Raw genomic sequence first — 72,089 nt, 5'->3', positions numbered from 1 at the left:
GGGCACGGGGGCGTGTTCAGTGAGCACGGCCCCGTGTCCAGGTACCTGAACTGGGCATTTCTGCAAATTTTTGGGCACGGGGGCGTGTTGGGTGAGCACGGCCCCGTGCTGAGCTTGCAGTAATGAAGAAAAATTGTCGAGAGGCTCTGTTTTTGCGCATGGGGTGTTGGTTCAAGCTTCCCTTAGTATCCTTCACCATCCCGAGTGTGTTTTATTCCTGCAAATTAAAACTAAACTAGAAAGCATAAAAGTTAAACTAATCTAAAACTAAGGATAGTTCCGCGGAATGCCTCCGTGGTGCGCCACGTTTATAAGGGTCCTTGGCTAGACCCTCCTTATCGGGTGGTTCAGGCTCATCTTCAATTAGGGGGTCATTATTGCCAAAAGGATATTTCATTGAGCGCTCAAGATCTATGCTCCTTTTAAATGCCCCTAATTGAAGAGGTAGATTATTAAACTTCCGGTTTTTCAAAGCGTCATGAGTTTTTACAAAAGGTTTTCCCAAGACTAGAGGAGCGTCATCTAAGATGACGAAGTCGGTTGGGATTACCATTTGATTTGTTTGAACCAAAACATCTTCAACTACACCGATTGATTTTATTACTTTCCGATTGGATAGAAAAATGGGTATTTGAAGTGGAGAAAAATCACTAATACTTAATTTTTCAAAAATGTAGTTAGGCATTATGTTAACACAAAGATCCTTATCGATGGTGATATTACTAATAAATGAATTTTGAAAGAAACATGGAACCGGTGTAATGTTAATTTCAAAAGGGTCTTCTTTTATTAGCGAGGTTTGATCATTAGTTAACTTAACGCTTACTAAGTCTTTGATTTTAGCACTAGTGTTTAACTCTTTTAAAAACTTAGCATGAGGGGTTATTAAACAATGATTTTCGAAAGTAGGTGACAAGAGGTTAATTTCTTCAAAATTAGACTCTTCTTGAATTTTAACATTAACGGACTCACCATTTTCATTGTTTGACTCATGTATCGGTTTTTCACTTTTTTGTTCTTCCATTTTTACACTTTCAACTATCTCTACGTTATTATCGTCTTTTAGCTCTTCTCTTGCGCGGGATTCCTCTTCCCTTGCGCGAGATTCTTTTATACAACGTTCGATAGTTTTAATGTGTTCTAATATCCTATTGGTCACTTCGGTGAGATTGAAAGAATTCGGATCCTCAAAGCTTGAATCCGGTTGTTCGATCCTTGGTTCCTCATAATACTCATATGAAGTAGATGGTTCACACCATTGTTCTTCATTGTAAGTATATGATGGATAAGGGTCGAAACTTTGTTCTTCATAGTACTCATATGAGGTGGGTTGTTCACGCCATGGTTCCTCATAGTAAGAGTATGAAGGTGGTGGCTCATATGTTGAATCTTCAAAGTATGAGTATGATGGCTCATACCTTGGTTCACCAAAATATGAGTATGAGGGAGGAGGTTCATACCTTTGGTCTTCATAGGATGTGTATGAAGTTGATGGCTCGTACCTGGGCTCCTCATAATGGTTGTATGAATTGGATGGTTGATATGAAGTATTATATTGAACCGAGCGTGCTCTACGACAATTAGTGCAATAATTACCCCTATAATCATCCTCATCATAGGTGTAGTTGTAACCTCTTGAGTATTGATCCATAGGAATCACTCAACAGATCACAACTGAGTCTCGGGACCAGAAAACAAAAATAAGACGGAAACAGAAGCTGGACACGGCCCCGTGTTGGGTGAACACGGCCCCGTGTTCACGGGGCCGTGTTCAGGGACTGTATCTGGGCGTTTTAATTAAAGTTACTGGTCATGTTGAGCACGGGGGCGTGTTCAGCGAGCACGGCCCCGTGTTCAGACTCTGTATCTGGGTATCTACTCTAAAAATATGCAGCACGGGGGCGTGTTCAGTGAGCACGGCCCCGTGTTCAGGCTACTGTAAATGCAAAAACTACACTAAAATGCAGAAAAATGCGCGCGTTTTGAAAAGGTTTTGAAAAACTGATTAGGCCGTTGATTTTAAGCTTTCTTAAAATCCTTGTGTCCCCGGCAGCGGCGCCAAAAACTTGATGCGTGTTAGTGTATATATGTTTTTAGATATATATTTAAGCCCTTTTTACACTTTTAGCCAAGTTTTAAATTTATAAAACACGATATTTACTAACACTAAACACACATATGGGCAAGTGCACCCATCGTGGACGTAGTATAGTGTTGGTAAGATACCGAGGTCGTCCAAGGACACAAGAGCTTTTAATACCGGTTTATCCTCAACGTCTAATCAAATCAAAAAGTTAGAAAAATGTTTTAAACTAAGAAAAATAAAAACTAACTAAATGCTGAAAATAAAAATAAAATAAAAACAGATAGACAAGATGAATCACTTGGATCCGACACGTGTATTAGTATAACCTTTGATTATTTTCGCACTTTTGCACTTGTTTAAGAGATTATCTTAGTTATTGTAGTAGGCCCCTCTTTTGAAGGCGACGTTACCCTCAACCCAGTAGTTTGAGTCAGCAAGGATACAATCCTAAAGGGTCGGATTATTGAAAGATAATGAATTAAGTTATTAATGCAAATTATGGTAGGCCCCGCTTCTGGCGGTGACGTTACCCTCGGCTAAGTAGTCTGAGTCAGCAGGGATACAGTCCTAAATAGCCGGGTTATAGCATTAATAGTAGTTAACTTATGAGGGGGTCAAAGAGTTTGGATCCCCGCCATCCAATACCTATGGGTATTGAAGGAGATCCTACTAAATTTGACCCAGGTCCCAAGCAGGACCTCTAAACGCTGAACAAGGGCAAGACCCTTACCAAACCGTTCCCTTAACCCCCGACCAGGTAGCCAACATACCTCCATATAGACCGTGGAGATATGAATGGTGAAAATCTTTTATTTTATATAGACAGTAAAATAACGCCAAGACACCACGGACAAACGATAAGGAAAGATCACCTTCAACATAAGTAACTAGTTATTAAAGTCATTAATACAAAACCAAATAAAAAGTGCAAAAGATTAAAAATAAAAAGTATTATACTAAACACTTGTCTTCACCAAGTGATGTAAGAGACTTAGGCAAACATGGCCTTGATTGTCAAGAACTCTTACGATCAATCTTGGATCCCGAGACGACTCACACACTCTACGATGGACAATGGATGATGGTGGTGGATGATGGTGTTATGGTGGTGGTGGGTGGTGGATGAGGTGTGAGAGAGGTGGTGTGCCAAGGGATGAGAGAGAATGAAGCCAAGCTCCTCTATTTATAGGCTGAACAGAAGGCTGGACACGGCCCCGTGTCCGCTGGACACGGCCCCGTGCCCGCCTGACACTCTCTCTCCTCATTAATTGTAATTGCGAATTACAATTAATGCGCCTGCTGTACTTTCACCACGCCCTCGTGCTCGCTGGACACGGCCCCGTGGTGGGCAATGGAAGCTTCTACTGGTTTGTCTTTTCTGCTGCTTCCTGGGCACGCCCCCGTGTTCGCTGGACACGGGGCGTGTTCAGACTCTGTTTCTTCCTTTTTGCTTTGGGAGGTGCCGTTGAGGGTCCGGGCAGTCTACTTTTGTTCCTTTTCTTGTATTTATGGTAGAATTAGTGGTCTTTTTGCTTCTTTTGTGATTTTGAGCTCATTTCATCCTGAAAATACAAAAGGAAGACAAAAACACTCTTTTTCCAACATTAGTACTTAAAAAGGGTTAGTTTTATGCCTTAATTGATGTGTTTTATATGTTGCATTTTACACCCATCACCCACATACCAAGGAATGAAAATTGTTATATTTGGAAGAAGTTACATTCATTTGGAATGTTTCATTCCATTACCACATGATAACCAAACATGTTTCTTTTTATTCCATCAGAATAATCCATTCAATTCCACCTTCTATTCCTTCATACCAAACGCTACCTTAGGGTTTCCCTTTAGGTGTATAAATAAATATTACTAGAGAGAGTTTATGGGTTACACAATAACAATTTCATCACAAATTCATCCCCTCTCATTCTCTCTCTTTCTACATTCGTGATCTTTAAGATCATCTTAGCCATCCTAACCGTACACCGTAAATGGGAATTGATTTGTAACCGAACATGTGTTTCAACCCAAACTGAAACCGGTTCCAATGACTGACACACGAATCGGTTCCAACCCGATTGAACCCGTAGATTTGGAAGCGGTTTTTAATTCTCCCATTTGAATTCGGTAAAAAACTGAATAAATTGTTGTAAATTTTAGTGAAAATGGGTTTTCACTAAATATTTGGACACCAATAAATATGATTACATATGTGTTGTATAAATAGTTATTCGTGTTGGTTTGTGTTCTATGCTGTCAGAGCATCGTAACGTACCAAACTATGTCCAAAAGGGAGCTAAGACAAATGAGATATCGATGCTTGAAGTTGTATGATTGGAACAACCAAAGAAAGACCAATGGATTGAGGTTTATGAACTTGTCCCGCGTAGGTGAGATGATAAAACTTGAAGTGCTATATAAGAAGGGACATTCCTTGTAAATTGTTTCTTCAAAGACAAACACTAGTGGGAACCCTAAAGGGCACCCTAATTTGCGTCGTGACGAGCCGGTTCTAATCAACAGTTGTCCTAGTCAACTATTTGGCCAAAACAGTTTATTACAAGGTTAATTGCAAGATTAAATGAGATTATTTACAATACGTGTATATATGAACATGGTGGTTTATACTTGAAAAATAATATGAATAACACACTTTTTAGTAAACTTTTTTATAGAAAGTTGAGAGTGTTCGTAGTGGGGCGTGATGGAAGATTTTTTGTGGTGGATGGCGCCCCATAGCGCCCGCCACATCATAACAGGCGGCGCTATGGGGTGGGTTCTGGATGAAAGCGATAACTGCATAGCGGCGTGAAGGTTGTTTAAAGTTTTTGGTTTATACACATTTGGTCCCTGCAAATCGGAGAAGAAGACAGAGGAGGCGGTATTGGTTTGTTTTTTGCCGGAAAGTCGACCGGAAAGATGGTCGGAAAATCGGAGAAGAAGACAGGAGGTGGTATTTGATTTTGAAAGTTTTTGGTTTATACACATTTGGTCCCTGCATTTTCTCAAATATATAAAATTGGTTTTTAAAACTTGTTTTTCTCTTATTTATAACTTTAAAAATATGACAGTTTTAGTACTTGTAAAAGAACTTTATGAAAACTTATTTTATTTAATTTTTTTTATTTAATGTAATGGTTTTTAATTTAAAAAAGTTAGAAATTAATAAAAAAATTGAAATTTAATTAATTGAGTAATGATGAGGTAGGAGCTTTATGACCACGGGCTATAGTGATATAACGCCCCATAAAACCCTGTGTGACGTGACACGACACATGTCGCATAACGCACCCAAAGGGGCTTTATGACTACACATGACCTAAAAAAAACTTTTTGCAACTTCGTCTTTTTCCATTTTTTCTAAACACCAATATACCCTGTGCAATCTCGGTCATAAAAGCCATCTCTGATTATACAACTATTATTTCGGTTGTATCTCGAAAACAAACACATTCGTCTAAGAAGAGGCGCAAAATCTATTTAGGGGGCCCGCCTTTAACACGATTCTCAACCAAAAACTGTCAATATTTCAGCGTGTTAATTGTTGCAGTTAATGGTTGAAGACTCATCGGGGTGAATGCTCGTGTCAAAGATACTAGACAAATGCTGGTTGAAGCACCCACAGAAGACACGTTTTGAATCAAGCTCGATACATAGACAAATATATTTTTTATATTTATTTTAATCTAGTTTCTTAATAGGCATTGCACTATTACATTTCCTACAAATAACGAGAATATCGTTATTATATATTTTTATAATTATTTTCATAAAATGTGAGCCTACTTCCTAGGTAATTAATTTGAAACCGGTTTGAATCTGAACCCGAACCCAATAAAAAACCAACAAACAAACTTACATAACCCGAACCGGTTTACTTCCAACTTGCAAGTTTGCAAAACCCTCTCTCAAAACCTCTCCTCCCCTCTATCCATCTAAAACATTGAAAAACCCTCTTCAAACCTTCCTCTTTATCCATATCTTCAGGATCATCAACCAAAATGCTACTCGCACCCACACCCTTTTCATTCTGTGCTCCACCAAAGCTTCTATCTTCTGCAACTCTTTCTCATCCCCTAAAACAAAGAGATGCTGTTACCATATTCTCCACCACAACAAAATCCCCTGTTTCTTCCATTCAATCTTCACCAAGAAAGCTGCTTGCTACACCCCCTCCAGGAAAATTTCTCCGACAAGATTATCTTGTTGTATGTTTTACTCTATACCCACTTCACACTTGTGTTAATTTTGCATAAAGTTATTGTCTTTTTTATGGGTTTTGTGTATAATTTGAGATATGGTAAACAATATGGCAAAACTCCCACCCTAATTGCTTTAATTCATATGGGTATTGTGGCAATTTTGACTTTTGAAGTCAATGTTCTGACTTTCTTTAGGAATTTTGATAATTGGTAGTTATAATTTCTGGGTGTTTTGTTTGTTTCTTGAAAATCCCCTTTTGTAGAGTAAAGAGAGGAGAAAATGATTTGGAAATTGATGCAAATTTGAAAGTTTTAACTATGTTGGTAGTTTATAGGTTTATATAGTCTTTGTGTATTTGGATTTCTTTGAGGTTATGTTTTTGGTTTAATGGTTTTATGTTTTGGATTTGTGTTGCAGAAAAAGTATTCTGCTAAAGAGATTCAGGAACTGATAAAAGGAGAAAGAAATGTACCGTTGGTTATAGATTTTTATGCAACATGGTGTGGGCCTTGTATATTGATGGCTCAAGAGCTTGAAATGGTATGGCTATGATTTGCTTATGTATAAGAAGCTATGAAAGCTACACGTATGATATATGTGATGTTCGGTTCGTTTAGGTTGTGTTGACATGAATGTGTCATAACGTCATTAACATAATCTTTTTTCTTTGTAACACATTATTTTGAAAACTGTACAAAGTATGGTAGATAGGATCAAACGCTCGATGCAGAAGTTTATTTGTTTAAAGAGTTAAATGCCATTTTAGTCCCTGTGGTTTGGTCCATATTGCCAGTTTAGTCCAAAGGTTTCATTTTTCGCCTGCGGATCCAAAAAGGTTTCACTGTTGCCATTTTAGTCCACTGGGTTAACTTCATCCATTATTTCTGTTAACGAGCAGGGCAATTCGGTCATTTTATATGGCTGAATTGCCTTTCTAGTAAACAAAATTACATATAAAATGACCGAATTGCCATGCTCGTTAACAAAAATAATGGATGAAGTTAACCCAGTGGACTAAGATGGCAACAGTGAAACCTTTTTGGATCCGTAGGCGAAAAATGAAACCTTTGGACTAAACTGGCAAAATGGACCAAACCACAGGGACTAAAATGGCATTTAACTCTTTTTTAAATATTCGAATTATGTGAAATAATTATTGTGTATTAAATACTTAAGACGATGATGATTATGCCTTTTGACAGGATTGGGATGATTATGGTGTTCTGTTATTAAGTGTTTTGACTCCATCTATTTTGCTAGTAAATAGGTCCAAAAACCAGTATCACCTAATTTGCTACATGAGTTGTTCATTGTTTAAATACGCGCGTATGATGTATACACAGAATAATATTAATATAGCAAATTAGCAGATATGTATTACAATTAGTGAATTGGGATAAAAGGCTTATTTTTGTTGAACCGTATACAATAATGGTTAACACTGATAGGTTCCTTGAATTTAATTCCTTTCTACAGCTTGCAGTCGAGTACGAAAGTAATGCTATGATAGTGAAGGTGGACACAGATGATGAGTATGAATTCGCACGTGATATGCAGGCAACTCCCTCATCTCTTCTTGTTTAGTCGTCTACATTATGTTTCAATCACCTTTTGCTTATTGGTCTTATAAGTATGTCTACTTAACCGTATCTAGTGAAGGCATACTTGTAAGTTACTTTTTATTTTTCATCAGGAGAAATTGATTAAAAAACGATATAATAGCAAACTCTTTTTTAGAGTAAATTACAAAAAGCGTCCTTTATGTATGTCACTTATTGCAAACTGTGTCCTTTGTCTTCAATAATTACAGAAAACGTACTCGACGTTTGCAGACCCTTGCAAGTTATGTTCTTTAGCCCTAACTCAGTTAATTTTTTGTGGTTAAATCTGACCAAATGGACCCCACATGAGGGTATTTTGGTCATTTTACTCTCATGTGAGGTCCATCTGTTCAGATTTAACCACAAAAATACCCTCATGTGGGGTCCATTTGGTTAGATTTAACCACAAAAATTAACTGAGTTAGGGCTAAAGGACATAACTTGCAAGGGTTTGCAAACATCGAGTACGTTTTCTGTAGTTATTGAAGACAAAGGACACAATTTGCTGACATACATAAAGGACGATTTTTGTAATTTACTCCTCTTTTTTATTAGTTTAAAGTAATGGGTTTTAATTTGCACTTTGAAACTAGTTTATATGAGCAGTTTTTAGTGTTTGAATAAACAGATTCTGTTTCCCAGTCGTCTTATACTCTTATTATTTACGGGCGATATAATGTTCATATATGCCACCCTTCCTTTCTTGTAATCTAATGTGATCGACTTCTCATCCATCTCTTATTTGATTGTGATTAATTGACACTAATAATCACTTTCAGAGAGCATTCCTTTGTTCAAGAACAAACCATAAATATTTTTCATTTGTAGTATAATAAATATGATTGTTACATGACTGACAGGTAAGAGGTCTACCGACATTGTACTTTATTAGTCCCGATCCAAACAAAGACGCAATTAGAACCGAAGGCCTCATTCCGCTTCAAATGATGCGCGATATTATTGACAACTCCATGTGAAAGAAAGAAACCGAAGATGAGTGATTATTTTTTCCTGCATGTGTTGAAAAGTAGAGTAGATATATTAAGTTCATTTGTTGTTACTTTTAGCACATTAAAGTTGTCAAGTGTATTGATAAGATTAATAGCACTTTTTGTTAGGTTAAAGACTCTGTATCAATCTTTGTGAGCGGATTATTTGTATCGAGAGCAATGTACTTTGGTTTAGAAACCCATCGGTCTACTTAAAAACATCTAGACTATTATGTCCGAAACATAATATTATGAGCTCTCTAACGACTTTCGTATCTTTATGATCCAAATCCGGATCCTTCAGACAAGCGATAGCCTAGGGAAGTCTGGACCTTTGCAAATTGCAATCCCGATATTAGTAACATCTTAATAACTTGCAAGTGCTAAACATAAATGCCATTAGGCAAATGCCACAAATACTATAATAGGTAATGCGTGTAGAACGTATTGCGATATATGTACATATACCGACTCAACACAGCTTCCCCCATGTTTGCTACATTATGTAATCTGGTAAGTGTAAGGAATCGACACTGAAGGTAAATAACGACACTTGTCTCTTCTCTATCGACACTATAAAATTTGAGAACACCAGATAAATGGATGAACATACACTAGCGCATTTACTCCTAGGTGGTTACTGCAAGACGCATGAGGCTCGCTTGTCACCTATGCACTCGGCGTAAAAAAGCGCATACCTTATTTCAAAAAAGAATGAGCACATCTTTTTAAAGTATACAGAATAATAATAATAAGTTTTTTTCTAAAAAAACATTGTGGAACCAATGATAACAAAAGATGGTAATAAAGGTAAAGAATAATTTCAAAATAACCAATTATGCTACCCTTCATTGTTTTTAAAGGAATTTTTTTGTTTTAAAAGTATTATTATAGGCCAGTCCAACCCACAAGTAACCAAAAAGTTAATATTAGGTTTTTTTTTTTTTTTTTTTGCTTATCGCAAAAGGCGATCTTCTCAGAGTTCTGAACGGCCCATACTCGAGCCTTTCAAGATACCCTTCTAGTATCTCCGAGGCGCCTAGCCACCATCTCTTACAACTTGGACTACATAAAATTACTCACTTTAAATGTTCTCTTTTCTCTCTACTTGATATTGGTGTGGAAGATGCAGGAACTGCAGCCCAGACTTGTAGACTTGTTCAAACATGTTGCTACTAAGATTATGGTCAACAAACCAAATCTTGTAGCCTGTAAACCATCAAACCATAATAAGAAATAAACTATAGTATAGTTTAGGCATAACAATTGACTTCATTAAAAAGATGATCAATTTCATGGATTATTTTAGATAACCAATCATGCATAAGCATGTAATTAAAATTAAAGCACCCCAACACACCAACAATTCCTCATATCTTCACTCACTCCACTTGATAGTATGGATAACTAACTCCTTCTGCACCCTTCTTACCATATATCATTTTAGAGCCAACCATAAAATATTTATCTTTTTCAAACAACCATAATCCTTCCATACGACACGACCTGACCCTTGTCATGGTTCTTTTCCGCTTTTTCTCCTTTTCTTTTTACAAAAAAACTCACGCGCAGCTTAAACCGAGACAATGAAATATAGCTTTCAAGCCCATTCAAAGTACTCGCAACGAGCACCTCTAGCATATGTCCAATTTCCGCACCCAAAGAAGCAGCTGCCTTGTGTGGGACCCGGTTTCTGAACCATCCCTTTACTGCTTTTCACCCCGCAGTAACAGCAAGGATGAAACAGCAGGTGGTGATGGTATAGCGGAAAAGGGATGTGTATGAGTGGCGGTTTCCAAGTGAAAGCATGGTGGTCAATGGGCTGCTGACACATCAAGGAATTGGTGATTGAGAACTTGGAGCCCTTGTGCATCATCAGAGCAAGTAGGCGGGCAGTGTTCTTGGCGTCGTCTAAACCGCAGTGAGCTCGACCCTGCCATGATAGCCCCGCCATCTGGACTGCCTCTTTCAAATTGCATTTTGCACCACCATAAGCCTCACAGAATGGAACTTTTAAGTTGATCCATCTGTTTCAAACCCACAAACAAGTTTGTGTCAGAAGTAAGCATAAAAAAATGATTGGTTCAAGCAAATGAACCGAACGAACACAAACAACACCTTGTTCGTGTTCGTTTGTTAAGGAAATATATGTGTTCATGAACACTTGCCGAACAAGATTTCTGTTCGTGTTCGTGTTCGTTTGTTTATGTTAGGTAACGAATGTAAATGAACAAAAACTAATGTTCATGAACACAAATGACAACAAACGAACACAAACAAGCGTTCATGAGCATAATATACAAGACACTGAAACTTAGTAAATATATTATTTGTCAAAATTTTGAAGTATACAAATATAAATATAAAAATTAAAAATACTAATGGACTATTGAACATAAACGAACACGTTACCGAACGTGACGAACATAAATGAACGAATGCGACCCCTGTACATGTTTTTTCATTTACTAAACGAACGGATTTTCTTGTTCGTGTTCGTTCATTTATTAAACAAACGAACACAAACGACCTTCCCGCTGAACGGTTCACAAGCTGTTCGCTGAATGTTCAGTTCGTATGCAGCCCTAGTTCAAGCCTTTTTCTAAAAGTGGCAGGTTGGGTAATGGATCAAAACAGGTTTCATTGAAATGGGTTGTTTTTTAGTACGGGCCGAGTCAGATTGAGTTAATCTGCAAATATTTATTTGTCTGTTTTTTAACACACAACGGATGCACTAGTTATCTAAATCTTTTATAACAATCATGTACCTTGAAATATACTTTAAACAACTTTCACCCATTTGACCCGTTACCCTTTTTGGTAAACTTCTTCTAATTTGACCCATTTTAGATTAACACAACCCAAATTGATCCATTCGTAAGTTAATGGATTAAAATTGCCACTTGTACATTTTCGTCGAAGCTTTTAGGTGCTCCAAATGGTTATACAAGGCATTGCTCCCAATGATTATACAAGGCATTGCTCCCAATGATTATACAAGACATGCCTTATGTGCAGTTATTAGTTATATATATTTTTATAAATAAATGATGGCAAGTGCAAAACTTACCGGTTAAAATAAGGAGGCTTACGGATTTTCTTGAATCTGCATTCGGATTCCAGCATGACTCTACAGTCCCAGTTTGACCATGTAACGACAGCAAAGTTGGCGTTCTTTATCCCCTTCCTCTCCAGCCATTTGTCATGTCGTAAAAGAGCTTCGCTAAGAGTAACTCCTCCGTCCACCTCGAATTAACAACATCTACAATTTTAACCCTCCATCCTGCTTCTATGTAATAATTAATAAATGCATGACATACAAAGCAAGCAACAACATGCATGGCAATTCTTTATCTTCTTCTTTATTTCTTATTGTTAAATTAAATTAAAATTTTGCTCTTTCCTTTCTCCAATCATTTAACTAAAAAAACACATGTTTGATTATGAAAGGGTTGATTTGGGTCATGATTTATCTCTAATGAGTCAAATAGGTATTAATAAAAGTATAGCTTAAAAATCGACCCGTTTTAACCCATACTAAAAATTACTGATTTTGACCCAATACCCAACACACCCATTTTGTCCAAATCATTTTATTGAAAAAAAACTAAATTACCGTTAAAATAATATAATGAGTAAAATGTCATTTTTGTCCCTGAGGTTTGGCCAGTTTTGCGACTTTCGTCCAAAGATTTGTTTTTCCGCATTTGGATCCAAAAGGTTTAGAATCTTGCCATTTTCATCCGGCTCGTTAACTCCATCCATTTTTCTTCGTTAAGTCAAGGGTATTTACACCTTTTTACTAACTCAAAGGGCAATTCGGTCTTTTTCAGGGGTATTCGGTCTTTTTACATAAAGTGAAAAAGACCAAATTGCCCTTTAAGTTAATAAAAAAGACAGAAACACCCCTGAGTTAATGAAGAAAAATGGATGAAGTTAACAAGCCGGATGAAAATGGCAAGATTTTAAACTTTTTGGATCCAGATGAGTAAAAACAAACCTTTGGACGAAAGTCGCAAAACAGGGACGAAAATGGCATTTTACTCTAATATAATTCTGGAACCTATACTTCACACACTTGAGTATTTTAATAAAAGTTAAAACTTTTCAAGCAAAAGTAATTTGGGTCAAGGGTCAACCCGACCCCTACTAAACAACTACCCATTTTGCCACCTCTAATGGGTCAACTTTCTTCAAATGCTGAACTACAAATAGGATTTTTGATGATGATTCATCAAATGAACAATGTTAGCATACTAAACCCTGTACATACCTGAATTTGCTGTATACCAGTCAAATCCTTGCAAAAATCACTTAAAAGCTGATTACAAGTTGGACGAACATATGTTTGGAAACAAGCTTCAAGTTGACCAGTCAAACTACTAACTATAACTGAAGGGAACTCAATGATCTCCTGGGGATGAGGATTCCTTTCCTTATCACATGTAGCCTCAAAATCAATGACCACAAAATAATGGAACTCTTGATGCGGATAACCGTAGGGGTAACTTTGAGGGAACACGGTAAATGGAGCATACTGAACCCTGCTATTCACCAAGACAGGGTAAAACTGGCCTTCCATGTCAGGATGCAATGACCATGAACCCATGTAGGTTGGTCCTTTGTTGGGTTCGGTTGAAGACTCTAGAAATTCAGTCTGGTCTAGCTCTGTAAAATTTGAATCATTTTTGTGTTCTATAAACTTAAACTCTTCCATAGGACTCAGGAGGCTTGATGCCGGGGCGTCACAGTTCTTTTGCATTGTTTCTGCAATCAAAGAATTTTATAAAAAAAAAAAAAATACCAACAGTTAGATACTTATTATCAATACAAGAAATGCACGCTGAAAAGCCGTTATGGCCGGGGATTGTCCAAATCTTGTGTTAACTAGATGGAGTTGTATTGAATTAGCATATGCAAAAACATTGTATATTTAGAGACAACAGTAATCCTATCCTATCTCAATTTTATGGGTATGTTGGCTTGCTTATTATATTCCAATTACAAAGATCCTGACAAATTGTTTATAAATCTTTCTCTCCTATCTGGACATATCAACCTGAATTCATTTCCCCCTAAGTTCTGGCTATGGTTTGGTGTCAAAAGCAATATGTTAGGCTAGGTCGTGCAAACTCCATAACTGTAAGAAGTTTAACATGATTCTTGTAGTTTAACTTTGTGATTCATGACAGGAACGAACTCCATGTTCAGCGATGATTGTTATGTATGTTACTAATGTAATCATCATTTTATTCCAGGACGTGCTTGCAAGAAACACAAGAATTGTATGCGATAGGCGACGATGGAACAGCCACATTTGCACAAGACCAGGTCTCTAAAAAGAAGTTGTACAGGATAGAAAGCGCATTAATGGTATAAAGATTTCTATTGGTACTCAAGACCATCTAAATTGTTGGTAACTGGATGGGTGACCAAGATGTTATGTATTTTGGTAGAATGAGCACTCATAGTTTTCTTGGACGGTTGTGCTCTAGAGTCGCTAATCGTCTAATACAATCATTGTTGTGAGACTTATGTAATAAATTTATACAAATCCTGATCTGAAAAAAAGAAGCAACATTGAAGAAAAAGAAACCTTACATCTCCAGTCATTTGAGACATACATAGTTACATTACATGTCCCATAATAACTGTAATTCAGTTAAATATTCTGAAAAATAATCAAATACCGACATGATTTGGTTAGGGATGTCCTTTTTGACATATTCAGGTGCGCTGGCATTTCTGCTAAGAAAGAGGCACCCGTTGATTTCTTAACAGACCCGTTGGAAGGGAGATCTACCCTTCGACCAACTGACATTCTGGTCTTTGGATGGGTAGGAGGAAAACACGCATGTGTGGATCTAACAGGGGTTTCCCCGCTTGTGGGCTTAGGGAGTAGTGCTTTCACAGTGGGTCAGGCTGCTTTAAAGGCTGCTTCAGGTAAAGTGATCAAGCATGAGAAAGCGTGCCTTGACAACCAGCACGTGTTTATCCCATTTGCTTTTGATACTTTTGGTTTTCTGGCGCCAGGGGCTGTGGACCTACTTAGTCGAGTTCAAAGGGTCATGCATAGTAATGTTATGAACCCGAGATCTATGGACGTAGTTTTTAAAAGGCTTAGTTTTGCTATTCAAAAAGGGGTAGCGGCGCAGCTTGTAACCCGTTTACCAACTATCTCGATGTAAATTATTATTCTATTAAAAAATAATCAAACAAAAGTTAATAAAATTATTCAGTTACGAACTGTGTAGCCAACTATTACCGTAAAACAATCAAAGAAACCAACAAATGCAGTGAACTTCATCAAAGGAAACACATACAGCCAGTTCCAGTATCAATTCATCTATGAATGAATACACATAAAAGAAAACCCTAGGTGACGAATCAAACCTTGATTGTTTTGTACAGAATTCATGATCAATGGAGTAGTTATGATCCGCAAGAAAGTACATCAGATCGACTATGAAAATCGCAGAGAAATTTGAGAAGGATGACGGTAGAATGCATGCAAATAGTGGTGGTTTCGATCCATAACTCCATGAATTACAAGATATTGGAAAAGTATAAAGTTGGTCCATCTATTTATAACAAAGTTACAAATGTAGTTAAACATTAATGTTAATCTTATTGGTTTAACAACTCCATTAAGTTACTTAAATAGTTAAATATTAACAACAAATTTTGCGTAAGTGGATGAATTAGAAGAGTATGCAGGATTAACAAATTAATTTTTTTTTTAACGGCCAACAGAAATTTTATTAATTCAACTAGTCAGCAGCTAGACACCAAATTTACAAAATCTACTACACCAAAAGACCAACCGGTCAAAACCAAAACAAAACCAGATGACACAAGGACCTAAACTTACATTTCATACAAATACATCACAAACTAATGGAAAAAACACGCCAGTCATTCCAGGACCAATGCGAGGATCTCGAGCGATTTTTTATCCAGTGGTATGACATCGACTTGGACTCTTCAACCACCTTCGAAATACTAGGAGCCGCCTGCCCGAAAATAACCTCATTACGCATTCTCCAAACGCTCCAAATCACAACCTGAACAATGGCATTTAGCACCTTCTTTTTCTTATTACTTCCTTGCATATATAGATGAAAGTCCAGTAAATCTTTAAGACAGAAAGCCAAAATGGGAGGAATCTTGCACCACTGCGCCATAACGATCCAGATGGATTGAGTGAACTGGCATGAAACGAATAGGTGTTCACTAGACTCCTCGTAATCACCACAAAAGATACATCTAGTATCACCAATGTTAATGTTCCTACAAGCCAAGGCAAGTCTAGTCGGAAGACGTTCCGCTAACGCCCGCCAAGCAACAACACCAACCTTTTTTGGTACAAGATTATTCCATAGAAATAAGTTAGCCGGAACAGACCTGGACGCCGCCACCGCTACCCGTTTAATACTAGCCACCGAGAACGTTTCAGCCTGATCATGACTCCAAACCCATTTGTCTTGACCTTCACTGACCCCAAAATCACTCAAAAGAAGGGTCAACTCCGTCAATTCAGCTTCCTCATTAGCGGACATTGAAGGCCGATTCCAAAACCACGACAGAATGACAATGTTATCCCCCCAAGATACCCGGTCAGAAATGGAACAGAGTTTATCCTTTTCTAATGCAAATAGAAGTGGAAAGCTGATATAAAGTGGTTGAGGACCAATCCAAAAATCAATCCAGAATGCTGATTTTGATCCACAACCCACTTTACACCATATTGACTCCATTAGATTAATACCCACTCGGAAAAGCGGCTCACGAATGCTGACAATTTGCTTCCAAGGGCCTGCCAAAGAAACTTTAGTTGGAATCGAAGACCAAGACCTACTATTATGATGTACTGCCCATACTACTCTCCGCCATAAACCTTCCTTATCCGTTTTGAACCTCCACCACCATTTTGACAATAGTGCGAGATTAGAATCCCGAAGAGATCCGAAGCCTAGGCCTCCATATTCAATTGGAGCCGAAACCTTTTCCCAAGCCATCCAACTCATATAAGAGTTTTCGTCCACTCCCCCCCAAAAGAAGACCCTCCGCATCCGTTCCAATATCTCAATAACTTTTGCTGGAGCTTTGTATAATGAAAAGAAATACGTGGGCAATGAGTTCAGGACCGATTTGAGTAACGTAATTCTGCCACCATAAGAAAGGTTTTTAGCTTTCCAAATCGACAGTCTCTTTTTAAAAACATCTATGACCGGCTTCCAGTTACGAATTAGATTCATGTTAGCCCCTACCACCAAGCCCAAATGTTTAAAGGGAAAAGACCCTCTTTTACAAGACAGAACATCCGCCAATTGTTGCACTTCTACTTCCGCAACCCCAATCACGAACAAAGAGCATTTAGCAAGGTTAACCTTTAACCCCGAGACCAAGTGAAAACATCTCAATAACCTACGTAAATTTACGGCATTTTCGCTCAACCATTCACCCAGAAAAACAACATCATCGGCGTAAATAAGATGTGATAATACAGGGCCAGCAGACGAACACCGAAGACCTTTGAATATACCTTCTGACACTGCCTTCTTCATGATACCCGTGAGAGCTTCCATGGCTAAAACGAACAAGAATGGAAACAGAGGGTCACCTTGACGCAAACCACGAGAGCATACAAATTCCATAGTTGGTGAACCGTTCACCAAAACCGATGCTCTAGAAGAGGTAAGGGTCGCCATAATCCACCCTCTCCAACGATCAGGGAAATTCATTTGAGCCAGAATAGCATCCAGAATCTTCCAATTTAGAGAATCATAGGCTTTATTAATATCAATCTTAAAAAGCATACCAGTTTTCCTAGCTTTTTTCATCCACGCAATAGTTTCGTTTAGTATCAAAGGGCCATCCGAAATATTTCTCCCGGCTAAGAATGCCGATTGTTCCTCCGAGACCAACTTTCCAATCACTTTCCTTAGCCGATTCACCAAAACCTTGGAAATAGCTTTATTAATCACTCCGATCAAGCTAATAGGGCGAAAATTAGACGGATCCACAGGGTCTTTTATTTTTGGAATTAAGGCGATAAATGAAGACGATTCACCAAAACCTTGGAAATAGCTTTATTAATCACTCCGATTAACAAATTAAAAATAGTTGTGACTTTGTCACTGTGGGTGCTAATTATTACTGTATTGAATTAATAATCATGTACACAACACTATGATATTGTGTTAAAGTCATCAACCGAATATAGTTAAAATTTGTGTAATCCGAACACACCTTGCGTAACCCATATAGCTAAATGAGTCGAACAAGGTGGATTCAAACGTGTTTGTAGTCAAGTTGTAAATGGGTTAATAAATGAGATAAGAGACTCGTGGTTAATACTAATAGGTCAACCTTTTTAGTTAAATGTGTTAAGCATGTCAACCATGGCATGTTTAGCTAAATGTGTTAAACAAGTCAAACTGAAGATGACAATAATGATTTTTATATAATGTATTGTAACACCCGTTTAATTTCATATGAGTTTATTATAATAAACATGATTCTTTCATAAAACAAGTGTATTCATACATCACAAGATCAAAATCAAAGTTTAAGGCGATTACATACTATCCCTTTACCAACTAAGTTGCAGATTTCAAAACATGATTAGTAAAACCAGTTTACATCACAAACATTGTCTAAACATAGTTATATTAATGCGGAAGCTTGCAAATTAGTGTTCGGTTCTTCAAAAACTCGCTTGATCGCCATCCGGAAAGGCCCCTTTGTCACCTAAGGTCAAAACCACTTAAGATGTTAGTTTTGACATTTATATGGAGTGTATAAACAAGTTCCAACCTCAAATCATGAAAAATAAAATAAAATTTCAGTTTTCGTCCTGTCGCGTGTCGCGAAGGACCTTCGCGTGGCGCGGCTTTCCTCGCGTGTCGCGCCAGACCCTAGCGGTCCTGTCGCGTGGCGTGGGGGAAACGGTTTTCCAGCAGATGCAGGTTTTTGACCTGCATTTCCTGCCAGCTCCGGAAATTCAGTTTTCCGACTTCAATTGAGCATAACTTTTGACTCGTAAGTCCGTTTTAGGTGATTCTTTTTCCTATGCATTTGTAAATTCATTACCGACGTTCCTATAATGATTATCATACCGAAAATTTGATTGAAGGGCCGAACGACTAAAAATCACAATGCAAATATTCGACCCACTCTAGCTTCTCTTAGTTTGCTACCGTTTTACTAGTAAGCCTATGGCGCCTTATACCCAACATCCGGGGCTTATCATCACCCGCATTTCCTTACCAATCCCATGGCTTTATGCTATTGTGATCGTTTTCGCCATCACTAACTATTCAAAACACTAACACTACAATTTACACCATTATTCGACCCGTTGGCTCATCTTATGGAATCCTCCAATGTAATGACTACCAAACAGTTTCTTATCAATTCTTAATTTACTGATCCAAGTAATGAACATAGTCGCTACAATCAACACAACTTCTATTCTACAATATGACCTTACATAATTTAACAACAATTTACTTAATGTAACGAGTCAAGTTACATACCTTTAAAGCAAGCCCTTCAAACGCAAGTCACCACCGGCTTGTCCGCTCGACGCTCCGGTATCCTTTCCTATAGAGTTCAACCATGGAATGTTTAGAACTCTTTTCAAATCATATATCGCATAATTTGCCGAAACATAACAATTATGCGGTTTAACTTTAAATTTCAGTTTTAAGCCTTCTTTGAGGCAATTATACAAACACTTTAAGGGCAGCAATTTACATGATGTATTAGCAAGTTCATAACTTGTCATATAGCCCTATATTTTCATCAATCAACTACCTTACATGAATATTAGCCTCTAGGATTCTAAAATTGCTTCATACATGTCAAATTTCACTAGAACCACCCCCAATTTCCTAGGGTTTATCAAGTTCTACTCCACCCACTAACCACCTACATGGTGTTCATGAACTTTGCTAGAATTAAGTATGATTTCAACATGTATTTGTCTAGGGTTTACTCCTAGACACTTCAATGTTCCTATTTCACCTACATATCATTCATGCATCCACAGATTTCGAATTCCCTAAATTCATGAGAATTTCAAGTAGAGAATTTTTATCAAATTTTACATACCTTATGATCTCCTTGCAATGGGGATCACTAATCTATGCTCGATTTTCGTTTTGGACTTGATTTGAACCTTCAAATTGGAGGTTTTGACAAGAACTAGGGTTTGGGGGACCTTGGGATTGTCCCTGCTTCTGATCGATCTCAGCAACACACACAAGTGTGTTTTGAGTTTAATTTTTGTTTTTATTAATATTAGTTTTCATTTAAACACTTTTGGCCCCTCAACTTTCGTTCTTTATTTGTTTTTAACTCTTTAACTACTCAGAACTCATCATCTAACTAGGTTAATGTCATTCCTAGTTAGTTTATTTTTCTTATTTATTCACAACGTTATTGTATTATAAGAATTTGTATTTTCGGAGTGTTACATGTATCACGTCTCTTGTACTTCGAGTATTACAATAGATAATAAAATACATACCGCTAGGGTTGGTGGTCCAGTGCTAAGGCAAAATCTTTTAAAACACTTAAGTGTAAGATCTTGAGTTCAAGTCTCACAAGGAGTAAGAAATTTGTCGTTAAAAAAGATAATAAAATATATAATCTAAATTACCCAATATTTTAATTTTCAACATATTTAGACATAAAGGTGTTGTAACTTATGCTTTGGGGGGTTTTCGAAAACAAATTTTGAATTTTTTACTTTTAACCCAAAACTATTTGATTTTTTTTTTTTACTTTTAACCCCAAAATTAACATTTTTTTTGCAATTTAACTTCAGAACTTTTTTACTTTCAACTTTGGTTCTATATACTTTTCATTTTTAGCAAAATTTTCGTTTTACGTTCCATTCTAAATTTTGTGAGTTAACACGGCGTAACGTGCCTGTGTGATTAAACGTTTTTACATCATCTATTTTTCCCGTTTGATAGGTTCATCGTAACACGCGAGTCCTAGGTCGACTTAGTTATTCTTTTATATGTTTTACGTTTCGGTTTAGTTTATTTGTATTAACACGCCACAACTTCAGTGTTGTTTGTCGTTGACAGTAGTCAGGGGCAGAACCATAGTAATATGAGCCGTAGCAAGGGCTACGGCTCAACCCCGTATTCGTAGTGCTTTTTTTCCGGTTTTATATAAAGGATGCCCCTAAAAAAATATGAGGATACCTCTAACAAAAAAATAAAAAATGATACTTGATATTACTAAAATCCCATTTTTTATAAGCTCAAACATTTCCCGAATGATAAAATAAGCCCAAATTAACAATAATAAAATTGAAATGAGTCCCTAAATATAATTATAAAGTTAACCCAAGACGCAGAACGATATTATAGTTGAATAAGTGATCTTGCTCGTCTTATGGTGGAAACCGGAACACATAGTTCTTGTCATTTGGTTTATCAGGTAGTGAAGCTAACTTTGGTTTTACTGGTTGTAACCGCAACCGTTGAAATATATTTTCTTTTTCTAAATTGAAGCATGTCAAGACGAATTTACGCAATAGAATGGGCCTGAAATATTTGAACAATGCTATGGTTTGTGCAGTCGAAAATAAACTTTTGATAAAGTAAAAGACGACGATGTGATTGAACGATTTCAAGCTATGAAAACGAAAGGTGAGACATCTATTAGATATTTGTTTTACTTTATTTATTATTGTTTTTTTATAATTCCCCTGTAATTTTTTTCGGGATACCCCTAAATTAATGGGCTAGTTTCACCACTGACAATAGTGTGGCATTGGTGTTCGCCCCCGCCGCAACGCGGGAGTGCTTAATACTAGTTAAATACAAAGAAATGAACAATTATATTTTATATTTCTGGATTCTATAATTTTACGAGTATTACTTTTAACAGATAAAGTTGATTAAAAGATTGGTCCTTGTGCTTTGCAAATGCTGTACTTTAGCTTCTCATGGTTTAATAATAACACTTCTGATTCTAATGGTTGTAAACTTATAACTAAGGTGGTTCTTGATGGTTAATGGCGTTAATTTTTATTTAAATATGTGTAAAAGAGTAAAATGCACGGATGGCCCCTGTGGTTTAGTGAAGTTTCACCTTTAATCCATACCTTTTCAAAATTACATGTATGTTCCCTGTGCTTTGCTCAGTTGCTACTCGGATAAGGGTTTTTTTTTTTTTTTTTTTTTTTTTTTTTTTTTTTGTAAAGAAAGATTCACCGCGTGACGGTGTCTTGCCTAAGTTTTTTTTAGAGGAAGATTCACCATGTGACGGTGTCTTGCTTTAATGTTTTTGTAGATGAAGATTCGCCGCGTGACGGTCTTTTGCCTAAAGGTTTTATAAGGGAACATTCACCGCGTGACGGTGTCTTGGCTAAATATTTTTTTAAAAGGGAAATCTTAGGTTTATTAAGAGTAATCTAGGATTAACAAACTCAGTATGTCCTCTGCGGTTTGCTCGGTTGTTACTCGAATAGTCCCTGAAGTTGATGGATGTTAGTTTTCTGAGTTAAGTGGATGTGTGATGCGTGTGTAGTGTGTATATAATTTAGATATATTATTAAGCCCTTTTTTACACCTTTAGCCAAGTTTTAAATTTATAAAACACGATATTCACTAACACTAAACACACATATGGGCAAGTGCACCCATCGTGGACGTAGTATAGTGTTGGTAAGATACCGAGGTCGTCCAAGGACACAAGAGCTTTTAGTACCGGTTTATCCTCAACGTCTAATCAAATCAAAAAGTTAGAAAAATGTTTTTAAACTAAGAAAATAAAAACTAACTAAATGCTGAAAAAATAAAAATAAAATAAAAACAGATAGACAAGATGAATCACGTGGATCCGACTCGTGTATTAGTATAACCTTTGATTATTTTCGCACTTTTGCACTTGTTTAAGAGATTATCTTAGTTATTGTAGTAGGCCCCTCTTTTGAAGGCGACGTTACCCTCAACCCAGTAGTTTGAGTCAGCAAGGATACAATCCTAAAGGGTTGGATTATTGGAAGATAATGAATTAAGTTATTAATGCAAATTATGGTAGGCCCCGCTTTTGGCGGTGACGTTACCCTCGGCTAAGTAGTCTGAGTCAGCAGGGATACAGTCCTAAATAGCCGGGTTATAGTATTAATAATAGTTAACTTATGAGGGGGTCAAAGAGTTTGGATCCCCGCCATCCAATACCTATGGGCATTGAAGGAGATCCTACTAAATTTGACCCAGGTCCCTTGCAGGACCTCTAAACGCTGAACAAGGGCAAGACCCTTACCAAACCGTTCCCTTAACCCCCGACCAGGTAGCCAACATACCTCCATATAGACCGTAGAGATATGAATGGTGAAAATCTTTTATTTTATATAGACAGTAAAATAATGCCAAGACACCACGGACAAACGATAAGGAAAGATCACCTTCAACATAAGCAACTAGTTATTAAAGTCATTAATACAAAACCAAATGAAAAGTGCAAAAGATTAAAAATAAAAAGTATTATACTAAACACTTGTCTTCACCAAGTGATGTAAGAGACTTAGGCAAACATGGCCTTGATTGTCAAGAACTCTTACTATCAATCTTGGATCCCGAGACGACTCACACACTCTACGATGGACAATGGATGATGGTGGTGGATGATGGTGTTATGGTGGTGGTGGATGGTGGATGAAGTGTGAGAGAGGTGGTGTGCCAAGGGATGGATTGGAATGAAACCAAGCACTCCTATTTATAGGCTGAACAGAAGGCTGGGCACGGCCCCGTGTCCGCTGGACACGCCCCCGTGCCCGTCTGACACTCTCTCTCTTCATTAATTGTAATTCGCAATTACAATTAATGCACCTGCTGTACTTTCGCCACGCCCCCGTGCTCACTGGACACGGCCCCGTGGTGGGCAATAGAAGCTTCTATAGGTTTGTCTTTTCTGCTGCTTCTTGGGCACGACCCCGTGCTGGCTGAGCACGGGGCGTGTTCAGGCTTCTGTTTTCTCTTTTTTGCTTGGGAGGATGCCGTTGAGGGTTCGGGCAGTCTACTTTTATTCCTTTTCTTGTATTTATGTTAGAATTAGCTGTCTTTTTGCTTCTTTTGTGATTTTGAGCTCATTTCATCCTGAAAATACAAAAGGAAGACAAAAACACTCTTTTTCCAACAAAGGGTTAGTTTTATGCCTTATTTGATGTAATTTATATGTTGCATTTTACACACATCAAATACCCCCACACTTGAACTTTTGCTTGTCCTCAAGCAAAACTTTTTAAATGTGGCTTACACTCCCAAATGGAATGGGTAGAAGAGAAGGTTTTTGGCTTGTCATAGAGTGTCGGGAATCCAAGATCTTTTTGGGTTTTATTTTTATTTATTTACAATCCTATTCGTTATGATTTATTTAGAACGTTTCATAGGATAAATTACTTATTTGGGCATAACATGCCTTTTTTTTTAAATTCCATTTATATACAAGTTCACATACCTCACGGGAGAAATCACTCAACACTCGGCTGAAGGTGTATTTTTTTAGTGAATCACTCGAGAGCGGCATGGAGCTTACGCCTTCCATAGGCTTGCCAAGCAATCAATCCTCCTCCTTTTTAACTCTATACCTTTGTAAATATCAAGAGGACTTTTTGGGTGAAGGGTTAGGCTTGGGCTAAAGGTGGGTGGTTGGGTTATTGGTTAGTAAAAGGGCGAAAAGCGTAAAAAGCGTTGGTTTTCGTAACACACTTTTGTTTTTAGTGACTTTTTATTTTGAAGTATTTCTCCAAACAAGCTTTTGTTTGCATAGCTTTGTTTGTTTTTAACTTCATCATCATTTTTTTAGTCACATAAAAGAACGAGCTTGCGAAAAACCGAGCTTCTTACTAAAATAAAGGGTGAAAAAAATAAAAGGGTTTTTTAGGGTAAAGAAACGAAAGGTTTAGGCTCAAAGGGGTTAACTAGGGGGATTTTGGGTAAGTGGTAAAAAAAATTGAAAAATAATGGTGTAGAAAGAAAAATGGTTAGTCCTAATGCCTCCATCATTTACTTACTTGGGTTTAAGTTGGTAAGGACCGGGAATGAATTGTCGTGGCAAGTTCTAGAGTTGTAAGAACCAAGCGGCTATTCACACAAGAAACGAAAAATGAGCATTTAGTCTAACGATGTAAATTTGTATGCTCAATAAAGGCTTAAAACTCACTTTTGTGGGAATGGGTTTTAATGTGATCAAGCATATATAATCAAATTTTAACTAGACTTGTTATGCCGTTTCATAATTTTCTTATGTTGGTTCTTGTTATCACGACGCTTTCGGTTGTAAATTTTATAAAAATATAACCTTATTAATCTTGGGATTTCCTAACTTAAACTTTAGACAAGTAAAAAAAAAATGAATTTTTTTTTTTTTTTTTTTGTAAAAAATTTGGGTTGTTTAGCGGTTCCAATAGAGTTTTGTGTAAGGCTTGTTGTTAGGACTTGCAAAATTTCAAAGTGTTAGCTTCCCCCCACACTTAAATTACACATAGTCCTCAATGTGTCCCAAAAATAAATTTTTAGGTTGATTGGATGTGTAATGTGGTGTTAAAAAGCAAAGATTTATGTTACTGGCAGTCTGGACACGGCCCCGTGTTCACTGGACACGACCCCATGGTGAACTGCCAGTATCGAAAACTTACAGAAGGTGAACACGGGGGTGTGTTGGTTAGACACGGCCCCGTGTCTGGCAAATAATTTGCAGGTCAGTAACCAAACAGCAGGTCTGGGAGATGAACACGGGGGCGTGTCGGCTGGACACGTCCCCGTGTGGACAGTCTGTGAGCCTGAAAAACAGGTTTCGTCTCCCGGTTTCTCCATTTTGGGCCTGTAAGTGCTAAGGTTTAGCACTCTAACCCTTGCATTGTACCTGTTTCATCACTCAATACCACACCAAGCAAACATAAAACATCCTACATTACCACAGTTAATTGTCTCCAAGCATAAAGTAGAAAAATAAAACGGAAATAAAAAGTAGTTCAGGAAAGTAAATTGTTCAACAAGTGGCACGCAGGCCATAAATTGTTCGATAGAAAATGGTACTTAAACCTGTGGGCTCACCACCAACCTGCTCCTTGTTCCTTCAAGCCTCCTACTCCATATCTTCATCGCTATCCTCACCTCCACCCCCATGCCCTGCCATATACTCCCGGATGCTACCGATATCATCTTGTATATCGTTGATGTTGCGCTCAATAGCTCCGACCCGGTGGTATGTGTTGTTGGCGAGATTGTAGGTGTTCCTGGTACACATGAGGTTTTCCTGCAAAAGATCATGTAAACTTTGAAAGTTAGGAAAACCGCCTCCTTGTGAGGAGGATTGACCCGGATCGCCATGGGGTTGGTACTGGTAGTGGGGAGGTGGTGCATGAAGAACTAGGGCCTCCTGTGGGTTCCATGCATAGCCTTGCGTCCTTTGGAAGCTCACCGTCCCGTCTTCCGCCTCATAAAGCAAGTTCATGGCTCGGCAAATGTGGTAGTCAACTCGTCCTGACCATGGACTTCTTTCAAAGGACCTTGGAATGTTCGTGAAGTGCTTGAAAAGACGGTACACCCATCCCCCAAAGAAGATAGGTGTTGGAGCTCGAGCAAGGCGATTGAGATGCATGTTTCGCAACAGGAGATATGGAACATCGAGAGGCTTCCGGTTGTGGATGCAGTGAAGGACAACCAAATCTTTTAACCCCACAACGCCACTACTGTCGTGACGCTGGTTTAGCGAGTAGGTGAGGAGCCTGTGAATGTAGCGGTATAGCGGGTCCTTCAGTTTGGTACTCTTAGTGCTGCTAGGGTTGTAGATTCCTTCACCGATTTGAGCCTATGCGGCTTGACGTTCGGTCTCGTCCAACTCTCGTAATCCCCCAATGTTTTCCTCATTTCCCGATTCCTCTTCACCGTATAGTCCTATTATAGATCCAAACTGTGCCATGGAGATTGAGTACTGTGTCCCGCCACACCGAAATGCGACCCCTTCATTGTCAAACGGGTCACACCTCGAATTGAAAGCGAAAGTACTGTAAAACTCCATTGTGCATTGATGCACCGACCGAAGCCGAGTGTTCAATGCAACTGCTAGTGGCCCTGTCACGATGTTGTTGAATCGGTCTAGTTGGTTCACCATGGTTAACAAGTCCGTACATGCTCGCCTAGGGTACTCCTCGGGTCTTGTTTGGAGTATCTCATATCGCGCCCTAGCATCGAGTTTGCTTGCATTGAACCTTGTGAACTTTGACATCTGAAAGAATACACCAAAAGTTAGTACGAAACAAAGAAATTTTAAAAGAAACTGCAAACAGTGGGCTGGACACGGCCCCGTGTTCAGCGGGCACGGCCCCGTGTCCATGCGTCTGTAACCCAAAAACTTCATTTTAGGTCCCGGTTCCGAAAACCTGAAAATTTTTAGCCCAATAGCTGCGGTTTCCCCCGAAAATGAAACCCTAAGTGTCGTTTTTCCCAAAACAAACCGTTTACCCTACCAATTTCGTCTTTTTCGGTTCAAAAACAAGGGTTTGGGGTTTTAGTAGGAAATCGAACGAATCTATCAACAATACATGTTTATTTACTTACTACTACACTAATCTAAACTACTACTAACAGATTGCATCAAAAATTTGAAGTTCGATCCGGATGAACACGAAGAACCCTAGATTTTTCCCCAATTTTTGATGTTTTAACTACATGCAAGTAACTAATCTAACTACTAAAGATGATAGAATCATACCTTGATGTTGTTAAACGTGGTAGTGACGTCGGAAATCTACGGAAAATCGCCTGGAACCAGAGCGTTTTCGGCAAAACGGGGCATTACGAACTTGCAAGATCCTCTATTTAACGTCCAGAAGCTCACAGCCTAGTACGTGTAGTACCTGTCACTTAGTCTTTTGAAAATACGTCAGTTTACACTGGTAAAAACAATTAACCGACTCTTTTGAAAAGTGTTTATGAAAATTGATTTAGATGCACAAGGCACAAAAATTCTTTTATAACTTGGGACAATTATATTATAATCTTGTATACAGATTTACATGTTTGTCATACATTTAGGGCCTGGTATAGAAGCCGAGACATGATTAACTAACACACCACTAATATAAACCCACAAGGAGTTATCCCCAACAATGTGGGTATATCTTTTTACATACGCAATTGTCAGGTGTATGCCTACACCCCGTGCTTAAGTCGTGGCCATTTGCAATTAAATGAGCCAAGGATATCCAGGACACGGTCACATTAACCCCTAATGTTTATGTTATCTGATGTGCACAAAATGCAACATATAAATTACATCAATTGTGGCATAAAACTAACCTTTTTTAGTACTAATGTTGGAAAAAGTGTGCTGTCTTCCTTTTGTATTTTCAGGATTAAATGAGCTCAAATAAACAAAAGAAGCAAAAAGGCAGCTAAATCTAACATAAATACAAGAAAAGGAACAAACGTGGCATGCCCGGCCTCCCCGACAGCATCTTCCCAAGCAAAACAAGAGAACAGAAGGCTGATGTAACGCCCCGCTTTTTCGTAACTTTCTTTAACTAGAAAACATGTCTTGTATTTCTGTTTTTTTAGAAGTTTGTTCCTTTTGTATTTCGTTTCAAACCATTGTAAATCCAAGACTTCGATCTTAATGAAATTCTATTTTTTTTACATGCTTATACGAGTCGCAATACTTGGGTTATACGTTACCCATCTCGAATTCATACGCGCAACCGATACCCAACATACTAGTACTCATAACTTATTAATGCTTGTTAACTATTAAATACGTGATTAAATTCTGATAATAATATAATAATAATAATAATAATAATAATTTTATTAATAATAAAATAGTAATATAATAATAATAATATTAATAATATAATACTATAATATGTGTAACATCAACAATCAACGTTGATGTTGAATTCTTCAAACATACATATTAGTAGTATTCAAAAAAAAATATATAAAAAATAAAAGAATGAAACATGGCAGACATGTGATCGCAACTGCCAAGGGTGAATTGGTTGTTTTTTTTTGTTTAACTTCAACTAACCACACGATTAAATAATTAAATATAATGGGTGCTAGACCTAGAGTTGTCACACAAAAAGAAAAGGGATAAGGCAATTTCTTGGCTGATTAACAGCCACTTTCGGCCAGGTCTAAATGAACAGCCAAACATGACCAGCTGTGCTCCCTCCCTTTTGGCTCCATCTTTATTATTCAAAGTCCCACCTAATTACATTAATACTCAACCAACTTAAACCCTAATTCATTCCCTATAAATACCAAGGCATCTCCAAGCCATTTTCACTTTTCTAAACACTCTCAACTCTCTCTAATCATTCCCAAACCACTCTAAATTCGCAGCAACATCAGAATTTCGGGCAGATTCAGCAAGCTTCACTAAAGTGAGCATAACTCACTCGTTTCTTGTCCGATTTACTCCATTCTTTTTCCTATGTGCTTGGATTGACCTTAGCTTCGATTCCATGGGTTTTTCACAGTAAATGAGTCCTTGGAACTCCGGCAAATAGGCTCCAAAGTTCACTGCTTTCATTAAGCTTTACTAATCTTTGTTTAAACTTATCAAACTTGAGTCTAACTCATCTCACACCTACGTCCTAATGCTTACAACCTATCTTATGGTTGGTTAAGCTTAAAAACAAGGTTGAGACATACAACATCAGAGGATAAACCTCAAATACTTTTGGTTTTAATTAGGGTTTTTAACCCACAAGTAATGTTTAAGTCCAAGACTTAATGTAGGTGTGATTATGGACTAATTTGGGTTGTCCAACATAGAATCCCCACATTACTTGATGATTTCTCATAGTGTAGTTGTTTCTTATTCTTGTATTGTTATTAGTTCATGACCCTCCTTGTATGTTTTTACATCAAGTGTAGTGGTGAACCATAAGAGGTACCTAAATGGAAGCTTGCTCTTCCTACCTCCTACATTAATTCTATGACACAATCGAGGTACCTAAATGAAGATTTATCTTCTACCTCATGCTTGACTAATGGACTAAATAATACATATAATACTTATACATATATATACTATTCGAACCCTTGATGATGGACTTGTGTTCATTCGTCAAGATATTAGAATAACATCATCTAAGACATAAGACTTGTTACAATTCTAATGAGTATATTACTCATGAAAACATTAACCCTTGAGGTTTCATAGTGTCAAGAACAAGTACTTGGTGTTAAAGGATGATTACTTTCGAATACCTATATTCTTGTGTTTTAACTTCCTAAATCCCTGCACGAACATATTCAACCTTCTAACCTCATCAACTTCGTCACATTGGATAATCGGAAAGCATATGCAAATTTTGTGAGTATACTCGCAACCCCCTTTTTATGTTTACCACTTTTTGGGGTGTAACATGTTTTACTATTAAACTACACTTAAACTTATTCTTTATGCAATGCACAAACAATCCTTATACATGAATACTATGTTATGATACTTGATGCTTACGTGGACCATACTTATGTGATATGTTTTAGTCATTAGCTCTCACGAGCCTCCCTTCGACATGTATAGCGCTATAGGAGTAACGCACCGCCCCCCTTAAACTTGGGTCATGTTGAATTAATTAAACTTTCTTACGTAAACAGAGGTTGGCTAGAAATATTGCATGCCACGATAGGTTGATCTCGTATAAACTAAGTTGCCATGTGGATTCGTTTTAAACTTTTATACTTATACTTATGCTTAAACTTGTATACTCGCCTTTGCTTTTGCATTGAACTTTATTTTAAACATGTTACAGGTTGAGGATGATGATGCTATGAAATGAAGTAGCGTTGATGCCTAGATACACATATAGACGTTTAGGTTTAATCGTTGTATCAATTTTGATTATGTTGTATTGTATTTCCTTTGAACTTGCCGTTATTTGATTTCTTTGTAATGTTCACAAATGAATTATGAAATGAAATCGGTTTATTAAATATTGTCACAAATAGCGTTATGATGTCTCTAGCAATCTTCACACTTCGTCTCATCCCGATGTTTCCGCCATTGGTTGGGGTGTGACAGCTGAACACGCCCCGTGCTCAGTGAGCACGGGGGCGTGCCCAAGTGTCAGCAGAAAAGACAAAGTTGTAGAAGCTTCTATCACCCACCACGGGGGCGTGCCCAGCGGACACGGGGCCGTGGTGAACTCTAAGATTCGCAGGATCTAGGGAAATCTTGATAGTACAGATACGCTTCTGCACACGGGGTCGTGCCCAGTGGACACGGGGGCGTGGTCAACTAATGCAGACAAACTGCATTTAATGAAGAAAGAGAGGATGATGAACACGGGGCCGTGCCCAATGGACACGGGCCGTGCCCGAGTTTCTGTTCAGCCTATAAATAGGAGTACTTGGATCACTTGCAACTTATCCCTTGGCATACCACCTCTCTCACACTTCACCCACCACCCACCACCATCACAACACCATCATCCACCGCCATCATCCATTGTCCATCATAGAGTGTGTGAGTCGTCTCGGGATCCAAGATTGATCGTAAGAGTTCTTGACAATCAAAGGCCATGTTTGCCTAAGTCTCTTACATCACTTGGTGAAGACAAGTGTTTAGTGTAATACTTTTTATTTTTTTATCTTTTCGCACTTTTTATTTGGTTATGTATTAATGACTTTAATAACTAGTTTCTTATGTTGAAGGTGATTCTTCCTTATCGTTTGTCCGTGGTGTCTTGGCATTATTTTACTGTCTATATAAAATAAAAGATTTTCACCATTCATATCTCCACGGTCTATATGGAGATATGTTGGCTACCTGGTCGGGGGTTAAGGGAACAGTCTGTTAAGAGTCTTGCCATTGTTCAGAGTATAGATCCTGCAAAGGACCTGGGTCAAATTTAGTAGGACCTCCTTCAATACCCACCGGTATTGGATGGCGGGGGTCCAAACTCTTTGATCCCCTCATAAGTTAAACTACTATTAAAACTTTAACCCGACTACTTAGGACTGTATCCCTGCTGACTCAGACTACTTACCCGAGGGTAACGTCACCTTCAAAAGAGGGGCCTACCACATTATGCATTAATAACTTAATTAATTATCTTTCAATAATCCGACCCTTTAGAATTGTATCCTTGCTGACTCAAACTACTGGGTTGAGGGTAAAGTCATCTTCAAAAGAGGGGCCTACTACAATAACTAAGATAATCTCTTAAAAAGTGTAAAAGTGCGGAAATAATCAAAGGTTACACTACACACGAGTCGGCTCCAAGTGATTCATCTTGTCTATCTGTTTTTACTTTTATTTTTATTTTTATTTTTAGCATTTTAGTTAGTTTAAAACCTTTTTCTAACTTTTTGATTTGATTAGACGTTGAGGATAAACCGGTACTAAAAGCTCTTGTGTCCTTGGACGACCTCGGTATCTTACCAACACTATACTACGTCCACGATGGGTGCACTTGCCCATATGTGTGTTTAATGTTAGTAAATATTGTGTTTTATAAATTTAAAACTTGGCTAAAAAGTGTAAAAGGGCTTAAAATATACACCTAAATTATATTACACTACACGCACATCATTATCAAACAAAACAGATTAAAACGGGTTATGTGAATTTATTAATCACAATCCGATTAAATGATCCCATACCCGACCAAGCGGTAATATTATACCGTATCCCAAGCCCGTATAAGGGAAAATAAGTTAAAAGTATTTACCTGAGTTTCTAAATGCAAGATCTATCTACTCAGCCGTATAATGTACTTAGACTCGTGAAGGTAGCTTTTACCGGGGGTTCTTAATCTGGAACGAAGGTTTTATTAACCTATTAGATTACTAACGGGTCTTATTTAAGTCGTAGACTTAGACCGGTTAGTTTAAAGGACGATTTACGGTACGAAATGCTAGATTAAGCGATGACCGGATTGGAATGTAATTCAGACCAACAAGTATGGAGACTTGTATAATATGGGTAAACTAATCACATTCTAGATTTTGAAGTCTAAATGATAAGCTTAAACCCGTCTCGGTTAATTTATGCAAACTAGTTACATAAACCGAACCGTACGCGTATAAGTGCAAACGGGTAACCGGATGAGTCATATACAAGTTCCATTTGTTATTATGCTTAAAATATGTTATGGCATCATTAAGATATCAACAAATATGCCCATAAAGATTTTAAAACCGAATTCAGCCTCACAAGGGCATTTTGGTCATTTTATGATTTATAAAAGAGGTTTACATGCAAACTGAGGTTCTGGTTATAAACCTTCTATAAAAATATTTAATTTATATTATTATAACAGTAGGATATCATATATATGTGTGGTTTATGATTTATGGCCAAACTATGCACCACAGGGGCATTTTGGTCATTTCTCACATAGTTTTAGGACTTGTTTGGGATTCTGAGTTGATAACTTATACCTACTATAAAAATATTAAAAATGGTTTATAATTTCAGTAGATAACAAGTATTGGGTGCTAAGTATGGTTTAAAACCATACTATGCACCTAATTAGCGTAAAAGTCAGTAAATAACGATTATTTCGATGTTTAGTAATTTCTGAGGTTATGACCAGCTTTGAATGGTCAAAATACTTTATTTATCTTAACATATCAGTAACAAAAGGTTCTTATATGTTAATCATATATAAAACTCAATTTATGTGTAAAAAGGGCATAATCGTCATTTACTAACTTCATGCAAGAGTTGCAAGTTAAACTCAGAAAATAATCTGTTTAAAAATCCCAAATAATTCCAAACATGATATCTTATGAGTAGGTGATGAGTTTTAAGTCAAAATTATGTTTAAAACCTAATTTGCATGCAAAAGGGTATTTTAGTCCTTATAAAAGCATATTTTACGATTTATTATATATCTTCAGTTTCTGACCAAAATATAAATGCCAAAATATGTTAAATAATCTTACTAATCAGAATGTAATTCATTTGCATGCTTGTTTATGTTAAAAATCTCATTTTTGACTAAAAGGGCATAATAATCAACATTTAGCCTAATAATGGAAACAAGTAAACAAACTCAGATTACTAGGTGACCATGTAATATAACCTCAGAGGGTTATACTACAACATAATATGGTCACAAAGGAACCTTAATACATAAAGGAAATAAGTTAATTCGGGTCAGAACTGAAAGTCAAAGCAAAAGTCATGCTTTTGCGACTTTCGGTTGCGAACCGAGCCTAAACTTAGAATTGTCGGGTTGAACATGTTTAGACATGTTCTAATAATGTCTACCAAGTTATTAAAGTGATACAACATATTTTATAACCTCTACATTATCAGATTTGAATTTATTTAAAAACTGACACGTTTGACTTTTTATGTTAATTACTATGACCCGACAATTAACTAAGTAAACATGGTAATTAGGAGGTGCTCTTTTGAGGGATTAACACCTACCTAATTACGATCACGTAGCCATATTCTCCTCGAACAATGGCTGGACCGTTTAGGTCTAAACCGAAAGTCAAAGCCGATTTGCGGCAACTTTGACTTTCGGCTTTTAAATGCATAAAAACCGAACTAAAGTGGCTAAGGACACTTACAAAGGGTCCTAGCTCGAAACTTGAACTATGGAGAGTTTCCTTTTTTATCAGGAACCTTAGAGAAACCAAGCAAGAGAGAAGAGATGAAATTTTTGAATGAGTAAGGAAGAAGTGAGGAGTATGGCACCTATTTATAGTGCAAGGAGGTGTCTCATGTTGCTACCAGGTGTCCAGGGGTGTCATGGGAGGCTAACAAGTGTCCTCTTACGTGTCCCAAAACAGCTAACAGCCCCTGGTAATAGTTCTGACTCGTTTTGGTTGTTTGTGTGGCAGCCAAGCAATTTTTCTGCCCAGTAACAGTCCTTATGGACCGTAAGGAAGGACCTCATACGGTCCGTATACGATCTGACCAGCGGGAGAAATTTAAAAACTTTACACAATTGGCCCCTTGACTTATATAATCTCTATTATTGTCTTGTAACTTATCAAAAGCTAACTTTAGCCAATAATGACCATATATGGGAGCGTGAATAATTATTCTAAGGCTCTCGGTTCGTATGTAGACTACCCGAAGGTATTAGTTTCTCTCGTTGACACTATTAGTCCATCTGCATACATATTTTCACTGTTTGACATCTTTCGTCCTTCAAAGTCAACTTATTACACGTTTAGGGTTTATGACACGTGTCTTCACATTATTGGATACGTTTTTTGCGAGGTGTTACAAATCATGTACCAAATGATCAATGAATACCTAAATCACGTACCAGATACTTGGTATATACCTAAATCTAGAATCATGTACCATGTGTGCACAAGCAGTAACAAATACTCAATGTAATAATTACATACCATGTGTACAAGCAGTAACAAATGTTCAATATAACACTACATCTATAATCACGTAAGGACTTATATAGTTATAATACAGATCTAATCACGTAATAGCATAAAAACAATTAACTTCTCATTATATTGAATGTATAATCACGTAATAAGCATAAATTTAGTAAAAAAACATTATACAATAAAAAAAACTATAATAATAAACCAATGATCATGGCCTTTAATATGTCAAGTGATAGAGGAAACTTTTATAAATTATTAATTTTGCATTGAACAAGTTTCCTTTATGTTTCCACCAGTTTTTCTTACTTTCATCTGAACTAGTTAGCAACTATCAGCTCTTCCCTCATTATACATCTTTTGGCTTCTGTTTCAGGGTTGACTTTTCTTTTGCTACCTATCTTTCATTTAGGAGGAGTCACTTAATGTTTGGATCAGCAATCGTTGCCTTGACTTAGTTTCATCTCTCAAATGGCTAGGAGACCATTGGTCAAAGCTTTTGATTCGCTATAGTGAATTCCTTTTCAACCAACCAATGCATGCTGCATTTGAGTCATATTCCAAGAGATGATCATTTATGGTTTGAATCAATAACTTCTTCAGTGAGGTGCAATCTCTTTTTCGGACATAATTAGCTCCCTTTTTTTCTCTTTGATAAGTAGCAGTGTCTAAGGAAGGTAGTACTGCTGGATTTTTAGTGACAGGTACCGGTGTTTGTGAAGTTGTGGTTATTGATTTTGTTGCAACTAGTTTTGTAATGGAATAGCGGTACAACTTGTTCATTGACAACTGCTGGTGTTAAGGCAATTGGTGTATCATAAAACTTTTCTTTTTCTAGTTGTTCTCATTTTTATAGTAGTATGAGACCTGTGAACTACTAATTTTGCCCTTCCCTGCTTTTAAGGAGTCTGAGAGACTGCAACAGTGTAACATCCGCCAAAAAGGATCTCCGAAAACCAGATCCATCGGAGAGTTTGATAAAAATGGGAATTTTTATACTTTTTGTTATATTTATTATTTTTAATGTTGGTTATTTATCGTGTTGGATAAAAACCGGGCTAAAAACGTTAAACATATAAAGGATTTCAGTTAGTTCTGTTAGATTTATATAAGGGCAACCTTAACAGAGTTAAATTTGTTAGTTATATAAATTTATAAGTTAAGGGGTTGTTTTGTAAATAATATTAACTATAAAATAAAGGAAATTTATTTAACAAAGTTAGTTTGTTATTTAATTATATAAAAGGAAGTTAACCAAGTTAGCAACAGTTAACAAACACAAAGGATGTTAGTGCAAATATTTGAAACATGGAAATAAAAGAAAAGGAAAAGAACCTGGTAGGCCGAGATTCAAACCCGGGTCTTTTCACCCGGGAAACACAACAACACACAACATAGCACAACACAACGCAAACCACTCCACCACTGTCCATTTTGTGATATTAACCCGCAACATGTTGTATACAAACCCAACCCGTTTGTCATCTCCCCCACCCATGAAGAACTTGAAACGCGTAAACCTCCCATATAGCCAATTCATTGAAATGTCATTTTTTTTGGATATTTAAACTCAATTATCATCCTAAACAACAAATAACTTTGAGATTAATGATTTGTGACTCTTAAACACCTTGTACCATCCGAATTAAAACCAAACATGTGGTAATACTTCTAGAGGTATTCCAAGGAAGGGGAAGAAGAAAAATAAGAAGAAAAAGCAAGAACAAAGCTCAAAACTCACTGTTTTGATCCTTGAACTATCTGCCCAAAGTGGAAGAATTTGATGATTTGAGAGTGTTTGAGAGAGTGTTTGGAGTGTGGAAAGTGTTTAGGAGGTGTTAGGGGTTGATATTTATAAGTGAGATTAGGGTTTGAGTGTTAAACGAGGTGGTTGGGAGTTAAAAGGAGGGAAAACTCAAAAACCCGTAGCTGGTCGTGAGCCACTGTTCAGGCACCCCTTGTGATACGGTCCGTAAGGACCAAGGAAAATTCCAAAGTTTCATTTTTTAACCCTTGGACTTGTTTGGTTTGCTATTTTATGCTTTAAACTTTAATATTTAGCATGTTTTGGATATTCTAAGGTGTATGTAAGTATATATATGATAATAACACGCATGAATAATATTCAAAGGAAAACATAATCTCGATGTATGACTCGGTTTTGAATTAAAACCCATATCCATAATTGTCTACGTATTGTGCAAGTATAATTAGACAAAAATAATATAAAATATGATTTGGATTATGATCAAGTATCGAATTACAAAGGATTGAAAAGAGAAATACAAATTACATGAAAAGTGGAAAAGAATGAAAAATACGGAACATTACAAGTACCACCGTCGTGGTTATCTAAGCAGAGGTTCTCCAATGCATCTCCACCGCTGTGTTCCAGAGATCTACTTAACAGGGGGAGGGGAAGGGAGGGGAGGGAAAATGGTGTTCCAGAGATCCACTTAACAGGGGGAGGGGAGAGAAAATGGGGTTTTTTTTACCTGAAAATAGTCATTCCAATTTGGAAAGACATGGAGGGGAGGGGAGGGGAGGGGAGGGAAGGGGAGGGATTTTTAACTCGGGAACAAACCGCACATGAAGAAGATTGGTAACTGCAATCTCACCAACAGGATAAGTTGGTTCAAGAGAGTAATACACGTCGGTCAATTTACTATTAACCACACTTGCAAGGCTTACATCCACCCATCCAATTGGTTCCTAATGAAAAAGGGCATTAGGTTTGCAGTAAAAAAACTGGTAAGGCTCGTAAGGAAAATTACAGATCAAGGTACGTACCATCGACTCATCATTAATGACATCAAAATGCACATTTTCATCCGTTGGTGGTTGTTCTAACATAAATGTAAACTCTTGAATCCATACTGGGATGTTTGTATTCATCATAGACTGCAAAAAACCAAATTTAAAACTGTAAGAGAATAATGAAAGTACAGAATATTGCAACATTGTTACAACCAAACAACATGCATTTCAAAAACAAACCTTTGTTTTTCTTACTTCACCACGGAAAATCAACGAAACAGACAAAGGTCCCTTTGTCTCATATAAATTGGCGCCGTGAATTATAATGACAAGCAATCCCCCATCCTTTGGCGTCCCTATAGGAGCCTTTAGGACAAAACTAATTACATCTTCGATATTAATCGGTTTGTATGACACTTCAACTATGAGATTGCCAATTTGGTGGTCATTGACATCGGATAGTGGGAGTTTACGAGTACATGGGATTTCAGGAGTAAGATCTATCAACTTCATCCAACTCTTTCCCAGATGACAATGCTTATTTACCTACCAAACAAAGAACAATCTGTATGTATTAAACAAAAACACCCCTTTGAAATGTATCAATATATCGCATTCGCATGTAGCAAATAATGATTAATTTACATAATATTTTGAACATAAATTAAGATGGTGCTTTTGAAAGTATACAATGAAGATTGACTATTCGTTCGGGTTCCAGAAAACATACCGATACAATGTTGTTAACATATATGTATAGATCTTTCTCCAGAAGATTATTGACATATAGAGTGAATTCTTCATTACATTTAGCATTCGCCTCATAGTACTTCGCCTTTCTTTGAATATAAACACCAATGCTTACCTCGAGTACCAAGTACTGCTTAGAAGCATCCAAAGGATTATTATTTAGATCCGTTATGCTAAGTACTTTTACAGTCAAGATTCCATCTCTATGAACAGCTGGGTTTGCATCTGCCCTCTCCTGAATAAAACACTATCTTGTTATAGTTTTATATTTATATAATCTAATTTGTTAAAATGAAGTATCATAGATCGGAAATTTGGTTTCTTGATCATTATCAATTATATACCAAATGAATGTTTCAGTAAATAAAACTTACTTGAAGAACTAATGACCATTCGAGTGCACCCACGACTTGTCTCATCAATGGACGTTCTGTACGCTCCCTCCTTAAACATTGGTAAGCTATATCCGCAAACATCTCTAAAGAACTTACATCTATTTCATCCTTTAAATTACTATGAACAAGTTCACTTATTTTGTTTTGCTCATAGTACTCTCGCACCAGTCCTATTAAAGGATGGAGATTCGTGTTGCTAAAACATAGCCTCCCACACAACACTTCGAACAACACCACACCAAAAGAGTACACATCTGACTCTTTTGTTAGTAGCCCTGTCTCATGGTACAGTGGATCAATATAGCCAAGTGTACCTGCAGGGTTGGATATCATAAATGTGAACTGATTGTTTGCAGGAGCAAATTTGGAGAGGCCAAAATCCGAGATCTTGGCATTCCAGTTATTATCTAGTAGGATGTTAGAACTTTTAATATCTCGGTGCACTATTCTAAGTTGAGTCCCAGTAGGGGTATGAAGATGCTCAAGTCCACGAGCGGCCCCAATACATATCTTAAGGCGTTGAATCCACGTGAGATTGTCACTCGCAAGATAATAATCTAGACTTTTCCTAGGTGCATACTCATACACAAGGATCTTCTCGCCAGCTTCGTCACAATACCCTAAAAGAGAGACGATATTTTCATGTGGATATAAGGGAAGCATCAAGATCTCCTTCCAGAACTCGGGGTCTCCTTGCATCGATGCGCGATTCAGACGCTTCAAAGCAACCATGGTCTCGCCCCGGGAATGAATAAGCTGTCCCTTATAAACTTTCCCGAATCCTCCACCCCCGATGCAATTGTCATCAGAAAAGTTGTTGGTTGCTGATCGTATAGCTTCTAGTTGTATTTTGAGGTGTTGAAACTGGGTTATGTGAGACATTATGTTGATGATCGATGAGAAACAGTAAACAAGATTTACAAAAAGCTCTAGATGGAGGGGCAATGTATTTAACAATAGATAACCATCACAATTTGTTTCTCACTCACATATACACACAGTTGACTTTTCTTTGTTTCGTAAAAGAATTTGTTTATTTCATTTTGGATCATATAACGATTTTAATAAGTTTTTTAAATTGGGTAGGTAGTAGGTAGTAATATACTCTCAGAAGATGCAACGTATGGTCGTGAGTTGTTTATTATAACTTTTATTATATCACGGTAAGGTGTATTATTATTTTAAAATCAGGAAAACTCGGTGGTGATGACAGACAGTTCGACATAAATGTTAAAACTATTTTCAATACTGACTTGAAATAGTTTTCTAACTATGTTTAACTTAACTAACGAACTAACAAGATCGGGATTATTTCCAACACCTATAACTAATGTTGGTACGTACCGGATCAGTTTCAGCTACAAATCGTTTGTTTTTTGTCAATAGAGGATGTGGTTCAGTTAACTTAGTTAATCGTGAGTAAACCGCTGGTTCGGCCAAATTAATAATCTATAAGCACAAAGTAATGTTGCTATTTGCCAGCAGGAGGTCATTTAAACATGAAGATAAACATTATTTTCCATTTAACTTGATGTAAATGTACAAAAGTTAGAGAAGAGGAAGCCCATATAAGAATGTCTGGACAAGATTTCAAGAGGATAGTTGGTTAACAATTACCAGCGGGTCATTCAAGGATCATCAGACATTCTCCAGTAACCAAAGAACCATGTGATCCTGGGGTTTTTGATGCATACAAGTATTTTTGTTCAAACGTTGATACATAACTAATTGATTCCTTAGAGTATCCCCATTACCTAATAAAAAGATCTCGTCAGTATTGGTATTTAAAATATTTCCTTTGTGTTCGGCTTTGAATTTATTGGGTAGGGACTAAATGTGTTACAAAGTGCAAACCACATAGATCATCCGTGTAATTTTGAAAAATTAAGGACCAAATCCAAAATTTTGGTAAACCACGAAGACCATGGGTGTACTTTACTTTAAACAACTTTGACCCATTATTTTTTTGGTAAATTTCTTTGGACTTGACCCATATTAAGTGAACACAATCCAAATCGACTCATTCATAAGTTAATGGATTAAATTGTCACATGTACATTTTTGTAGAAGCTTTTATAATTTAGACTATGGGGTGTGGAGTAGCTCCATCCTCAAAGGATGATCCTTCACGTCACACACCTTGGAGGAGGACCCTAAAGGATGGAGCAAGGGTGTGGAGGATGAGCCTCCTTATTTTTTAATTCTTGCAAGTAATTTACAATATATATAAAACTAAAATTAATTTAAACTCTAAAATTAATATTAATGCTTACATTAAATTAAAAAAATAACCTAAACTTAAAAAAATTAATTAAAAAACTACTAGTCTTCATTTGGCATGTCGTCATTGGGTTCGTTTTGCGCATTGTTCCAAATGCATTCCACCAAGTCCGCTTGAAGCTTTAGATGTGTGTACTCATTACGTAAGGAGAACCCGTTTAAATCTTGTTGTTCTAGACTTATCTGAACAGAATTCCCGATGTTCAATGATATGCCATTTTTTTATAGAACCCCAAAACACCGTTCAATGTCTTTTCTCGCTGTCTCTTGAAACTTGGCACATTTCTTTCTCTTATCGTCTGCTGGGTGTGTAATAGTTTTAACGATTGTAGAGTAGGTTGGGTATATTCCATGAGAAAGATAAAAATCGCGCCTTTACTCCACCCCCGAAACTGTAAACTTGGTGTCTGGACCAGTTCCTCTTATGACACCGTTAAAGTTCTCTGATGGGTAGATGATGTTAAGGTCGTTAAGCGAACCAGGAACACCGAAAAAAAGAATGCCAAATCCACATATCTTGTGACGCAACAACCTCTAGTATTATTGTTGGATGTCCATAATCGCCTCGCGTAAATTGACCTTGCCATGTAGTAGGGCAGTTCTGCCACGACCACTGTATGCAATCAATGCTCCCGAGAGCATTCCTGGAAAACCATGCCTTTCTTCATGTAATTGATACAATTTTTAGACGTCATGTGCGTTTGGTTTCCGCAGATATTTCTTGATATACAGCTTCACCACACATTCACAAAACTTGTATAAACATTCTCGTGCAGTTCTTTCGGACATCCATCCTTAAATACTCGTACAATCGAGTGTCGTCCCGTATGCCAGCCGGTTGGCGAATGGCCGTTGTGCATTTTTGTAAAGTGGTGAATCCCCTTTTACATCTAGCGACGTATCATAATGTAAAAAACGGATCAAATCGCGACAAGTCATCTGCTATACGTAAGAATAATCAACGACTCATTCGGAACCGACGTCTAAACATCGCGGCCGTGTATAAGGGTTCATCGGCAAAAAATTGGCCACTAATCTATCATGGGCTCCTACACGTGAGCGTAAAAATAAATAATTAACACATTACATAATATAATTAAATTATTAACACCGAATAATATTATTACTAACACTGAAAAATAAAAACGACAGAACCTAACCTTCTCGGTTTCGATTATGGCGGCTTGCCTAGTTCGCGGTTGTGACGTGGTTTCTTCATCTTTTTCTTCCTCAGTGATCATTTGTGCTGCCTGCATTACGACGTTTGCAAAAAAACAGATCGCCTTCACCTAAAGATGACGAACACCACGAAGAAGAAGACATGGCTAAAACTTTATAAAATTTTAAGAAATCTATAAAAAAGTGAGAGAGATTAGGTTGATTTAGTTTGAAAAGGGGGATAAATGGTATTATTTATAAATAAAATAATAATAAATGAGATGAACGAATTATAATAGATGAGACGAAGAGACCGTTGGTTAATAGGTGAGTCTGTTTAACTTAATGTATTAACAAGTCAAATCGAATACGATGTCCATGAGTTATATAATATAACACGTCTTTTGTACTTCGAGTATTACAAAATAGATAATAAAATACATAATCAAAATTGTATAACTATATATTAATTTGCAACTATGTGTTGTATTGTTAGTTATTGCCATGCTTGCAAGGTGCACATATAATGTATATATGTGTGGGCGCTCGGGGGCAAAAGTGAAACGGTACTAACTTTAACGTTATTTTACTAAGTTTGTGAAAATAACGTTAAAAGCGGCGGATGGTTAATCATGCATCATGTGGTGACGTTGATAGTTGAAAGACACCGGTGTACATGCACCAATCAGTGTATGTCCCGATTGTTTGAGTGTTATATGTCTTAGGTCCAAGGCTTGATACAAAACTACAATCGAGCCGGTGGTCTCACTGGAAGCAGTCTCTCTATTCCTACGGGATAGAAGTAACGCAGTCTACATCTACCCTCCTCAGACCGTACCTTAGCTTTGCTATTGGTGGGATTCACCGAGTAGATGATGATGTTGTATTGTTAGTTGTAACTTTGCCATTCTTAATTGTATCCCACTTGATTTTTTTTTTATCTTTAGTTTATTTAACCCCAGTATTTTATTATCTTTTACAATTGAGTAAATTGCCCTTTTAGTCCTTAAGTTTTGTCCAAATTTGCTATTTTAGTCCAAATAGTTTTTTTTTTTCCTTTGGGTCCCTGACTTTTCCCTTTTGTTGCCATTTTGATCACATACACTAACTCCATCAAAAAACTCCATCTTTAACCAGGGGCATTTTGGGGATTTTCATTTTAAATGTTTTCAATTGCCATTTTGATCCAATTCCAAAAAATCAAAAAAATTCCAAAAAATTCTAAAAAATCATAAAAATTCTAAAATTCTAAAAAATCCAAAAAATCCGTTTCGGCGCGAACCGTTTCGAACCCGAACCGTTTCGACCCGTACCGTTTCGACCCGAACCGTTTCGACCCGTACCGTTTCGACCCGAACCGTTTCAAGCTGAACCGTTTCGACGCGAACCGTTTCGACCCGAACCGTTTCGAGCGGAACTGTTTCGACACGAACCGTTTCGACACGAACCGTTTCGACACGAACCGTTTCGACCTTGACCGTTTCGAGCTGAACCATTTCGACGCGAACCGTTTCGACCCGTACCGTTTCGAGCTGAACCGTTTCGACGCGAACCGTTTCGACCTGAACCGTTTCGACCTGAACCGTTTCGACCTGAACCGTTTCGAGCCGAACCGTTTCGAGCCGAACCGTTTCTAGCTGAACTGTTTCGGACCGAACCGTTTCGAGCTGAACCGTTTCGACGCAAACCATTTCGACCCGTACCGTTTCAACCCAAACCGTTTCGAGCTGAATCGTTTCGACGCGAACCGTGCCTCGAAACGGTACGGGTCGAAACGGTTCAGCTCCAAACGGTACGGGTCGAAACGGTTCAGCTCGAAACGGTTCGGTTCGTAACGGTAAGGGTCGAAACGTTCGCGTCGAAACGGTTCAGCTCGAAACGGTTCGGTTCGAAACGGTACAGCTAGAAACGGTTCGGTTCGAAACGGTTCGGCTCGAAACGGTTCGGCTCGAAACGGTTCGCGTCGAAACGGTTCAGCTCGAAACGGTTCGGTTCGAAACGGTACAGCTAGAAACGGTTCGGTTCGAAACGGTTCGGCTCGAAACGGTTCGGCTCGAAACGGTTCGGCTCGAAACGGTACGGGTCGAAACGGTACGCGTCGAAACGGTTCGGCCCGAAACGGTTCGGGTCGAAACGGTACGGTACGGGTCGAAATGGTTCGCGTCGAAACGGCTCGGCTCGAAACGGTTCGGGTCGAAACGGTACGGGTCGAAACGGTTCGCGTCGAAACGGTTCAACTCGAAACGGTTCGGGTTCGAAACGGTTCGCGCCGAAACGGATTTTTTGTAATTTTTTAGAATTTTTTGGAATTTTTTTGATTTTTTGGAATTTTTTTGATTTTTTGGAATTAGATCAAAATGGCAATTGAAAACATTTAAAATGAAAATCCGCAAAATACCCCTGGTTAAAGATGGAGTTTTTGGTTGGAGTTAGTGTATGTGATCAAAATGGCAACAAAAGGGAAAAGTCAAGGACCCAGAGGCAAAAAAAAACTATTTGAACTAAAATGGCAAATTTGGACAAAACTCATGGACTAAAATGGCAATTTACTCTTTACAATTTAATTTTAACACTTTTTCACTTCCAATTTTGGTCCCTGTACTTTTTACCTTTATATTTTTTTTTGTTTTACGTATTCATCTAAATTTTGCAATTTACCACGATGCAACGTGCGTTTGTGGTTCAACGTTTTTACGTCTGTTTTATTCCTGTTCAACAGCCCCGCCGAAACGAGCGGGTCCTAGATCGAATTAGTTATTATTTTAATGTTTTACTTTTCACGTGTGTGGTTCAACGTCATTCGGTTTTAGCTTTTTCGTTTTTATTTCATTTTTATACGAGTTTTTCCGGTGTTGATGGTCGTTGAGCATGGTATTAGGTATGACATTGGTGCTACTTGGTATGGTGACTTGTTAACTTTTATTTTTTCACTCTCAGATTTATTAGGTTTTCTTCATAATCTGTGTATAGACATTGTTATTTAGTAAAAATAGATATAATTTGGCTGATTGTCTTGGTAGCACACGATCATACTTCATGGTCCGATCCAAATTTACTGTTAAAAATAGAAATATCGTATTTAAATTTAAAAAGAGTAAACTGCCATTTTGGTCTTTGTGGTTTGGTTAGTTTTGCCACTTTAGTCCAAATCTCAAACCTTTTACATTTAGCTCCCTGTGGTTTCCGTTTTATTGCCATTTTAGTCCAAAAATGAAATCAAGTCTTGTTTGTCTTATAAAACCCTGCTTTTTTGTCCTTTTTCCTCAGGGGCAAAATGGATAGTTCATTTTTATAAATAAATAGTAGCCGACATCTCCTTTCCTCTACATTTTCCATTCTTGAAGAAACTCTAATCTACAACACCTCCACAGCCGTATCCCATCTCTCTCTGTCTATCACGCGCCTCGTCTTGCTGACAACGAACACCCACAACCATCCCTCAATCTCCTCTTCTCCTTTTCATCTCAAATACACCACACCACCCCCATTCCGCCTCGATTTAATGGTTGGCCACCACTGTGGTGGTGGCGGCGAGAGAGAGAGAGAGAGAGAGATCGGAGAAGATTCTGTCCAGACTGTTGATTACAATCGTCGATTTGATTCTTAACGGAAAAACAACTTCTCCGGTGTCAAAACGTAACACAGGGGTTTTGATTTCTGCGTTTGATTTTGAATTCGAAACGATTCTCGATTGTATGAACGATCTGGGTGTGCATATGATAATTCTGAACAGGATTTGATCAAATCTTTGAAACAGACTGATTTTGATTCTTGATTGAAAAACAGGGATGGAGTTTTCTAGTTTTGGTTCGATGATACTTCACAGGATTCAAGATTGATTAAACAGGGGATCAGATTGTTGATTGTGTGTTTGTGATTACAGGGATGGTTGTTTCAGTGATGAGCGGTGGTGGAGGTTGAATTTGAGAGCGTGTTTGGTGGAGAAGAGTGGTGGTGGTAGTGAGGTGTGGAGTGCGTAGGATAACCGTGGATAGAGATGAAGACGCCATTGGAGTAGAGGTTGTAGGGAGAGAAAAAGAAGAAAGGGGGTGGGGGGATAGGATAAAGGGATTTAGAGGTTTTGAATCATTTTGCCCATGAGAAAAAGAACAAAATAGCAAGTTTTATAAGACAAACAAGACCTGATTTATTTTTGGATCAAAATAGTAATAAAAGTGAAACCAAGGACCAAAATAACAGTTTACTCATTTTGAAAAAGAAAAATACAATCTCTCTTTTTGTTATTTTACAAGGGTTTCTCGTCTCGTCTCGTTCCGTCTCGCTTTCCGGCTTCCGAAGGCTGTGGCAGACCGACGAACTTCCGACCAGTAGATCTCAATCATCGTTGCTGTATCCACTTTCCGGTAATTTAAAGGTTTTTTTTTTTATATTCTAAAGAATTTGTTTTAACCGTTGTGGATGTTATGCAGTTAAAATGTTCAAGAACACATTCCAATCTGGTTTCTTGTCCATCTTGTACAGCCTAGGGTATGTAATTTTTTGGTCTTCAATAGTTTTTTTTTTTGTTGGAATATGTATTTTTGAATTAATGGAAGCTTCTTATTATTTGGTTATATAATTGTAGGAGCAAGCCTTTGCAGATATGGGATAAAGAAGGTGAGTGTTGTTGACTCTTCAATCATATTTGCATATTGCGTAATTTAGTTGTTGGCTCTAAGTAGAGGTTATTCAGAACAACCCTAAGCAACCAGAAGCTGTGTCTCAAGTAAATTATTCATGATCTACAAACCCTAATTTTGATTATTGAACAAGATGTGAATGATTTGCTGATTCAAGGCATGAGGCAATTTCGAGATTGTTTCGTGCTTCAAGCGACCGCAACTTAATAGAACCCCTTAAATCATTGGCGTAGATTATATTAGGATCATAGTTGTCAATAGCGATCGCAGCGATTGCTATAGCGCGCTACATAGCATATAGGTATAGTGTCGCTATTAGGGTTGTAGCGATGGATAGCGAGAATAGCGACACTTTATTTTTTTGTTTTTTTAATATAAATAGCAATTAAATATAGCTATAAAATAGCTGGATTTTAGGTTTTTGTTAAATATACATGTAAAATAGCTTATATACCAGAGTATTTTGATATAATATACATATAAATTTTTTTTTCTAGTGTACCGCTATTATAAAATGGCCGCCCACTATTTATCACTATTCGCTATGTAGCATATAGGTACCTTATCGCTATCTGTTATTATTCACCATTGACAACTATGATTAGGATTTAGAAAAGCTGTGTTGCTAACAGCTGGTAGTAACAGGCATGTGAGTCTTGAAAGAGAAGGGAAGCAGATCAAAGAGTGTGAGTGGCTTTTTCAGTATGCGGGACTGTTTTCTGTAGGTAAATAAAAAAGATTAATAGGCATATGAGGCAAAGTTCCGTGACTTTATGACAATACGAGACAAGGCTAACAAGTTCTAGCAGTTGTAAATTGTAATAACAGTACATAATAACGGTATTTGTACTGTTATTATTATTCTGGATGGATAAACTGAACATGTCTTTTGGAAATGAAAGTGGGTTTTGAGCATTATTGGGACAGTTTTTGAGATTTCTAGGTTACTGAAACACATCGCAGCTATAATTCTGATACGGTATACATGATTGTTATAATTATTGGCTTGTAAGTAGGTTGGCTAAAGCCTACAATTGGTAGCTTAGATAATTATGTGTTTCTTTGCTACTCTTTTAAACTTGGACCAAAGTTGGTTACTTATTACCCCTTTTTATGTCCGAAAGTCTATTTAATATTTATTGTTTGCTGCTTGTAGCTGTTAATGGCCAGGTCAAGCGTGTACATGATGACGACATACAGTCAAACGTTCTCGAAATTGTTGGAACAAACATTCCTTCAACATACATTACATGTCCGGCTGATCCAGCTGCTACGCTTGGTATAAAGCTGCCGTTTCTGGTAATGATTGTGAAAAACGTGAACAAGTATTTTACGTTTGAGATTCAGGTTCTGGATGACAAGAACGTCAGACGTCGCTTCCGGGCTTCTAATTTTCAAGTGTGTAAGTCTTTCATATTCTTTAGGTGTAAGTAGTTTATGCACACCTGTGCACCATGCACAGCCCTTTTTTTGCATAAAAAAAAGCTGTACCATCTGGCTCTGTATATATATAAGTACATAGGAGGGATCATGAGAAAACTCCTCTTTGTGAGAAAACTCAAGAAAACTCTAGCTAACCATTACTAAACCCTAAAGGCTAACGCCTAAAAGCTAAACCCTAAACCATAAAAACTAAACCCCATAAAAAAATTTAACACAAATATCAAACGTTTATCCAGAGTTTTCTCATGATTCTCTATATAAGCACACACTCTTACGGCTATACTTTTAACACCAGCGCCGTAAAATACAATATCGCTTAACGTACGAGCATACGTTGTGAAATTATGCACGCTGTAAAACTCAAAACCCTAATCACGCATGTTGAAAAACCATAATCACACATGTTATACTTGTGTAATGAAAAGCATGTTATGGTTTTCAACATGTGTGATTATGTCTTTTCAACATGCGTGATTATGGTTTCACAACATGCATGATTAGGGTTTTGAGTTTACAACGTGCGTAATTTCACAGCGTACGCTCGTACATTAAAGAATATTGTACATTAACCGGCCTCTATATGTACATGGTACAAGTGCCTAATGCACATAGTAACACTATGCATTCTTATGCCATTCTGTTTGTGCATCATGATTTTTACTGGAGCTAGCTAACTTTTCATGGTTAGAAATTTGAAGTAACTTTTTTTTTGTTTATTCTTGTGTTTGAAAGTCTATGACTCGAGTTAAACCATACATATGCACGATGCCTCTGCGGTTGGATGAAGGATGGAATCAAATTCAACTGAACTTAGGTGATCTTACTAGACGTGCATACGGAACAAATTACGCTGAGACACTGCGTGTTCAAGTTCATGCAAATTGCCGCCTCAGAAGGATTTACTTTTCTGACCGCCTTTATTCAGAGGAAGAACTGCCACCAGAATTCAGACTTTACCTTCCCATGCAGGTTACCTTCACCTCATCATATATGTATATGACAAGCTTTATTTCTTAATCATAATTTTGGAGGTGGCAATTTCGACCCGTTTACTTGTCAATGAGTTGATTTGGGTTATATTAGATCTCTTTCGTCAATTGGGTAAAATAAGAAAAAGAATAGCTAAAAGGGAAATGGGCCACGGCGAGATTCACGGTCATCTACAAGTCTCCTTATTTAAAAAAGAGTTAACTGCCATTTTCGTCACTGTGGTTTGTTCACTTTTGCCGTTTCAGGCCAATTTTCAAAAATGCACCAGTTTCCTCCCTGACATACTGGAAACGTGCCACTTCAGTCAAAAAATTAAAACCCAGTTAAGTCAGACAGGTTAAATGAATGGTATTATTGTCAATTCAAATATCTTCTATTTTCACCTTGATTTTATGAATTGACAACAATACCCTTCATTTAACCTGCCTGACTTAACTGGGTTTTAATTTTTGGACTGAAGTGGCACGTTTCCAGTATGTCAGGGAGGAAAGTATGTCAGGGAGGAAACTGGTGCATTTTTTAAAATTGGCCTGAAATGGCAAAAAGTGAACAAACCATAGGGACGAAAATGGCAGCTAACACTTTAAAAAATATTTGTTATTACAACAGTATAAAGATTATCATCTTTTTAATGATCACAAGCTCTTCGGTGTGCCTAAATAGGTTCAGGTTGAGACAGGACATGTTTTTGTAAACGTCGGGTGTGGTTGGGTTGACCCATAGACCTGTTTTTTCTCGGTCTTTTAAATTTTCTTTAAATAATTAATACGTTAACTAAGATAAATAAATATTATTACGAAGATAACAATTAAAAATCTTTAAATAGAATAGTTATAGGAGGCTGTAATTTGACTCTTCCCTAACTTTAATTTTTGTGTATTAGTCTTACTCAAAACACAAATTGTGTATTTTTTTTTTGTTTAATAACTCAAGTCTTGTATTTTTTTATTGCAGAAACAATGAGAAGAAAGTCAAGTGTTGAAAGTTGAAAGTTGCAATGCAGAATGTCATGGTGTGATATGTGATTTGATGAAACTAGTAATGTTTTATGCACATGTATTGTGCAAGGATCAGAAATTTCTTCTATTTTCTCTAATGTAATTTGACTTCATGTTATTCATCTATCCTATCCTATGGTTTTACATCCATTTATTGTTTTCTATACTTTTCTACCAAAAATTATACATACTTGTGTTCTTAGGACATCTTTTTATCACTCATTTTTGAGTTATAAAATAAGCAATAGTTTCATAAACTAAGTACCTATGGTAATTTTAGTCAACGTTTTAAAAACCGGTTTAAACCGGCCGGTTGTACCGGTTGAACTAAAACTGATTGTTGAGAGATCCTAAATGAGAGTTTTTTTTTATATTTTTTAAAGTTACAAAACATCATATCTCCTCAAAACACAACTCTTTAATGCATAACGATGATTTGGGGAAATGTAATTTTTTGCAAGCTTAAAGGAGATATGTAAAATTTCTTTGAGCAATTAATAATTTTATTAATAATTTTATCTTATATAGGTGTTATTTGGGTTTTGGGTTATTCGATTTTTTTTTTTTTGGTTATAGGAATCCTACCGGTACCTTGACCTAAATAAGATTCGGGTTAATCGGTTTCGAGTTTATTCAGGTCGGGTTAATTGATATATGGGTTTCTAAGTACAAGTTGCAATGCATACTTTGCAATTTAAGTCACATAATATTCGTAAAATCAAATTCAGGTTAGTTTTAATTGGGTAGGTTTTCATTTTTCCCTGCAATCTAATGGTAGAGATGTAAAATATGTTTTACATTGTTTTGACATTTGCAACCATATCTTTTTCCTTGATTAACAAGTTATGAATTTTTTTGAAACTATATAGATAACTAAAAAAAACCTAGCAAATCAAATCCCACTCGTATGGCATGGTTACTAGTAGGATCTAGGGAGGGTAATGACAAACCTTACTCCTATGCTAGGGGCATGGGCGAAGGATTATAGTGGTCTGGGGTGCCCCGAATCACCGACCCCTACTGATTTTTAGCTTGTAGAGTTAATTTTACAAAAAAAAAAAAATCATTTTTTTAGTGTAAAACATTTGATTTTTAAGAGTTTGGTCTCCACTGATTTTTTGTTTAAGCTCCGCCACTGCAGAGGACAAAAAGGCTGCATTCAGTGTGACTTACAACTCCAGAAACCCATGAAACTATATTAAAACTAAAGAATATAAAAAATCGGTGATACAAAAAAATCCTAATAAACTAGTATTAAGCACCCATGGCGTTGCGGCGGGGGCGAACACCAATGCCACACTACTGTCAGTGACCATCAAGACTGAAGTTGTGGCGTGTTAATACGAAGAAACTAAACCAAAACGTAAAACATATAAAAGAATAACTAAGTCTATCTAGGGCCCGCACGTTACGATGAACCTGTCAAACGGAAAAAAATAGACGAAATAAAAATGTTTAACCACACACGCACATTGCGCCGTGTCAACTCGCAAAATTTGGAGCGGAACGTAAAACGAAAATTTTACGAAAAATGAAAAGTATAGAGCACCAAAGTTGAAAGTAAAAAAGTTGTGAGGTTAAGCTGTAAAAGATGAAAAGTTTTAGGGTTAAAAGTAAAAAATCAAATAGTTTTTGTTACAAGTAAAGATGAAAAGTTTTGCGGTCGAAAGGAAAAAAAATCAAATAATTTTGAGCTAAAAGTAGAAAATCATTTTTTTTAAAAAGAACCCCCAAAACATAAGTTACAACACCTTTATTCCTAAACATGTTGGAAATTATAATATTGGTTAATGGTTGATTTATAGTTCCCAATGAGTCGAGCCGATAACGACCAAAGTCACGCCGCATACCACAATAAAAAAAAACTATCAAACTTCATTACATTTTCTGCTGTTACACAAGTGTAAAGCCGTAAATACAGACTGCATCTCACATGCATTTAGTATTTATAATATATATATATATATATATATATATATATATATATATATATATATATATATATAGAGAGAGAGAGAGAGAGAGAGAGAGAGAGTATAATGTACAAAATCCCTAATCATACTTCACGTACGCAACAAGGAGAGTTGAACGCGTGGCACGGATTAAGATTTCTCATTAAGGGCAAATTAGACATTTTACGTTCTTGAGGCAGGGTAATTCAGACATTTACTACCATCAAGAGAATAATGCGAGTTCGTTATCTCCTGCATCCCGGTAATTACGATTCGAATCAGTTTCCAATATTTTCCATTTTTCAAAGTATCAAATTAGCGGTTAAAGGTGTTCAATTAGGGTTACGATCACTTATTGTTTGAAATGGATCCACAGAGCAGTAACCCACGAAACACAGATGATATTGAAATTAAAGATGCTGAAGTCCATGCCGTTCATGATGCTGCTGAGCATTTGAGGAATCCGACATCAGACAACCACGTTCTATTAGACGACCAGACCAGTAATCAATTAATCGTTTTAATTTTCCAGAAATCTATGAAATTATCGTTGGCTGATGTTTTGTGTTTGATCATGCATCATTATTTGATAATTAGTTTTTTGAAATGAATGCGTCCCAAATCACGCATGTTAAACATGTAATCCCACCAAACTTGCGTTATTATTATAAAGTATTCAGTTTTGTCTGGTTTTTTTCTACCTGCGTGATTTATGAGGTTAACATGTGTGATTTATTGTCTTAGCGTGATTTATTTTTTATTCCCTAGATGAGTGACTGTGTGTCTTGTTGTAGAGCTCATGTTTTTTTTTTGTCATTGCAAAATGTGCAGATGAAAGATTGTATATTCCTGAGGTAGCTTCATCATGTGTTCCCGTTATGTTTTTTATCAGACATATGCCAAGAAGGCAGGGTTCTCTGCGCGAAAAGGAGGTGAACATCATAGTGGTGGTATTATCAAGACTAAATACTTTGTGTGTTCAAAGGAGGGGCATAAACCACAGGCTTTTGATGATCCTTATTCGAAGTTGTCTAAGCCATATAAAAGTAGGAATAGACCGACTATTCGAACTGGGTGTAAAGCACAAATTAAGCTTTGTTCGACGGATGGGGTGTTGTATAAGGTTGATAAGTTTGTTCAAGCGCATAATCATTAATTTGTCTGCCCCAAAGATATGCATTTATTATCGGCTTATAGGCATCTTTCCGAAACACAAGAAGAGATGATATGGGAGCTTGGTACATTAAATCTTGGGCCAGTGAAAGCCTTCAATATAATGAGGCAAAGATACGGAGGTTTTGAAAATGTTGGCGCAACCAAAGACGACTGCAAGAATTTTAGAGCCAGGATACATAGCTATATAGGAGAGTATGATGCAGATATGGTTATCAATAGGTTGACCGATAAAAAGCAGTTTATGGTTGATTATGTTGGAGTCTGTATGCCCAAGACACATATTAGATTGATGTGGCTAGTACGTTATGATCCAAGTCGAGTCATACCCAAATACAAGCTAGACAAACACTTATATTATTTATTTTTGATATGATCAAACAAATAAATATTAACACTTACAATATTTAGAAATTGGTTTTCTAAATAATTACACTTGAGAAACCAATAAATTATATGGATAATTTATTCTGAGAGAATATTTTATTTTGTTATTTAATGGGTTAAATAACATAATAAAAATAGCATAAGTCTTATAACATATGATATTATATTTTATAAAAGTTATAAAATATATATATGTAAGACTTATATTATTTAAAAGAAAATTTAAATTTTTTTAAATAAAAGTGGGCCGCCCCCAACGTGGGTCTTCCCAAGGCCAAGAGTGGTCCAATAAACAAGCATGCATTTGCATGTGTTAGGAGGCTCTTGATTGGGCAAAAAGGAGGTGGCTCTTCTCTCATCTTTTATAGTTTTTGTAAGACAAAAATATGAAGACACAAGACATAATCTCAAGGAAAAAGACTTGTAGAAAACTCTCTAAAAATTTCGGCCAACATAAGGGGTTGTTCAAAGGGTTTTCTAGTTTATTTCAAGTGTGTTAAATCCTAGCTACAATCAAGGTGTTTGTTGGAAGCTTGGGGTATACAAGCTTGAGGTCTTCTACTCTTGAAGGCAACCGTTCAAGAAGTATCATCCGTTTCATTCCTATTACTCCAAGAAGGTAGTATTCTAAACATCCTATGGTTGTGTTTGGTAGTATGCATGTTCATATATGGATCCGGGTTTTGGGATTTTGCTTATAAATGAAATATCTTAAAAGTAACATGTTTTAAATATTATTTCAGCTGCGTTTTTATTTCATATGGATGAAATTGCTTTGATAAACATGTTAAAATCCCAACAATGGCATCTAGAGCCGCTTATATGAGTGCATGCTTCATTAGATTAAAAATTCCGGGTTTCGGGTTTGAATAAAACCCTATGGCCGAAAATTTTAACATGGTTATCCCTTTGTTTTTCAAGATTATTTTCTTACATGCATAAGGGAATCTTGAAAAATTATTTCATATGGATGATTTGTTTGTTTGGACAAAACTTACCTTTTCGGTTTTTTGTACATAACCGAAAATGATTATAAAAGGGAACCATTTTTTTTTGCTTCTTTATTTTAATATATATATATATATATATATATATATGGATATATATATTTTGGTGCATATAACCTAGCCATGACCTTGTGTTGTGATTCATTTTATTATTTATTCAATGGGTTGTAATAATTATTATTTTGTTCTTCCATTTGTCAAATATGTAATTTATTTTCATTTGGTATGTAAAATAAATAGATTAGGTGCATTTTATTTTACTAGAAAAAATGTATTAGGATATATTTTGTAAAAGAAGATGCACACAAAAATGCGGTTTTGGTTTGGACCATAATATTCGGTCCAAAGAACTTCATGGTTCTCAACGGGATTTTAACCCGATAACCAAAACACATTTTGAAGTCCTAAGGAGTTTGGAGCTGAATATAAAAGATTTTTGGAAGCTCAAAGAAAGTGGAGAAATCACAACACAAGAAGGAGACTTGAAGCATTTGGATGCGGGATCAAGTGGGAGTTCAACGACACATTACTTGTGTCATTTTTCACCCCTTAGGAAGGACCTTTTGGCACACTTGTTTCGGCTAACAAGTGTTGTCAAAATAGTTGGCTATGGTTATGCACCTATTGTTATGTATGATATGCTTGTTTGGTTGCTTATTTTGTTGTTTTAGATGATATGTCGATATGCATGACTTAACAAACTAATAATCAACAACAAGCGTAAAATTGGTTCTTAACAAAATCATTAAAATGGTTAATAAAGGTTTTATTAAAAATTAATGATTTTATAATAAAATGGGTTTTATTAAAAAGAACCTTGGAAATTAGTTTTCACTAAAGTACCATTGATTTGAATGCATGCAAATGTATGGTACATAATATTTTCTAAACTAGAATTTTGAAATATTAAAAGCCCTTTTATAAAACAAGTCAAACACCATCCTTTTATACAACACTCGAAACACTTGGGAACTCTTATTGTGGGATAAAGGTCACCTAACCACATTTGAGGGAACTTGTATGTTCGAGGTGGGTTTACCATGTTTGTGGGATAAAGGTCACCTAACCACTTATGTGTACAAACTCACACGTGTGTGTAAGTTGGACGACTTGATTTGGAAACCATGAACTTAGGGTCACTAAAGCATGGGGAACAAAGGTGTTGATGGGATTAAACATGCCAAATAAACATAAAGACGTTTAACTGATCCCATATGGCTAGAAATTGCAAAGAGTTGCAATTGTCAAACGTTGACTACCTTGTTAATTTAAATAGAGGGATAAAGGTCACCTAACCAATATTTAAATGTAACGTTGGATTCTAGATTTTAATTATTAATTGTCTTTAAGACACAAAGGGTATTAATGATTAAAATATAATAATATCGAAAATACTAAAATTGAACTTGTTAAATTTTGTAGATGGCCGCTAACAATGCAAACTCGATAAACCAAACCGTCTGAAACCTATCACTAAGAACCATCCTTGAAAAGGATCGTCTCAACCATAACAACTTCATGGATTGGTTTCGAAACTTGAGAATCGTTCTCAAGCAAGAGAAGATATCCTATGTGTTGGACGATCCTATTCCCGATGAACCTAACGTGGAAGATGTGGAAGCCTACAATGATTGGGTTAAGTATACCGAGGGCTCTATGCAAGCCTCATGCCTCATGTTGGGAACTATGATTCCAGAAATTCAAAAGGATTTTGAACATCACGGGGCATACGACACGATTACCCAGTTAAAGGAAATGTTCCTACAACAAGCAAGGGTAGAACGCTTCGAAACTGTTCGGGGGCTTCATGCATGTCGAATGGAGGAAACCCAATCGGTATCGTCATATGTCCTTAAGATGAAAAGCCACATTGATCGCCTCGAAAGGCTAAATTGTCCCGTCTCTAAAGAGTTGGCTACGGATTTGATCCTCAACTCTTTAACAAAGAAATTCGAAAGCTTTGTAATGAATTACAACATGAATGGATGGGACAAGAGCATTGGTGAACTTCATGCAATGCTCAAAACGGCCAAAGCAGGAATGGGCAAAAAGGCTTTACCCGTCCTTGCGATCAATGAAGGGGGCAACAAGAAGAGGCCCCACCCCGACTCTAAACCAAACTATGCTAAAAGAAAGGGACACGTCAAGGGAAAGGGAAAGGGAAAAGCTAAAGCAGAACCCACCAAACCAAAGGAGAAGAAGCAAAAGGTTGCTACGAATGACCCATGTTTTGGATGTGGTGAGATAGGACACTGGAAGAGAAATTGTCCAACCTATCTCAACGAGTTGAAAAACAAGAGGGATGCAGGGCAAACCTCGGGTACTATCTTTATGATACATGTTGAGCTTAATGTTATTTCTTCTAACACATGGGTACTAGATACCGGATGTGGAACTCACATTTGCAATTTGTTGCAGGGGTTCAAAAGAAATAAACATTATAAGAAGGGTGACGCTAGTCTCTTCATGGGCAACAGAGCAAAGGTTGAAGTCGAAGCTCAAGGAGACTACGTTTTAGAGCTTCCAAGTGGTTTGGAAGTTATTTTGAAGAATGTTTTATATGCTCCTAGTTTGACTAGGAACATAATTTCTGTTTCCCTTTTGAGACAATGTGGTTTTAAATTCGAATTTGTTAACCAAGACATCTATGTTTCTATGCATGATGTGTTTTACTTTAAGGCTATGCCTTTAAATGGTATTTATGAATTAGATCAAGATAACACATCATATGATAGCTCAATGTACCGAGTAACCAACAAGAAACTCAAAATGGATTTGAGTGATTCCTATCTTTGGCATTGTCGCCTTGGACATATAAGCAAGAATCGCATGCATACACTTCAGAAAAATGGTCTTTTGAATACAAATGAAGATAATTCATTTGATGTATGCGAATCTTGTTTACAAGGCAAAATGACCAAGACACCCTTTAGTGGAACTTTTGAAAGGGCTAAAGACTTACTAGGTATCATACATTCAGATGTATGTGGTCCTTTTAAGCCGATGACTAGGAATGGTGAAAGATACTTCATTACCTTTACCGACGACTATAGTCGTTATGGTTATGTGTACTTACTAAGACACAAGGATGAAGCATTTGAAATGTTCAAAGACTTCAAAAGTGAAGTAGAAAATCAACTCAAGAAAACAATCAAAGTCCTTCGCACCGATAGAGGAGGTGAATACCTTAGTGGTGCTTTTCAAGATCATCTTAGGAGTTGTGGGTTTATCTCACAACTTACTCCACCTGGAACACCACAACACAATGGTGTGTCCGAAAGGAGAAATCGAACTCTATTAGATATGGTTCGATCTATGATGGCTAGAAGCACATTACCTCTATCGTTTTGGGGTTACGCTTTGCTCTCCGCAGTCCGTATACTAAATATGGCCCCAACCAAGAAAGTGGAAAAGACACCTTTTGAAATATGGCATGGAAACCCTCCATCATTATCATTCTTAAGGGTTGGGGTTGTGAAGCTTATGTTAAGCAATACACCCAAATAAATTAGAAGTCCGATCTACTAAGTGTATCTTTGTAGGATATCCTAAAGATGATATAGGATAATATTTCTACGACCCAACCGAGCAAAAGGTATTTGTTGCTCGAAAGGGTAAGTTCTTAGAAGCTAAGTTCCTTATGGAAGGAACTAGTGGTAGAACAGTGGAACTTGAGGAGGATCAAGAACCACAAGACGATACACGTTTGGTTGATACTAGCGCTCAACAAGAGGTTGTTGAAAACGATCAAGAGGTTGATCAGTACGCACAAAATGTTCGCAGATCTGGTAGAATTAGTAGTCCACCTGAAAGATATGGATTTTTCATGAATGAATGCTACTTGGTGGATTCAGATGAACCAACCACATACCATGATGCAATGTCAAAATCCGATTGTGACAAATGGCTTGAAGCCATGAACATAGAGATGCAATCCATGTATGACAACCAAGTTTGGGAATTGGTTGTGCCACCACTTAACTCTAAGGTAGTTGGTAGTAAGTGGGTTTTCAAGAAGAAAACAGATATGCATGGTAACTTGGATACTTATAAAGCAAGACTTGTAGCAAAAGGTTTCACTCAAACTCAAGGGATTGATTATGATGAGACCTTCTCGCCTGTGGCGATGCTAAAGTCAATCAGGATATTATTTGCCATAGCTGCATAATATGACTATGAGATCTGGCAATTGGATGTCAAAACGACTTTTCTGAATGGATATCTTGATGAAGATGTCTATATGGTTCAGCCTTAAGGTTTTGTCAATCCAAAACATCCTGACAAAGTATGCAAGTTAAAGAAATCAATCTATGGATTGAAACAAGCATCTAGAAGTTGGAATCACCGTTTTGATGAAGAAATTAAGAATTTTGGATTCATCAAGAACGGCGATGAAGCTTGTGTGTATAAGAAGGCTAGTGGGAGGATCATCACTTTCTTAGTACTGTATGTCGATGACATTCTACTATTTGGGAATGACATTCCAACCATGGAAGGTGTAAAAACCTGGCTTGGAAGTTGTTTTTCCATTAAGGATCTTGGTGAAGTCGCCTACATTCTAGGAATAAAGGTCTATAGGGATAGATCAAGGCGCTTGATAGGTTTAAACCAAAGTGCATACATTGACAAAGTCTTGAATAGGTTCCAAATGGAGAACTCTAAGAAAGGTTTTGTACCTCTTCAAAAGGGGACAATATTGAATATATCTTAATGTCCAAGCTCAAAGGATGAGCAAGAGAAAATGAAAGGAGTCCCATATGCGTCTGCTATTGGATCCATCATGTATGCAATGATATGCACCAGACCGGACGTCTCATGCGCCTTGAGCATGACGAGTAGATACCAGCAAAATCCAGGTAACAGTCATTGGAAGGCTGTTAAGTGCATACTAAAATACCTTAGAAGAACTAAAGATATGTTTTTAATATATGGATCTGGTGAGGAGGAACTCATTGTAAAGGGTTACACAGACGCGAGTTTCTAAACCGATCGAAGTGATTCTCGATCGCAATCGGGGTATGTCTTCATTTTAAATGGTGGAGCAGTCTCTTGGAAGAGCTCAAAACAAGACGTGGTAGCATTGTCCACTACAGAATCAGAATACATCGCCGCTTCATTGGCATCCTAAGAAGCTGCATGGTTGAAGAAATTCATAGCCGACCTAGGGGTGGTCCCTACCATTCAAGACCCCCTAGAGATCTTTTGTGATAACAAGGGTGCGATTGCTCAAATCAAGGAACTTCGTGCGCACCAAAAGACTAGACACATCGAGCGGAGATTCAACTACATAAGGGATGAAGTTGAAAAAGGAAAGATATGTATCCGCCAAGTTCACACCGATCAAAACATTGCGAATCCACTGACGAAGTTCCTTGACAGGGCAAATCATGAGGGTCATACATGTGCCTTAGGACTTCGATATTCTAGTGATTGGATTTGATCTATTTTGTATTTGGATATTGAAACAATTGTTATTTTAACTCTTTTATGGTATTTTGAGTTACGTTTCATTTTAGCATGTTTAAATCCATGAATAAGTTAATTATTCTAAATGTCCGTAGTCGATCATACTTGTGGGAACAAATATGAATGTAAGACTATTATGAACTTGGATTGGTGGATATTCATTTAGTATGAATATAGAGCAAAGTGTTGCTGCCAAAGTTCATAGATATTTGTGGGATACAAATATTGGACTGACTCGCTCTCAAATATTACTGCATGGAATCATTTGTGATTGATCATAAGTAAATTTTGAGTAAAGGCGAATATCATAGTATCCTCTGACCTGAGATACATATTGGGTCTTGATATTCACCAAGTATTATACCTTGACCTAGTTCTTAGCTGTCTGTAATAAGGCAGTACACAAGGCTAAACTCAGGTGTGGTACAAGGTGATTGTGAGAGACGTATGTAGTCAAGAAGGGATTTGTTCCTCTTATTCGTTGAGAGTAAGATGTCTAAGGCCTGCTAAAGTTAAATCAACAGAGAGTGATCACTCTATGTCTCTGGATTTAACATGACATCTGTAACAAAAGGATAAATGATAGATTCACCTAAATCATGTTCAAGTAAGGGACTTGAAGGGGATGATGTTATTTTATGGGAAATATAGTCATACGTATTAGGGGTAGTAAACTATAGTTAGGTGGTCTTTACTACTTGCATCAATCTTTTATGTATCTTGTGCAAGTGGGAGATTGTTGGAGTCTGTATGCCCAAGACACATATTAGATTGATGTGGCTAGTACGTTATGATCCAAGTCGAGTCATACCCAAATACAAGCTAGACAAACACTTATATTATTTATTTGTGATATGATCAAACAAATAAATATTAACACTTACAATATTTAGAAATTGGTTTTCTAAATAATTACACTTGAGAAACCAATAAATTATATGTATAATTTATTCTGAGGAGAATATTTTATTTTGTTATTTAATGGGTTAAATAACATAATAAAAATAGCATAAGTCTTATAACATATGATGTTATATTTTATAAAAGTTATAAAATACATATATGTAAGACTTATATTATTTAAAAGAAAATTTGAATTTTTTTTAAAAATAAAAGTGGGCCGCCCCCAACATGGGTCTTCCCAAGGCCAAGAGTGGTCCAATAAACAGGCATGCATTTGCATGTGTTAGGAGGCTCTTGATTGGGAAAAAAGGAGGTGGCTCTTCTCTCATCTTTTATAATTTTTGTATGACAAAAATATGAAGACACAAGACATAATCTCAAGGAAAAAGACTTGTAAAAAACTCTCTAAAAATTTCGGCCAACATAAGGGGTGTTCAAAGGGTTTTCAAGTTTATTTCAAGTGTGTTAAATCCTAGCTACAATCAAGGTGTTTGTTGGAAGCTTGGGGTATACAAGCTTGAGGTCTTCTACTCTTGAAGGCAACCGTTCAAGAAGTATCATCCGTTTCATTCCTATTACTCCAAGAAGGTAGTATTCTAAACATCCTATGGTTGTGTTTGATTGTATGCATGTTCATATATGGATCCGGGTTTTGGGATTTTGCTTATAAATGAAATTTATATCTTAAAAGTAACATGTTTTAAATATTATTTCCACTACGTTTTTATTTCATATGGATGAAATTGCTTTGATAAACATGTTAAAATCCCAACAGATTATTCATTTGTACATTCAGTTGATGAAAACAAGCGATTGTCTGGCCTGTTTTGGGCTGATGGTTTGTGCAAACATAACTATGCTGAGTTTGGAGATGTCATATCGTTTGATGCTACGTTCAAAACCAACAAGTTAGTCTTCACTATAATGTTTTAACTTTTAATTTTTTTTTATAATTTTGTTGTTTTTTATTCAATTTATTTCATCATTTTGAAGGTATAATATGGTTTTTGTACCCTTTACTGGTATTGATAACCATTATCGGAATGTGACGCTTGGAGCCGGGTTGCTAGCATCCGAAAGCATTGAATCATACAAATGGCTGTTACAATCATTTTTGGACTCATTTGGTAAGCAGCCGAAGGTGGTCGTCACTGATCAGGACCCGGCGATGAAACAAGCTATCGAGGCAGTGTTCGATAAGAGTAGGCACAGATTATGTATGTGGCACATAATGAAGAAAGTTGCCGATAAGGTTAGACTCAACTTCAACATGCGTTATTATTATTACAACTGGCGTATTAACAAAGAAGATTTCTGATATTTTATGCACTTTTACAAATAGTGCATCATGCGTTATTATTTCATACACTCTGTTTTTTTTTTTACAAAAACTGTGAATAATTATAAAGATTTCTGATTTTTGTTCATTCCAATTCTTTTTTTTAATAGGTGGGATACGAGTTGTGTAACAATGAACATTTCAAAAGACGTATGTGTGACATAGTGTGGACTGATTCGATTACGCTAGAAACGTTTGAGAGAGAATGGAAACCGATAATAATTGAATTCGGTCTAACCGAGAATAAATGAATTGACGATATGTTTGGCATGAGATCTTCATAGATTCCAGCTTTCTATCGTCATGAGCCTATGTCTGGGCTCATGCGGACAACCTCCAGATCAGAGAGCGAAAACCATTTTTTCTGTCAGGTGGCGAATTCTCAACTTACCCTTGTTGAGTTTTTTTAACCATTTTGATGGTGCAATGGACGTACAAAGATTCAACCATCGAAAAAATGACCATATTTCTAGAAACACAACCCCAGATAACTGGTCTGAAACTACCTTAGAGGATGATGCTATGAAAATTTACACCAGGTCCATCTTTGCTGATCAACAGGCAGAGTTATATGGAACACTGTCTAAGTGCCTTCCTATGGAGACTAAAATCGAGGAACCTTTCTTGAAGATAAGTATGAAGGATTGGAAAGCCCATGGTGACGGTTTATTAGAGGTAACAGTATCTAGACCAGCTAACATGCGTTATTACATAAGAACGTGCGTTTTTTCTTTGATTTTTAATTTTCAATTTTTTCATTTAGGTTTGTTTCAAGAAGGGGGAGGATGTAATTGCATCATGCAGTTGTCGCAGGTTTGAACAATATGGATTATTGTGCAAACATATATACTTTGTGTTCAAGATGTTCAAAGTAAAAGAAATTCCCAACAAGTATGTTATGAGAAGATGGACCAAAGACGTGGTACCGAATGCTCTAAATAACACATCTGATTTAAATGTTGATGATAATGATGGGCATAAAAAGGCCAAGGAGGTTGCGTATGAGATAATGCAGACCGGAGAGAATCTTATTGGTAATTTGATGAGAGATTTTGATCATCTAGTTATAGTCAGGGATCAGATAAGGGAGATGAAAGAAATGGTTGATGAACTTCGCATAACCAAGCCCATCGACCCTAAGTTTGATAGATATTCAAGGTTAATCGGTTATGAGAAACCGAACACTGATGCTCCACCTACAGTCCGTGTACCAACCGGTATTAGAAACAAAGGACGTGGTTCACATAAGCGGATCAAATCAAAAAAAGAACAGATAATTAGTCTAAAAGGCAAGAGAAGTCGTACATGCAGTGTTTGCAATACCAAAGGTCATGATATCCGAACTTGTTCAGTTTTAAAGGGTCAAGCTAGTGTTGCCGACAAGAAGGGGAAGAAAAGAAGAGCAGTTCAGTTAGAGACTGATCCTGGTTTATTAGACGAAGAGGACGAGGAGGCAGAAACTGGTGAGGGAGAGGAAGAGTATGACGAGGTAGACGAAGCCGATGATAGTGATTCTGAATGGTAAGAGGTTAACGATGATGACGAGTGATTTTTGAACAACAATTGCATACATTTGAACATGGTTTTTTTATGCCTTCTTTACTAAATAACATTCTGTGTTTTGTGATATTGACCTATAACGTGCGTCATTTTAACACCATACTTGCGTGATTTATGTTATTTCTCATACCATGTGTTATTATCATCAATCCTTTGTCAATATACAAAATCCATATCAACTGACCCTTTTTACCCACTGATAAGCCTGATGGTTTCAAGGGTGGATATTGCATTCATTTTTACATTTTTATGATGATGAATGGGAAGAGCTGAAAGATGATGAGGATGAGTGATTGCATTCATTTTTTCATTTTTATGCCTTTTTTATTCCAAATAACATTCAGAACTCATATTTATGTCTCCTAACTATCGTTTTTAAAGTTACCATGCGTGATTTTGCAAGTTGATGCATTTCAACTTGCGTTAAAATTCAAATAATCGGCGTAATTTTTTTACGTTCCCTTTTGTTTTAATTATTTGTTGAAACATCTTTACCAGCCAAAGGTATCAAACATATAAATATTAACGATATTGACAAACATATCCACATATCTTTTCCGATTGCCAAATACTACCACAATTGTAAGTTTTCAAAATACCAACATTATAACATCCCAAAAATCATCAACAGACGCTACTTTTCAAAAACAGACATACCCAAAACAGACATACCACCTACTTCGATGTGAATATCTTCCCAAGCTCCTTGTCACTTGTTTCCATCTTCTCTTGCACCGTCTCCACTGCATCTTTCAGATACGACTAAACCAAGTGATCAGCAAATGACTGATCCATTATGAGGTTTATGCCTTTGTCCCTCAACGGAGATTTCGGTTCCTGTAGTAGTTTTCCCCAGATTTGTTGGTTCATCTTCTGCTGTTCTAGGACCTTCCTCTGCACATCAAAAATACTGTTAGTGGAGTTTACATCAGATGCAAGCTCTGTCAAACTGCGGCTTGAGAGGAGCTCCTTGATTGCTCTGTTTCCTGGCTCAGACGACATTGCTGTACTTAGTTAGGCTTTTTATTTTTGCCAAAAATGGAATGGTGGTTATATAATATGTATGAAGAGTTTGATTTAATAGGGTAGTTTGGGGAGATTTGGTTAGTAAAATTAAATTTCCTACTTAATTACCAGTCATGTCGATTTGGAAGCCTATTTGTAGATATCATTATTATTAGCATTTTTTTTATTTAAAATCAAGTTGCAAGTTGCTTACTATTAACAAAATATCCAACTTTCTTAAATTCACTCATTCAATGTACAAGTTTTTTTTGGCAGAATATGCATATTGCATTTTCTTAAAACATGCGTGATTATGTATCACATGCGTGATTTTTTCTAAATGCGTAATTATTGACCAACAGCAATTTCTTTTTATCAGTCAATATTCCTGTAACTTACTAAGGGTAGGTTTTTTTCTCAAAAAAAGTCCAGTGGAGGTTATCAAATATTTATGAAGATTTTCTTTTAATAGGGTAGTTGGGTGAGATTTGTTCAGTAAAATTAAATATGTAGCATAATTACCTCTCATGTTGTTTTGAAAGGCTATTTGTAGATATCATTATTTTTAGGATTATTATATTTTATTACAAGTAGCATGTTTTTTAATGTTTTTAACAAAACATCCATATTACTTGAATTCACTGTAGTTGTTTCATGTTTTTTTTTGTTTAGAATATGCAATTTCATATATTATAACGTGCGTGATTTTGTGGGCTTATGTATATAGATACGTGCGTTATTTTTGAACTTCAATAATTTTCTAACATGTGTGCTTTTTATAAATATCTGTACTGGACCAACAAAATTCCAAAAAACATCAACAGTTTATTCTGATCCAATAATTGACATGCTTAATAATTATAGATGTCATCTTCTTGGGTATTTCATTTTATATTTCATTGAAACAGCATTTCAATATTACCTTCAAAGATGTCAGATTCTCTCAATTCATATATTGGATCTTCTTCATCATCTGGTATGAGTGTTTACCTCAAAAAGAGGATCCAGGAACAAATTGCTGAAGACAGGTCTTGTAAAGTTCTGGGGTAGCCCAGTTGGCCAGCCTCACCCACCCTCTCCCTAGAGGTCCCGAGTTCGAATCTTGGTGTCCGCAACCCACGGCCAAGCTCTTCGCTCTCGGTTGGGTATTCACCCCCAGGCAGCTATGGGGCTAAGCTAGCTTGTGGAGTGTGATCACTCCAGCGGTTGGGAGGACCATGGAATACCCCCACCCCCCCCCCCCCCGAGACTAACGTTTCTAGGGTAAGAGAGAACATGAAGAGGAGAGAAGAAATATTCAATTTGTTGTCCGGAATGAAAGAGTCCAATGTCCGAGAGGTAGCTATGATGTTCATGGTTGATCTAGGAGAACGCGATGAGAAACAGCTAAAGGACCTTTCGGATGCAATAGCCGTTTTAAGATTCTCTATGGACACCAAGATCAAGTTTTTAGAGTCCTTTTTTTGAAGTTGTCTAAGCATGTGTGTTTGGTGTATGTTTTCGAGTAGTTTAACCATGTTTTTTTTGGTTTATCTAAGTGGTTTTCTATGTATTGCACCTGTTTTTGGATAACGAATCATAGGCGTTATGTTTTGTTATTAATGTCGTCTCGTAGTATAGTATAGAAAAACATCAAAACAAGAAAAATCTAAATAAAAAAAATTACAAACACAGCATTAATAAAACAAAAATTGGTGAACATATCACTGTAACAAAAAAAGTTTAAATACATAACATTTTTGTTTACACTTTTTCAGGATTAAAGAACCCATCCAATCGTTGACTGATTTTTCTATCTAGATCTTTCAACATATCCACTTTGGCCGAGTTTTTCTCAAATCCCTTAGCTGCTTCAAAGACTTGTTTTCTTATAAGATTGTACTCCGACAATACAATCTTACTAAGGTAGCGACACCTCAAGAACCGAAGTTGTGAATCTTGAACGTCTTTTCTATCTTCGTTGACAAACCCCAGATTCCATGGTGTTTTGCCTTTGTATGTCTCCATATGCCTCATAGTGAAGACACCACAATCAACTCCAGTTTCAAGAGTCCTCTAGTCCATTTCTTTCCTTATTATCCTTGTTGTTTCCAATTTTTTATCCATTCTTTTTGTCGTATCTTGTTTTTTAGGTATTGAATGAGAGCTTTACGCTATAATCAGATAAAAAATTATATTAGTACCTATGTATTATAGTATATAAAGTTGAATTTTGCAGTTTTACCAGCATTTTGGGACGCCCACGGTAACGTTTACCAAACGCTTGTTTGATCCTAGAGTTATCAATTAACTCAATATCGCCCTTCTTTAAGTGAAAGCATATACAGAAGAAATGTTGAGATAATAGTACTGGAATGAAGATAAGATCCACTGTTGGTTCAGGCTGCAAAAATTTGTATGTATCCGGTAAGTATAGTATCTACATATTTATAAACAAGCGTAATTAAATTATAACATGCGTGATTAATACCTAATGATCCTACGTGCGTGATTAACACACAACTTGTGTGAATATTTTCAAACAAGCGTAATTATTTGATAACATGCGTGATTAATTGAAAATGAACCTACGTTATTAATTGTTTCAAATAAATAACTTGCGTTATTAACTTATAATCATTGAACTTGGCAAGAACAGCCTGTACGGTGATGATTTTTTGTCCCTTTTTTTCTTTTCATAGTTTAACACATCTACAAAAGCATCCACTCCATTAGAAGCTACGAATTGTGATGGGTGGAAGCTTTCAAAAATTATTTTGAAGGTTTCCAACCCACTTTTTGACTTGTCCATCACTGACCCGTTCGATATAACCAACAAGTCAATTAGTGGATCTTTTTAAGTGTTTTAAAGAAACAAAATGTAGAACTTACCCAATGTCACCGATCGGAGATAAGAGGTATGAGATATCGTTTTGTCACGATCCAAGAGTGGCTCATATAAGCTTACTATCCTGTTGCAGTAAGGTGATCGGTATGTATCACCTAATTCTGTCATTCGTTTTTCATTCATATCCTTATACTTTTTAATATGCGCCCTCACTGTTTCATCCTTTTCTTTTTCATTCAATATTTTTTTGTTTACACCCGTAGTAGTATTTTGTGTACTACCCGGTGAAGTTGTTTGTAGGATGGGAGCCAATTTTAAAAGCGTCTCCACCGACTGCATTTCTGCATCCGTTACTTCATCATTTGTTTCTTCAGCGGATGTGTTGGATGTCTTTTTTTTACCATACACGCCAGGGTTTATGTTGACTGGACTCTGCTAAATTTACCTCTTGTTCTATTTCTTGTTCCACATCTGTCGCAGCGTCAATCACTGTTTGCATGATAAAGTTCATCAGTAAGAAGACAGTAACTACTGTAGTAATGATTAAATTTGTTACCTTCTCCCGTCTGGTCAGGGTGTCTGTATACACCTTGTTCTACAGTTTGTAATTGTGCCAGGCATGTGCTGAAATACCCCCATCTTCTTCAATGACAATCTCATCATCGTCACAACCTTAAGAAAACATAAACGTTTTATCATCATTTAACTTAAATTGCTGATAATATTAGAAAAAGTTACACAAAATGTTGTCTACCTTTTGTCTTTGTCTTTTCGGTGTTTTCCTTTTGTACTGTTGCATATTAGCTGCATCCTCTACATCTTCGTTTAAAAGAACTTCATCACTACCACAAGTTTTATGATCAGCCGTTGAGACGGTATCCTTCACTGTATCATCCTACCTTTTACACATTTTCATTATTTCTGGATCCCAGAAATACTTTTCCTTGGCGTCAGTAACGATTTCGTTCATTTGCGTAACGAGAGCAATGTATTTATTTATGTTACGGTCCATGTTTTTCAACAACACCTTCAGGATTTAAAGGTCAATATTCACAGTAGCTTTTGGTTTAATCTAAAGTAGCATCATTATTTTATCACTTTTTAAAACAAGAGTTATTATACATAAATCAAGCGTCATTATGTCAGATATCATTTTGGATCGTGCATGATTATTTCAAAATAGTGTACCTTCTTATTTTTCTTCGAGGCTTCACGCGCACCATCGTCACAGGGTACCCCTGTCAGCTGAATCGGTGTGCTGCAGTAGTCTATAAGTTTTTTGCGTTTGGGTCCCGATGCCCGTAACTAGGTTCAACTCTGAAATATCACGAACTTCCTACCAGTGATCAAACAAATCAGATGTTGATGGTATGTAACATTCGTCGTTTGGATCTTTTTCACATTCGTTTCGCCTTTTGTAGACCTTTGTGGTATCCACAGGTGGTATTGTGAACTCATCTGTTATAGGGTCACCCGTCTTTTCTAATCCAACGGTGTTTCCTTCTACTGCTGCAGCCTCGTGTACTGGGATGTTGTCATGGAAAATGTCTTCCAATAACGTCAAAGGCTGTTGAGCATACTTATTTAGGACTTCTGTTGACGTTTTCGCAGCCTCTTGTTGCTCATGGTCTTCGTTGTCTAAGGCTACCGGATGTTCTTGAACCTGTGGCGGATGTTGATCCTGCTGTTGAAGCTGTTGGGCCTGGTCATCCCCATGCGTTTGGGTTTCATTCCGATGCCTTTGTTCATCATTTTCAAAATTATCTTCAACATCTGTTAGCGGCCCATTGTTGTATATATGCTCTTTCTAAGTCGTCAACCATAATCCCTGTCATATACTTTATGACAGGCATTTCGATAACTTCCTTGAAAAACTGGTGCCTTTTGTTGTATTCGTGGGCGTATAGAAGCTGCATAGACATGAAAATCAAAAGTTTGAAATGTTAGTAACAATCGACTTTTCTACTTGATATTATCAAGATGTTTTGAAAAAACGTACCGTCAGAAAAGCAACAGGTCCGTTATATTGTGAATCAAAGTTTTTCCAACCTTGTCTAGTTCATTTAAGAGATTCTAAAACAAACGAGCACCAGTCCAGTTTTGATATGTCTTCCTCTTTGTCAATTGCAAGCAAAAAACTTTGTTTCACTGTGGTTGACTTTGTAATCTCTATAAATAAGGTGTTTCAGTACGCTAAAAAATTTAACTTGAATAACCTTCCACCATTTGGTTGTAGATGCATTGCTTTTGCAACCAATCCATGAGTGATCCTTTTGTTATCGGGCCACTGGTTTTTGAACTCATCTATGGTTGTATCTACCCCATTAGTAGCAGTATTTTTTTGTACTATTGCACCCTTCCGAGGCTTATTTTTTTCGAGTACCGGATTTGGCACCTTCGGAATACCAAACACATCATGTACTGAATCACGTGTTATTCTTATCCTATGATTTCCAATGTTTAGCGTGCTGTCTTGCTCGTCATAGTTTCGTACGAGCCAATATCCCAAATGGGTGCATATGTAGTTAACATTTATATCAAGAACTGGTCCAAATCCTATGCTTTTAACATCGGCTATCTGTGCTTGAGTAAACTTTCTTATTGTATCCAAGAAAGAAGAAGGACTACACCTTAGACTTAATGCTTCGTGATGATAAGCATAGAATGGTCTCCGTTCCACCCTGATTGGTTCCGGTACCTTAATTGTCTTTGTTGGCTTTATAGTGTCACAAACCTTATCCTGTTTCCCCACTCTCATCTTCTTTATAGGCTCCTGAAAATCATCATCATCTTCATCAGTTCTATTATTTGGCCTCTTTTTTGTGTTTTGTCCCTTTTTTTCTAAAATCTTCTACAGGTGGTTCAAAATCATCATCATCTCCATCATTTACTTTCTTTGATCCTTTAGTTAACTTTGGAGGCATGTGTCTTTTCGTCTGCTCAATTGGGGGTTCAAAATCATCATCATCGTCAGCAACCTCTGCATATATAGGAAACAAATCAAATAAAAATCACGCAAATCATAAAGATTTCTGATAATATACACATACAATACAGGCACTGTCGTAGGTAGTAGCAGACTCGTTTATCACCACCATCTTACATAAAAGGTAAATCATCAGAGTCCCCAATTTTCAAATGGATAAACATGATGAACATGTGTTAGAATGCACCCATTGTCAAATAACGCATGTTCTCAAATAATACCGCAAGTTAACCTAACACTGAAAAACTCCCAATTTAAAATAACGCTAGTTAGTACAGATCAATCTGAAAAAACGCTTGTTGGCCAAATCAAAATACAACAATGAAAGGTTCCAAACTCAATTTCACTAAATGCAAGTTGAAAAGTTCTAAACCGAATGCCAAAAAATCAAGCCCTAAAGATAGGGATTTAGTGAAAACCTGGCATGTTGTTCGCCATCAACATCGGATCGTTTCGTTTCATTTCTTGCTCCTCTTCTCCCTTGTAGCTAAGTTTTTTTCACCATCAATCACACACTCAGTATCGTCACTCGTAAATCAAATGTCTTACAAATAGATGTAAAAGGATGAACAATTTTAACAAATCTATTGGTTTACCTCCTAATGTCGTAATCGTCATTGACCTCGTTTCCAATTTTCCGTCGATCAGAGCGAGATTTTTGGGTTCTAAAATTGTATTTTGATTTTGAGAAGATGATGATGCCGGTTATATAATGAAGGTAAATTACAATTTTAACCTTTTCGAAGGGCAATTACAACTTTGCCCTTGCTAATCGTTTAGAATTAATGACGCACTAATCACTCTCATCGGACGGTCAGAATTGTCACGTACG

The 72,089-nt window shown here is 36.8% G+C and overlaps 5 protein-coding genes across 5 annotated transcripts; 3 read left to right on the top strand and 2 right to left on the bottom strand.

The window, feature by feature from the left end:
- The first annotated feature begins 5,980 nt into the window (after positions 1-5,980).
- LOC110890598 (thioredoxin-like protein CITRX2, chloroplastic) lies at positions 5,981-9,079 on the top strand. Its single transcript, XM_022138207.2, has 4 exons — positions 5,981-6,293; positions 6,706-6,828; positions 7,765-7,845; positions 8,750-9,079. The coding sequence occupies exons 1-4, from the start codon at positions 6,087-6,089 to the stop codon at positions 8,864-8,866; spliced, it is 528 nt and encodes a 175-aa protein (XP_021993899.1). The 5' UTR covers positions 5,981-6,086; the 3' UTR covers positions 8,867-9,079.
- Positions 9,080-10,144: 1,065 nt separating this feature from the next.
- On the bottom strand, positions 10,145-15,453 carry LOC110892169 (ERI1 exoribonuclease 3). The gene is made up of 4 exons (XM_022139457.2): positions 15,272-15,453; positions 13,152-13,645; positions 11,949-12,124; positions 10,145-10,905 (listed from the first exon to the last, which is right to left on the bottom strand). Exons 1-4 carry the CDS (start codon positions 15,294-15,296, stop codon positions 10,479-10,481), a joined length of 1,122 nt encoding a protein of 373 aa, XP_021995149.1. The 5' UTR covers positions 15,297-15,453; the 3' UTR covers positions 10,145-10,478.
- A 22,009-nt stretch (positions 15,454-37,462) lies between these two features.
- Positions 37,463-40,077, bottom strand: LOC110890599 (G-type lectin S-receptor-like serine/threonine-protein kinase B120). Its single transcript, XM_022138208.2, has 5 exons — positions 39,123-40,077; positions 38,729-38,983; positions 38,239-38,544; positions 38,032-38,142; positions 37,463-37,953 (listed from the first exon to the last, which is right to left on the bottom strand). The coding sequence occupies exons 1-5, from the start codon at positions 40,023-40,025 to the stop codon at positions 37,747-37,749; spliced, it is 1,782 nt and encodes a 593-aa protein (XP_021993900.1). The 5' UTR covers positions 40,026-40,077; the 3' UTR covers positions 37,463-37,746.
- A 6,664-nt stretch (positions 40,078-46,741) lies between these two features.
- Positions 46,742-50,802, top strand: LOC110890600 (cilia- and flagella-associated protein 20). Its single transcript, XM_022138209.2, has 6 exons — positions 46,742-46,945; positions 47,012-47,069; positions 47,167-47,198; positions 48,378-48,619; positions 49,397-49,633; positions 50,609-50,802. Exons 2-6 carry the CDS (start codon positions 47,017-47,019, stop codon positions 50,615-50,617), a joined length of 573 nt encoding a protein of 190 aa, XP_021993901.1. The 5' UTR covers positions 46,742-46,945; positions 47,012-47,016; the 3' UTR covers positions 50,618-50,802.
- A 12,503-nt stretch (positions 50,803-63,305) lies between these two features.
- Positions 63,306-64,404, top strand: LOC110888483. The gene is made up of 2 exons (XM_022136008.1): positions 63,306-63,554; positions 63,643-64,404. The coding sequence occupies exons 1-2, from the start codon at positions 63,306-63,308 to the stop codon at positions 64,402-64,404; spliced, it is 1,011 nt and encodes a 336-aa protein (XP_021991700.1).
- The last annotated feature ends 7,685 nt before the right edge of the window (positions 64,405-72,089 follow it).

This window comes from Helianthus annuus, chromosome 11 (genome assembly GCF_002127325.2).
Source record: "Helianthus annuus cultivar XRQ/B chromosome 11, HanXRQr2.0-SUNRISE, whole genome shotgun sequence".
In the NCBI taxonomy this organism is placed as follows: Eukaryota; Viridiplantae; Streptophyta; class Magnoliopsida; order Asterales; family Asteraceae; genus Helianthus; species Helianthus annuus.
This window is presented reverse-complemented; position numbering and strand designations above follow the sequence as displayed.

What these genes read in the sequence shown, in the direction of transcription:
- LOC110890600 (XM_022138209.2), top strand. Translation starts at nt 47,017, where the DNA reads ATGTTCAAGAACACATTCCAATCTGGTTTCTTGTCCATCTTGTACAGC. An exon ending in TCCATCTTGTACAGCCTAGG is followed by an intron (nt 47,070 to 47,166) that starts GTATGTAATTTT and finishes ATATAATTGTAG; the next exon opens with GAGCAAGCCTTTGCAGATAT. An exon ending in GCAGATATGGGATAAAGAAG is followed by an intron (nt 47,199 to 48,377) that starts GTGAGTGTTGTT and finishes TGCTGCTTGTAG; the next exon opens with CTGTTAATGGCCAGGTCAAG.
- LOC110892169 (XM_022139457.2), bottom strand. Translation starts at nt 15,296, where the DNA reads ATGAATTCTGTACAAAACAATCAAG. An exon ending in CTGGTATACAGCAAATTCAG is followed by an intron (nt 12,125 to 13,151) that starts GTATGTACAGGG and finishes TGTTAATTCGAG; the next exon opens with GTGGACGGAGGAGTTACTCT. An exon ending in AAGCCTCCTTATTTTAACCG is followed by an intron (nt 10,906 to 11,948) that starts GTAAGTTTTGCA and finishes GGTTTGAAACAG; the next exon opens with ATGGATCAACTTAAAAGTTC.
- LOC110890599 (XM_022138208.2), bottom strand. Translation starts at nt 40,025, where the DNA reads ATGTCTCACATAACCCAGTTTCAACACCTCAAAATACAACTAGAAGCT. An exon ending in ATGTTAACAACATTGTATCG is followed by an intron (nt 38,545 to 38,728) that starts GTATGTTTTCTG and finishes TTTGTTTGGTAG; the next exon opens with GTAAATAAGCATTGTCATCT. An exon ending in GTGAAGTAAGAAAAACAAAG is followed by an intron (nt 38,143 to 38,238) that starts GTTTGTTTTTGA and finishes GGTTTTTTGCAG; the next exon opens with TCTATGATGAATACAAACAT.
- LOC110890598 (XM_022138207.2), top strand. Translation starts at nt 6,087, where the DNA reads ATGCTACTCGCACCCACACCCTTTTCATTCTGTGCTCCACCAAAGCTT. An exon ending in TGGCTCAAGAGCTTGAAATG is followed by an intron (nt 6,829 to 7,764) that starts GTATGGCTATGA and finishes TCCTTTCTACAG; the next exon opens with CTTGCAGTCGAGTACGAAAG. An exon ending in AATTCGCACGTGATATGCAG is followed by an intron (nt 7,846 to 8,749) that starts GCAACTCCCTCA and finishes CATGACTGACAG; the next exon opens with GTAAGAGGTCTACCGACATT.
- LOC110888483 (XM_022136008.1), top strand. Translation starts at nt 63,306, where the DNA reads ATGGACGTACAAAGATTCAACCATCGAAAAAATGACCATATTTCTAGA. An exon ending in ATGGTGACGGTTTATTAGAG is followed by an intron (nt 63,555 to 63,642) that starts GTAACAGTATCT and finishes TTTTTCATTTAG; the next exon opens with GTTTGTTTCAAGAAGGGGGA.